Consider the following 72,089-nt stretch of genomic DNA (forward strand, 5'->3'; position numbering starts at 1 on the left):
ACCCAATTTCCATTGCTGTCAAAGACAAAGCAGAGATGTTCATCTCCACACAGCTACTTGTTAAAGAGAGAAGTACGCTGACAGAATGAAGGTTTTCAGCAAAAACAATTCCAAACTTTTCCAAAACATTGTGCTTTCTGGTACTTGTTTGGAGTTAACAGCTGAGTCTAGAAGCCAGGTCTCCAAAATGCTTACATGGTGCATTCTGCAGTTGCACACATGAGCATGCTTAAATGGAAGTGTTTTATCTCCAAATTGCCAGCCCATTGATTTGCTCAAGACCTTTTGAAATGTGGCTTAAACCTTTAAAGACAAAAATAAAAGAAAAAAAAAAGAAAGACTGACTCAGTCCTATGGCTGATGTTTGAATATGCAGCTGATCTGTTTATGTCCTTCCTACAGTTATCTTGGAACATTCTGTCCTTGCTGGTTTTTTTTTTATATTCAGGAAATGCATTATTGTGTTAAGCAAACATACTGTAGTGTTTGGGAGATTAAAACCATGAGGCAAAAAGCCGAGGTACATGCAGAGACTTGGACTTGTAGTGGAGGGAAAATGAAAGCCATCTGCTGTGCATCTAACTACTAATGAAGTCTATTAAAAGAAGATACAGTGAATATTGGGACTCATGTTTGGACCAAAAGAAAGGCCAGAAATTGTGTGTTCAGCATATCCCAGGGGACAGTGCCTGCATGTAAGAAAAAGTCAGCTAACTTCTGTCAAGCCATCTTTAGAGCACATCAACCCTGCAAATCTCTTCTGCTTGATAAAGTCTTCTAGATTTTAGATGGTCAAATGAAATGTGTTGATGGTGTAGAAGCCATCACCATTTTCAGCCCTGCTTGGCAGCTCCTTGCTTTGGCAGGGAGTTTGGTGACTGGTTAGACTGAGCAGGAAATAAACACAGACCATCTGCTCCTAAGAGAGGGGCAGAGCTATTCTGAATGAGCTGGTGATGGTCTATATTTTCCTCTGCTGTCTGAAGAGAATTCAGATTCACAGAGCCAGGAGACAGGGAGCATCTAGCATGGTGAAACAGGTAAAACATGGAGCATCTGGCATCTGTTTTTTTTTTTTTAAGAAAACCTTTTACCCAAGAAAAGGGTTGCATCTCAGAAAGCCATCCAGGGACAACAATATCTGGTGGGCTGTTCCTAGTCATTCCATGTCTTAGTAGATTGTATAAACCTTGTTTTAGACAAACAAAGAGATGGCTCCCATATTTCAGCCTGGTTTTTTACAGACTACAGGAGGACAACATCCTGTGCAACCAGGATTTCTGTCTCTGCTTTGGACAACTTAATGCTGAGTTTGTGGCTTAGTCCTTCAGCTGTTTGCCTTGGGAAGTTTGGGAAAAGCAGCAATAGCTTTCCAAAGATCTAGTTTGCTGTATGGGGGTCTGCAGTGGATTGGCCCTGGATACACTGCAGGTGTGCTGTGTGAACTGAAGGTTCAATTCTGCTCCTACCAAAGCTGCTGGTGAAACCTTTCTCTCCGTTCCTCACCTGAAAAGTGGGAGAAGAGCACTTCACAAACAAGGATGGATGTGATGGGGTAATGCTCTGGTGTCAGGAGCCTTGGTGCCATGAAAATTTTGTCGAAGGCCTAATTAATGTACTTGCTTCTGGGTGGGGAGAGGAAAGACTGAATTTGCTGAGGCAGCTGCTGTTTCAGTGTCTTCTTGCCAAACTAACAGCCTAATGTGCTGTTTCTTCCTGCTAAGAGGAAACACGTGCTAATAAATTATTGAAAATGAGCACCCAGCGATACAGATCACTGGATTAATGAAGTTATGCAAGACCCTCCCAGTGCACTCACAGCATATACAGGATTCTAGAGCACTGATAATCTTTCCAGGCAGGGGGAGCACGGGGCACTGTGTCCTGTCTAATAGCAGAGACCTCGCTGTGGGACCTAATTTGGGAAAATTTGTTCAACTTTTTGGTCTCTCCTCTACACCTCTTACTGAGGGTTGAGACACCTTGCTAGGCTTGTCAAACTTCAGTGATAAACACTGTATATCCTTTATTACTCTGATATCGCAAAGTACTTTGTAAGGACACTAACAGGCCCCAACCCATGAGGAGGCACTGCAGTGGTTCAGGGGGAGATTAGGGACCTTTGGTTGCTCTGAATTTGGATGGCTTCTGGAGATGGCAGGGTGAAGCAGGCTGCAGGAGCGACCAGGGCAGATCCCTTGCCCTGAGGTGTCCGCAGGTGGACATGGTCATCAGCAACATCTCACCAAGGGCTGAAAGCGGTGAGGAGGTTGGTCTTGCGGTCTGCCCAGCAATATACCCTGAGGCAGAGCCGCATCCAGACACCCAACACAAGCATTTCTACTCTCTTCTCTCATCACTAACCCACACTGTCTTTGGTAACATAACCTTAACCCAATATAATAAAAACAAGCTTCCACATGCTGTAATCACTAGATGTATTCCCCCTCAGATGGGACATGCACATGAAAAGAGTGAAGGACAGACCAAGGATGAGAAAGGAGCCATGTAAAATCACTTTAGCATGTGACTGCTAACACCAAAAATCCTCAACATTTATTGCATGATGCTTAGTAGTCTATTTTAGCCTTCAAATGCTTTGCAGAGTCAGCAGGGGGACAAGCAGGCCTCTTGTGAGAAGCCTAGCTTGGAGCTGACTGAAACATGCTGTGAAATGTGCAATGCTCAGTGAAATTTCTTCAGGACTCACCTTAAAAGCAGCAGGCTGAATGGTGAACCCTGACTGAACTTTGACTGAAGTGTTTACTTCAGAGTAATCAAGTGACTAAGATAATAATACTGATAATGTTCATCATCATCTTTGCCATTGCAATAGCATTACAACAATAGCTAGATAGATACTTTCAAAGCTTCTTGGAAGGACTTATAATTTACACCCCATAGCTGAAATACAGATTCTGATGCACTGGTATGATACATCTGTGCTCCTGACTTTTTAACCATAGAGTGCTAGTTTATTGCTGAGCTTAAGGATAAAAGAAGCAAGAAATGAAAGTAAAAAAAAAAAAAAAAGAAAAAAAGAAAGGAAAAAAGAGGTTTCCTCTCTACTAAGTACATTCAGATGTCAGCCTCCAAAAGCCTCATACAATGTTTAATTCCCAGGTTATTTTACCTTTCTGCTTATGAAATAGGTTTAATCACAAAAGGGCTGGGTTTTAGAATGGAGAAATGTTGTTTGCAGATATTGTCAATAAAGTAATAGCTGCTGTGTATCAGCACTAGTATGTCAAAACTTTGAAAAGGACAGGTTTGTGAAATAACCGTGCTTGAGTGTGCCATCAGTCCTTGTTTGGATAAAAGTTTTCAAGGATATCAAGGTTGGAGACGAGAAGTCCAACAGTGATTTGTGCTACTCATGAACATACAACTGCTCCAAAAAAGTACTTTTACTGTCAGCTGTTGTCTAGGGGGAAACATAGCTGACTGCAGGACAGCATTTTGAGTTTGTGACATCTTCCAGACTGAATGCAAATAAAACTGCCAAAAGCTCTCAAGAAAACAATTTATGTTTCGATGTCTAGTGTCCTTGCTGGCAGGGTGCAGAGGGTTCCCACTGCGTATGTTTCCACTCAGGTGTTCAAATATGGCATCTACCTGTACACCTGACAGATACTCACTACACAACAGCACACAAGTGAATATCGCAACTCTTCATTGAAAGTGATAGTGTTAATCTCCCTTACATGGTTTAGTTTAGCTAAAAAAAGCATATTTGAGCCAGATTTCAGCTAAATCCAGCCTGCTTCTACCAGTCTCAGAGACAAACATGATTTGAATGGTTTTTGTATTTTTACCACCCCTTGGTGCTGCTCCTGACTCTGGAGGTCGTCTGGGACCATGGCATTTGGCTTCTTTAGTGGAGAACCTGAACATCTCAGCAGAAATTTTATGATCCCACAAAAGCCTTAGTGTGATAACAGGAAGGGTGTATAGATACTTAAGTCTAAATTTAAATTTGAAAAGCCTGATTATTTTGTGAGCTGCTTTTAAGTATATAGGATGTCTTCTTTCTGCTTTAGCCTCCTGGCTCACTTTTCTGAGCATCATTTCTCCTCAAATACAGGAATTGCTGTAGCTGCTGTAAGTCATCTGACCCAACCACAGAGCAACACCTCTTCCCAAGCATACTCTCAGGTTTTAATTGCAATTTACAGCAGAGATTGTGGGGAAACAATATGTGCAACTGAACAACATCAATGTCAGTATGCAAATCAACACATTCTACCTTGTGCTTTGCTTCTCTGTCTATGTGTCTGGAAGCTACTTTCTTTCCTACAGCCTCCTACACTTCTTGGGAGAGTCTAGCAAGGCAATTTGTTCTTCTTTGCTCCATTTTGTACAGGTGTGGTAGCCTTAACAGAGGTATGTACTTTGTGGCCTGTCTTTATTAAAGAGCTACATTCAGAAATAGGTTGGTTGCTCAAAGCCTAATAACAAGCGAAGTATAGAGATGGGGCTAGAGACTGTTGCAGCTGTCTTTTGCGCACAAGTAACTTTTAAGGGTTGTTGCAGGTAGTTCTGTCTTCTCCTGCGGGAGAGACTGTGAGGTGTTTGAAAGCACTTCTATGAAAGCTGCATGCACGCATACTTTAGCAAGGCACGAAGGGGTCCCTCATGCTTCCCTGTGTGAGCTGGCCAGCAGCAAGAGAGTAGCAAGTACTGTTCCTGAAAAGACTAAATAGGCACAAATGGAGTGGTTGAGGCAGGAATTTCACTTTTTTGATGCCTGTTTGCACAAGTATCAGGTTGTGATTACATTTCTCCCCTGGTAAATGCAAACTCTCCCTGAAGGGTGCCACAGTATGTGGTCAGATAGCCACAGGAAGGGAACAATAAATGGATCTGAAGTGTAGCTGCAAACCTTTAAGCTAAACTGAAGGGATTACATAGATAGGAGAACAGACCTCCTGCTTTCACACCAGTACTGCCAAGATAAGGAGTTATGTGTAAGCCCCTCATGATCTTTCCCTTGACTTCTTTCTGGTCTTCAGAGCCTCTCCTGCACACTGCCAGAGACCTCCTGAGCCTGCTGCTCCCATCTCCTCCTTGAAGCATTCACTGTTTCCTTGCTAGGGACATGCAGCTTCTCAGGTCCCTCTGCCTGAAGCAAACCATTTGGTCATTCTCTTTAGAGTGATCACCAGTGAACTAAGCAATAGGGCTGACATATAAGCTATAGACGTTTGGCCTTGTAGTTGGCACCTGTGGATATGGCTCTGGCAGCTAATAAATCACAATAGGGCTGATGAGCCTCTGACTCTTGCTAGATTCTGCAGGTGCTCAGCACCAGAGCAGGGTTTGTCCCTCAGTTTCACTCCCTGCTGACGCTGCCTTGGCTGACGGTTGAGGGAAATGCCAAGCAGCCAGAAATGGGACATGTATAGCTGACTGGAAACTGTTCTGTACCTTCCCTCAAAGGAGTAAAAGCTATTCTCTGGACACAAAGCTAATGCTGATGGTCAGTGCAAAGGAGAAAGGAGCACTATCAACTTCTTAGCAGCCTTCCTTCCTGACAGCTTTGACGTGCTTCATATGGTGCTTGAGGAGTTTCTATGACAGCAGGTGATGAGGAGGGTTTTGTTGCTGCTGAGCACTCTTTCTTCAGGTCAGTATGTGATCGAGTCACCACGTGTTCCTTTGTCGCTGCTACTGTGGAGTTCTGTCCCCTATTTGATCCTGCAGCCACTCCTTCCTGAGCTGTGTCCACCTCAAGACTAGTAGCTGGTCTTCTGCTGTAACTACTCCAACACAGGTTCATGCCCTCTCTCTGCTGTCTTCCAGCTCTCCTCAGCATAGTTGGTCCCATCCACCTATTTCACACACCAAGCTTCTTCATCACAGACACCTTGTGACCATCTTTGATGAGGGTACTAGTGCCAGGGCTTCTGTGCTCCAGCAAAAGGTGCTCCTCTGCAGTCACCTGTATATTGTCTGTAGGCTGCTTGACTAATCTTCTCCCTTGTCAGGTCTTATTATTTTCTCCCATAAGACATTTCCTCTCTCAAAGGTTGTTTCTACCTCTTCTCAGCTCAGCAAATTGTGCTCAGATGAGCAGCAACTGAGCCTTAAACCCACTAATAGGCCCATCTTATTCCCTGTCATATGTTTTTTTCTATGTCATAGTATTGCTGTGATTCAAGTTTGATAATGCTTGCCTTTTATAACTGAGGCTATAGGACTTGCGTTCGTTATAGCAGTATCCTACTGTAAGCTTTCATGCTAGGTGTGAGTGATCCTCCTATACATCACAAATAATCTGACTTTAGAAAGTGGAGTGCTTCCATGTGGACGGATATGGGGTCGTAAGGACACATGAAGGCATGATTTGCAGGCTGGCAGTGCTAGCCCTCTGTCTGTTTCATGGTTTCCTGCCTGGTGAATTTGTACTTACACTTCACAGCTGGTGTTGTGTACCAGCAGGTCAGGCTCTGGATGGACTGGTCTGTGTGAACACTGCAGACACGTTCCCAGCTTCATGGCACTCACACGGCTGCTTAAAAGTAATGTTTTAGGCAAGGGCATAGTTATTATATACTTAAAGTCAGTTTTCAGCCTACAGCCATGTCTCTAGAGTGCCATTTTCTTGAGGTGATTAATAAATACTATGATCAACTTTGCTTGCTGCTGTAATAAGCTCAAATTTGTGAATAGGTAGGCTTCCCTTCGCTGATAGGTGATAAAAGAAGGTGCAATCACCTGAATCTTACGATGACCTTTGGCCAGTTCTTAAATGTTTTCTGCTATTGCCATCCAATGTAACTATACCTGTATTTTGAATAATGCTTCCATGATGCTTGAGATGCTCTTAATTAGATAGCAGTGGACATACATTTGAAAGATAATAATTAATGAGCTGCAAATAATCATTTACTCTGCACAAATGTGAACACTGACAACATCTACAAATAATATTTCAAATATGAATAGTTGTTTTAGGTGATGATCCACCCTCAGATATGTTCCTTTCTCTGCATCCGCTCACCATTTGTAAATGAATAAAAGAACAACAAACCATGAATTCATAATAACCATGGAGAAAAGGTGGTTTTCTCTCTCCCATTCCTTTTTAAGACAGAATCTGAATTTTTGCTTTGTGAGTTCACGTGTTCTCAGTCTTTATGACAAGCACGAATTACGGCTGCCTCCTTATCACCCCCTCGATTTAAACCAGACAAACGGGACTGTTTGGCGGCAGCTCCGGGGTGTTTGCGGCGGATGCGGCGGGATGGCAGCGCAGCTGTCTGTCTGACAGTCAGTCTGTCAGTCAGTCTGTCCGTCCGGCGTGTCCCCGCGGTGTCCCTGCCCCGGCTCACACCGCCGGGCCGCTGCTCCCGCTTCCCCCGCTGCCCACTAGATGACGCCTGTGATTTTACCAGCAGCTTGTCACCATGGGATAGGGAGATTTCACAGCTTCGTTCGTAATTTTCCAGATTTTCTGTGTGTGCGTGTGTGTAGAGGTGGTGCAAAGCGGCCTCGAGGTAGACTGAAAAGTTTTCTCACTGCTGTATACATGTAAGGACTGTGAGTCTGCAGAGATGTATTTTGTACTTTCACACCCTACACCACCTGGGTCGTGGAGTATCAGATTGTGAAGAGATGTGGTTAAATAACTTCACTGCTTGTTCAGGAGGGAAAAACACTTTGACACAACAAAAACAATTATGTCAACAAGTATAACCTGAGACTGAACTGAAGAAACAAAAGAATATTAAAAAACAGCAACAACATCAGCAAACAGGTAAATTGCTGGCATTCCATATTGTGGTGTAAGCCTTGTAGATATGTGCAGGAATAAACTTAATGGAGGATGGAGTCACCAGTCAGCAAAGTCCTCCAGCCTTTATATATACCTCAGGAGGGCATGCATTACGGCTACGTCAATGGCCTAGTTACAAATACCAAAGGGCAATCCATGTCACCTGCCTGCCTTTGCTGGGTTGGCATATCTGAGTCTATAAAAACAAGATGCGAATTTATTTAAAAAATACAGTGTAGTTAAGACTAATGGTAAATAAAGATCATAAAACTACAATTGACTAGCTAGTTACAGCTAGTTCATTTATTTAAATATCTTGATTGGTTTATAGCAGACAAATACAATTTCTTGCTCTGGGAGCAGGCGCTCCTGTTCCATTTTGTTATTTGTATTCTGAAAGTGACATTGGAAGTGTAGGTGAGGAAAATTAAAGCTGTCATACAGCAGCATGTTTCTTTGCCTGGGCAATACAGCCTTCAGTTTGTCAAGGCTAAAGGTTAAACCCTGTCACTTGAATGTTGAAGTGTGTGCTGGCTGTGGTAGGAGTCTGCAGTGAGAAACAGCACAAATGACATGCGGCTGTTCGCTCTGATGGACCTATGCCAGCTCCTGGAGTACTTCAAGAAGAAGAGGTAGAGAGGAAAGGTGGGTTTGAGTCAGGAGGAATTAAGTAATCATGATGCTAAATATAGTAAACACGCATGTATATCATCATTTCCAAGATGTCTTCTGAAAGATATTTCTTTCTGATATATTAGGAGGAACTGAAGCTTCTTTCAGATTGACCTTCCCTGGCTTTTGTTTTTAAATCCTGGGACTGTTGAGACTGTCAAGTCTTTCCTGGAACCTTTGCTGACAATCATCCTGGGACCTTCCGACATGTCAGTTCGGACCACTGTTGACCATTAATTGAAGGAGTAATTGTGCTGTATTATTATCTAGGATGTCTTTTCCTCTTGATATGTATGAATCATACTGAAAATGCCTCGAGAGTTTTAAATAGCCCCAATTAACCCAGGTTCACCCTCTTTGCTATCAATTATTGATACTAATCAGTGCTTCTACTGGTGTTTATAGCCCCTTCCATACTGTGCAAAACTCTTCCTTAATGTGAAAGCAGTAACAAGCAAGGAAATCGCCCTCCTTGTGCACTAGGAAGAAGCAAGAACGGGCACACGTCCAGCATTTTTTCCCTTTCACAAAAGCATCTGAGCAGCTTAGGTCAATGCATGGCTTTATACCTTCTGAGAACCATAACACTAGCATAATAACATTGCATTCACAGCATAGACAGGTCCCAACATGTGACTCCTCAGATTCGTCTGAAAAAATTCCCTTCCATGCAGCGGTACCTGTCTTTCTCTGCAGAAAAGCCTCAGTGAATCCAAGAATTCATGAAGGGAAGGAGATGTCTAGAGCATGGCCTGAATTGCTTCTCTTTCGCCTTAGTTGGGGAGAAAATGAACAGAAATGAATCTGAGATATTAACATCTGGCCCTGTGCACACTGTCCTGGGACATGATATGAGAAAAGTAACATTCCGGTCTGCAGTTTTTAAAAACATACAGGCTAGTATGTTGCCTGACACAGCACACTTTGTTTGGTTAAACAAGATCTATAAGCAAGCTTGTTAGACATGATTTTCCCCACAATAATAATTATTTTTAATCTTCTCCTGCAATAGCATTTGAGTAACTTCTGCCTCTGGCTAAACAGACAAGTTGAATTTCTTGGTCTCAAGGTAGCATCTAAAATACAGCTGGGCAATAACAAACCTGTTTTAAAAGCTTGAATTCAGTCACACAAAGCAGGAAGCAAGTTGTATAGTCTTCCTTTTTCTTCTAGTTCAGCACCAGAGCACCTCATGGCTGTGTGCAGCCTATGGGTGATGTGCAAAAGTACTCCTCTTGCTGTGCTAGGCATGAGAGTTTTGTGTGCTAGGTTGGGTCTGTGGTAGAACAAGAGCTGAATAAAACCCTGCTTTGGGTTGGTTGTTTGTCTTCTCATCGCCAAGCATGAGCAAGCCCGGGCATGAAAAGTCTGGTAAAGTTGCTGCATATAGACCACACATTGTGTATAAACCCAGACAGTTCTTTGTAGGGCTGTGCTGGGACCCCGGAGTTGTTTTACTGCAGAAAATGGTGTTTTGTTGAATAGAACTTCTCTGAGAAAGTAATCACATTCAAGCTGAAAGGACAATGAGTTCTCATTGTCAAATTTGTGACAAGTTGTTATGGAAAAGATTTCTGCTGTGGAGTGGCATGAAAATGACTTATTCCTTGTCCTTCTCCTTTCTGGGGCAGTCACACCTTTCCTGATGTGCTTGGTGGTTTAGGTTTCATTAAGAAACATTCTATTCCTCTTCAGTAGGTCTGTTCATAGCACATAAAGCTGGTAAAACCCAAATGCATAATACTGACTCGTGCGTTTCAGAGGCCATCCTGGAAACACTGATTTGGAAGCCTTGTACCTCAATGTTCATCACCCAGTCTTTCAGATTATGGCCGCGAAACCTCTCCCACGATGAATTTGTTCCTCACTTTCCAGTTTCATCAAATTCATGTCCGTTTTCTCATTGAACCTAGAAAGAAGAGGAGCCAGAATACATTCATCAACTCTAATTCATACTGAAGAAGTTCTTCTAAGGTTGGAAATCAGTAGAAACATATGTATAAAATGTGTTATTCAGCACAGTTAAGAAACAAAGCAGAAGGTAAATAAGAGGGGATGAAGTGTTACTTGCATATCTGCTGCCTTCAATGCCATTCAATCATAAAGCATTTAAAGAGGCTTTAAAAAATTAGTTTGGTCAGACATGTAAGACGTGTCCCACACAATACTTCGAAACAAGTGTTATTTGTAAAAGAGGTTTAAAAGCTACCCTCAAATGCACAGTACCTTGGATGAGGCAGATCCTTCCCACCTCTGGTGTTGCAAATAAAGTCTCTGTCCCTTTTTTGCACATTATCAAGCCACAAGACCCTACCTGTGCTTCACAAAGAGAAACTTTCCTAGTGTTTACACAGGTGGGCTAGGCAAGGGGGTGTGAAAGTGGTTGGCAGCTGTGCAAAAAGCTGATGTGAAACTTCGAGAACAAGTACATTTTCAGGGCTGAACTATTTAAATTATATATATATATATTTTTTTTTTTTTAAAGTGCAGTGAATTGCTTTCAAAAGATAAATATAACACTAACACAACCAGTCGGAGACTGCAATCTGGTATTCATTCCCTGAACACAACTCAGGGTGGCTCTTTAAACGTTCCCACCGTACCTGCAGCCACCGTACCTCCTCTCTGGCCTGCAAGGATTACCTGGGCAGGGTGAAAGCTTATCTCAGTTCCTCTGCTCTTGCAGGCCTTGGTCTTTCTGCTGGGGCTGCTGCTTATGTGACAGTCTGAACAGCTGGCGTGTAATGGGCATGTTCTGGAGGAGTCAACCTGGGGACTTAGACATGGAGGGGCTGCATTCCATGCAGGCATTCTTGGAATTGTGGTGTTAGGAACTGAGTTTTGGGGGGATGTCTCTGCAAATAGAAGGGAGAACAGCAACATGGGGCAGAGAGGGAAGTATGGCACCTTGTGGACACCTCAAATCTCCCAGGCTGTAGGGCTGGTGTGGGCATGGTGAACAGCAGCAGAGGCACTGTCACTATGTCCCAGGTACAGCAGAGGTGGACTCAAGCTGCGTGCAAAGCTTGGCACAAGGGGTGTGCTCAGTGAGCCCTCCTATCCTCTAAGGTCAGAGGTGAACACAAGAAGGGTTAATAATCACTGTCACCTCTGCTTAGGGCATTCTTGAGCTTTTGAGCCCTACCCCATTCACATATAAAATATAAGATAGAGAAGAAGGCAGGTGGAGGAAAGATTGGCCAAAGAGAAAGGGGTTGTAATGGAAATATGCTGCCCAGAGCAGAGAGGTAAATGTGTGGACCGTCCTGAATTAGTGTGTGGTCAAGGGTAGCATTCTATCCATGTGGTTGTTGAAGTGTACTTTGTTCTTTGACATAGACTCACATACTGTGAGTGTTGTCTGTGCTGGTGAGACCCAAGACTGACACTTTGTGGTTTGCATAGTAAGACCTTCTCAGAGGTAGCACATGGCATTTTTTTTAATGTATTTGGCCTCTAACAAAACACTGATCACTGCTACATGTCAACTTTGTCTAGACTGAGCTCAGATCCACCAAAAATTGCACGGACTCTGGAGGGAGACGTTTTTCCTTTTTGCCTTCATTGTGGGTTCCTGCAATTTTTGGTTCCACTGCCCAGGATCATCCTGGGAATTGAGAAGGGATCCCCACTCCCTGCTCAGCAGTGATTAATGATGCCATTTGTCACCCCCTGCTGCCCCACCATGGGTTGAATGTATTATTTCTCCACAAACTGTATACATCTCCAAGTTCCCTGGTTGAAACAAACATGGTGAGCAAAGAAGTGAGCTGGCCAAAGCCTCAGGAGCAATCCGTCTCAGGGTCATGGTTTAGGACTGAGTATTTTCTGGCTTCTGTTCTCCAGCTACAAAGATGCATTTCTCACATAATTAGTCATATATTATCACCCTTCCTTCAAGGTGGGTGTGTGGAATGGCATCAGCTAAAGTTTGTGTCCCCTCCATTGCCTTTGCTGGTCATTTTCTGTACCCGTATAAGCTCAGTGTCACAACAAGTTGCAAACATTCACCTGCATTTTCCAAGCTGTTGTGGTGCAAGACACATCCACTGGTGAGGGAGGGTGGTTAAGTATTTTTGCTTGTGATCAGCACAAAAAAAATGATTTTCTGGCTAGAGCTCTGTGAGAGAGCAACCTAATTTCTGGTCAGTCCCTCCCGTATCACCCTGCCTCTGGGAAGGGTGGGCAGGGGAGAAGGAGGTGCCCACTGCGACCTGGTGCCCGCACATGGGCCAGCAGCGAAGCTTGCAGCTGGGAACCCAGGCTGGGGTTGCCTTGGCCGTCCCCTCCGCAGCATCTGCAACATGTGCTTGTTAACCATGTTTGGACTGCTTAGTGTCAGGGCCTTTATTGTGCCAATTCTCCTACCTTTATAGGTCCTGCCACTTAAGCTAACAAAAAGTTTGTAAGGGAATAGGATATGAAACACATAAATAAAAGTATCAGGTATCCCTAAAGCATGTGTGGATTAAGCTGGTGAAAAGGTGAAATTTCTCTTCCCTGTGAGTTAATGCCTATTTTTCTTGGAAACTATACTTTGAGGGCTGCCCCCACCTTTTGCTAAAGTGATAAAAGATACATTTTCTTATCTGAATGCAATGACATTTTAAAAGGGTCCCTTTGTTGTATCTAAACCTGCATGTCAACAATTATACCTCTTATACAATTTTCTTCATATTTACTTAATATAACTCTACATTGTGTTGATATAAAACTAGACAGCATACTTTTAACTTCTCAGTACTTTTGTTGGATGAAAACCTTTACAATGCCAGACTAATCTTTCATGACTGACAGCATATTGGCTTGGCATGACAATTTAAATCCACGTTAGAATACGTTAATCCATCACCTGGCATTATGATACTTTTTTTTCACTCCTGGCTTCTAGACGCTGTAACTTTTGTTTCAAGCTGAGTGTTTTTAGAGGTCAGGTGTCTCACTTCCAACTCTTCTTTACAAAAGAGTTTTCAAACTATTTATTCCTAGATATCAGGAAGGTATTCTCAAAAGAAAGAATAAGAAATACCCTTTGAACATAACTTTTATTTTTCTAGCCTTTGTTAGGTAACTTACTCTGTTAATAATTTACTCTGTGAGTTTGAGCTGAAAAGGTTTATTCTACAGCTGCAAGAATGAAAAATTGGGTTGTTACTTTCTTCTAACAACAACAACAACAACAACAACAAAAAGGGCTACATTTTCACGAAAAAGCTCTCTGATATTAGCTGTATTTAGTACAAAAGAGAAGGAGACTTTATGATGTGGAAAGAGGAACCAAGTTAAATTTAAAATTCCTCCAAACCTTTCCTCTCCAGCCCCCAGCAGTAATCATCAACAGAAATTACATTGGGCAGCATTCTGCAAAACTGTACCTAGGAATATTGACCCTGATAGTGACACACTTTCCTCATTTGTTAGAGGACAACAAACATATAATCAGATTTGTTTTATTTATAACTCGTATAGAAAATACCACACTTACTGCTCTTCTGTGACCATTTGAATACAGGATTTGCTGACTTGATCTACCCATTGGATTAAATCTCCTCACAATACTTATTATCACCTTGTCATGAGCTGTGCTCAGAAAAGGGCAACAGGTTTAGATTGTGACTAAAACTGAACAGAAAGAGCTGCCAGAAGTGACAATGAACGTTACATGGCAGAAGCCGAAGGAAAATCCTGGGGTGTGTGTGTTGATGGCAGACTTCCTTGAAGGGCCAACTCACCTGTGTTTCTCTAAGACTACTTCTTCTGGGCCCTCATTGAGATCCTGGAGAAGGAGCAGACATAGAGAGACCCTATTATATGAGCCTGGGACAGAGTAAAGCTAGGAATTTACTTTTCCTTTTCCTTCGCTGTGAAGACTCATGGTGCTGCAGCACAACACTGGTACTAGCTTTGAACAAGCAAGATCATCGCTAAGCAGCCTTTTCCCCAGAAACTGGTGACTCATGGTCACACAGCTAGAAAAGAAGATGGGCTGAAAACACTTAAAAAGGAAAAATATCATGTAGTTATCAGCAAGGGTCAATACCGAAAAAAAAAACTTAAAAGGAGAATACAGTCCTTCCTTTCATCTACAACAGTAAAAAGGAAGAAAGGGGAAAAAACAGAGTTATTCAGAGGAGGTTATTAGGTAAATTTCCATGCTAGGAGCTGTCTAAAGAAAGAGTCAGAGTGTTATCAGGATTTGTTTTGACTAAAGACAGTATGAACTTTACTCATCAATGTAATCACAGAAAACAATTTGCGTGTGTCACTTTTGCTTGCCCATTTTCAGGGATAATGAGTTCCTGCTGGATTAGTCTGCCCTACACATTCTGCTACCACTGTTGACTGAAAACAAACCAAAGAGAAGTTTAAATCGTGCTATCTACAACCAGCCTGGAAAAGCATTACTGGAAGTGACTAATCCTGGCTTTGAGTGTCCAGTTAGCGTCTGCATGTGAACTGAACCACAGCTAGGAAAACCTGCCTGTGTCTATACCACATTTCAGGGTGGTAGTCTTTGACTCTTAAATGGCTGGCTCATACAACTGGGTAATGAACTTGGTACAGTTCAATGGCTTTAATGACTCAACAATAGACATTCTTAGTTTTGGTTTGAAATGTGTTACATATCAAGCTTACAAATAGCACAGGGAACTCAATCAGCCAAGTGAACATGAGCTGTGGTTGTCTGATGGCTGTTAGGAAAACAAATTCTAGTCAGTTGAACAGAAAATGAGGCAAAAGTTTCTGTCTTCCCATTGCTAATGTACCTGAAGAGAAGGAAGTGTTATGTATAATTAGACAGGAGGAAAAGGCCAAAAGAGGAAGAGAAAAGAGGGCATAAATGACTTATTGAGATTTTGAATGTCATAAAAGAAATCCCATGGCAGTAAAATATTCCAAAGCAGCGACATACAAGCATCACAGCTGGAGATTGGAAGGACATCTCAGATCATGGAGATCATCCACCTGAAAAGTTACAGCCATGATTTAGGACATATCAGATGTGCAGCCAGAGGTTAATTAGCTGGTGAATACCTCTCTGCACCCATACTAAGAAACCACTGTAGTCGATGTCTGTTGAACTTAACAGGGCTCACTGTTGCAAGAGTGACCTGAACCTCAGTTTGTCAGTTTTGGAGGGTGTTTAACAGGCCATTCATTATAACAGTGGATTAGCGGGGGATGAAAAATGTATCATTTCAGTTCTTCTCTCCCAGCAGCAAGCAACTGATGCCATGGCATGTTAGACATGTTTATTCAAGCAAACTCTATTCCTTTTACTTTTGCTGAATAAGTGCAAGTTCACCTTTGCAATATATAAATGTTGCCAACATACTGACAGCTCAAAAAGAAATGGGTGTTGTTGACTGCGATTGAATGGCTGTTCAACACAGTGGTGAAAGCACACAGAGCTGTGGCAAAGGTCTTACAGGTAACAGGTTTTCAGTAGCCATTCTTGAGTTCTCCTTTCCAGCTGCTGCTGTTACACAGGCAGTGACACTTACGTTAGCAACCAGCAAAGTGACCACCCACTTAAAACCTTGTTGCCCTGGGACTGTTCGAACAGTGCACCTGGGGGAGCAGTGATAATTCAGTGGGAGTCTTGACTTGCTGTGGAGTCTTTTTCATTACTCATTATGTGCCTTCTGTGCATGCTGCACAAAAGCAGGCCGGTGGCTAATCCATTGTTCAGGATGCAAACTCGAAACAACTCACTCTGTCACTCGAACTCAGTAAAGTGCAGACTGTTTCATGTGTGGTGAAGACAGCTTTTTTGCTGTTTTCCTCTTACCTTTACCTGGTTCGAGCTACGGTTGCAGTTTCAGAGGGTTATAATGCTGGTTTTGAGACAATACAACATAGCTCAGAATTTACCCCAAGAAACACCTCAGAAAGAAAATATGTTTTTGTAAACAGTGTTAATGTAGTATTACAGACTCTAAAAAATCAGCAATACCAAAAGCTCTGGTAATATATAGATGATTGTTTATAACCATGTCTATTTGTTCTTGCATTTACAGTTTGCTCCATCTTTCTCTTCTTCATCAGTGACTTTGCAAAAGACTCCAGCCACCTCGGTTCACAGTGCCCACCATCCATGTGTGGGCCACCAGAAATGTACGATTTATAATTCCTTGCCAGTGCCTGTTGACTGTGTCAAGTCCATGTGGCTCTCCTGGCAATTAGCCCTCATATACACTTGTTCTGTGTAAAGTATAGAATCACAGAATCATAAAACAGTTTGGGTTGGAAGGGACCTTTGAAGGTCATCTAGTCCAAGCCTCCTCCCCTGGTTATTTGTGTTTTGCTAGTGGAAAGTACAATAATTATCTCTATATTTTGGAAAAACTCCTCTGAGATACGTACGTTAACAGTTATTTCAGTTACATTTTGTAGCAAGGAAGGAGTAAAATAATAGGAAATATGGAGGTAGAGAATGTATTCAAGATGGCTCCTGTGATGACATTGACACCTTAATCACTTCTGCCATGATGGTGTTGATTAAGGTGTTGCTGGTGGTGAGACTGAAAGCTATGATCTTTAAGGGCTGCTGTCTAGACTGCATTGCTTTTCCTTTCATTTTAAAATGGGGTAAAAACCCACTGAAAAAAAATAATGTGTTCTGCCTGGGCTTGCTAATGAGAAGGAAAGGCCATGGCATTGAGGGAACTTTTTGTGTATGTAAAAAAAATGAACTCTCAGGTTCCTGTGGGAATGAAAAAACACTCAGAAACTGCAGACCTGTACCTGGTATCAAAAGAAGCATACTTGTGGTAAAATTTACAACCTTTAGTGGCACGAAAGGGAGGACTTGGACAACTGCACCAGAATTTTCAGGACTCACTAGAGCAGTGATCTCCCTCAATATATCCGCTGGAGCTTTCACCAGGCTTTGCCTGGGCTGTGTTTATAGGGCTGGAAGCCTCCCGGCAGAGGGTGTGCAGGATGACCAGTGCCCCACGGACGTGTGAGGAGGTCTGCTGCTGGAAGCCTGCTGTCAGGAGTTGAGGTGGGCAGTCTCAACAGTCGCTGCCCTTCTCTAGTTGTTAGACCTGAACCTCTGTTCATCCCTCAAGGGGGAAAAATAGGAGGGAAGGCAGGAGTGAATGGCAGGAGTGGAAGAAGAGTGCAAGAGACAAGTGACTGTGAGAAAAGAAGAAGGAGCAAAGAGGAGGGAAGGAAAGGAAGCCTGAGGAGCCATGCAGCTCTGACAGCAGGACATGTGATAACCTCTGCCCAGGTTTGGGACTGAGTCCTGCCAGGCATGCCCCTGGCAGGCCATCCTCTCACCATCAATATGTGGAACAGAAACTGGGCAATATCCAGCAGTGGCAGTCAGGACCTCCACTTCTTTTTAGCTGGTTTCCTGATTGTAAAGAGAAGTAAAATGGTCCTTTGAAGGAAATGTATGGCTTTCCCAGCTTGGCATCCCTTCAGCCTCCCATAGCTTCCATATAACGTCTCTGGAAGCAGATCAAGTGGCAACATAGACTATGTGAATGGAAGCCAAACCGCATCCTTAAGCAAAGTACTTGCTCCCTGAAGGGCGAAGTGCCAGAAACTTCATGGAGTCCATAGTTACAATCTCATTGCTACCAGTTGGGTCTGGATAGTGCACAGACATAATAATCGAGGGCAGCAGCATTAAATCCTGTGGTAAATAGCTATTTAAATAGGTTACCTCTTTTAAGAAATATTATTTTAATTTTGCTTCATTTTTAGTTTCTCTGTACCCTGAAATAACCCACATTTCTTTTCCTCTTTCCTTCTGTCCAAGTGCTCCATTCCTCAAGAAAAGAAGGACTTTGTCAAACTTGTCTCTGCAGGCATCTGGCTTCTACTGGGCTTTTTCCAGTTTGGCAAGAGCCTTCACAACCTTTCTGCACACTGGAGACGTGAAGAAAGTGGGTGAGGTGTTTGATATGGGAGACAGCTGCCTTGCAGGACAACTGGGACATGAGGATTCAGCGTGTTTAAGGAAGACCAGAGTGATGGAGCTGACACACTGATATTTGTGACATTGGTGTACTGAATTTCTTTCAAAACTAATGAGCTGGGTAACTGCTTCTGTTGTTACTGTTTAAATATTTAAATTATTCAAGGCTTTTTGATGTTTAGACATGGAATAGGAACAACAGAGGACAAGAAATAGCACTATCAAAAGTATTTCTCAGACTTTGATGCTGTCACAGAAAATCTCATAAATGACCTGTGGTATGTTGAACGTTTTCCAATAGTACTTGTGACTTTCAATGACTGTGAAGTGTATTTCATGGGCTTCAAAATGAAAATTGCTGAAAAGGAAATTATTTGACTTGGAAGAGAAAGAAAGTCTTAGTTCTACAGGAGGTCTCAATAAACTGAAGTGAAGCAATACGAAGAGAAGATGGTACAACTGTTTGTATGGCTGAATGTACATTATTTTTCTCAGAAGTATTGGCTTATTTCAGTCTGGAATAGCTTTACTTTTTAGACGTTGGTGTAATAACTGTACAGTTATACCTTCACTATGAATCTCTTTCCCTAAGTGCCTGAAAAAGAAATAAGTATTGAATATTTTACTATTCAATATTAATGTTTAATGTTTTTCTTTCAGAAGCCACATTCAGATAAATAAGCAACTTGTTACATGGGAGAAAAGAAAACAGTTGAAGTCCATATTGAGAAAGAGTTTTCTGCTGACAATCGATTAAGTAATTCCATCAGAAACAGTCTTGGTCTTGGCTCTAGACATCACACCATAAAAGCCAGTCAGTTTCTTGAGGTTTTTTTTTTTTTTTCCCCTTTAGACTTGCGCTAGAAGCTGAACCTCATCAATATATGATTTTACAACATTAGCCTATGTGTTTGGTGTCCTGAAACATAACAGAAGAGAGTGCTCTTGATGGAAGAACAGGGAATGGGGGGCAAAGGCAATGGATGGCTTCCAGCTGATTTGCTGAAGCAGAAATGCAGACAAGAAAAGACCCATCTTACTGCACATGGCAAAACCACGTGTTTATGCTCCTGCCCAATCAACTGGTGATTATGTCTTCTTTCCTTACCCATTTAGGTCAAAATGTACTTGGCATATCACTGAGAGAGTGTATGCAAGTATATTCTACTTGATAGTATGTGTTTTGCGCTTGTTTAGTTTGCTTTTCAGAATATTTGTATAAGAAAGAAGAATGTTGACTGTTCTGGAAAGACACTTTTGACTGCCCAGCATAGTACGTACTAACGAAAAACTGTCCTAATGTTCACAATAAGCTGCTTTCTGGAGTGTCCCTCTCAATGCCGACTTTTCTTGCTTGTGTAAATACCCTTCACTCATTTAAAGGGACAACAGTTTATCCCATTCAATCTCACTTCAAAACCTGGCCTTTGAAACTGCTCCTCTGCAATTACTGTTAGTGGGCAGCCAGATTACTAAGTGGTGCTCTTTTTTTTTTTTTTCCCTGCAAGGTCTGTATTGCAGTATCACTATTTTGGTTGTGAAAAACTGGCAGTATGTGATCTGAACAGAAGTTTAAGAAGTTACCATCGATCAGGTGAGGCACTGCAATATCCGTGGGCATGTTCCTAGTTTGCCTCAGTTGCAATCTAATTTGACATAACCTACACTCCCTTCATTATTTCTTACTCGTGGTGTGATGTTCCACCACAGGCAATATCCTCCTGAGATCCTTTAACTTCTTCGACACCATCTAACAATATGTCAAGGTAAATCAGAAAACAGGCACTTCCATATCTCATTGATTTCTCCCCTTTCCCATTTGGGCATACACAGTTACAGTTTCAAGCTCTAATTAGCAAGGTGTGCTTGTAAAACAGGCAGGCACAGCCATGTATTACATGTACCAGATAGATAAGTACATGACACGAATTATGTAATGCTACATATTGTTTCTTTTTATTGTAGCTGGGCAAACACTGTGAAAAAATCCCTTCTACAATAGTGTACTTAACTGCTAAGTCATTTGGCTTCAGCCATGTCAAACTTGTTTTTTGCTATGTGAATTTTTCTTTCACTGGGATGTTCTGTTCATCAATTTTTTTAGCACTTGTGTAGCTGTAGTGAAAGCTGTATGTGTAAATATTTGCTGAAACTGAGTTTTCAATATGCAGAAGTACTTACATGAGTTGTAGGTACTGGATCATTCAACTCATAAGTGTCAGACCCTCAGGAGTGTCTGTCTGGCACTCTGTGTGGCTCAAGAGAAGGCAACATTTGCAAAAGCAGCTCAGAGTTAATATTTCAGCTCCTTAGTACTACTGAATGCCGATATAATTCTGAAGACAAAAAGGATCATCAGGACTACTAGACCCTCAAGTCACCTTGTATCAGAAATTCTTTCTGCTCTTTCATGTTGCAGTCAAACCAGAAGGATAGAAAAAGGCACGAGAGAACTCCCTGAACTTACGGCAACTCCTGTCAGTATCCAGCTACGCCACTTGGAAATGTTTATTTTGCTATATGAGCTTTTGTCTCTGGAAGCTTGTCAAGTGACAAAGCAGGATCCTTGTTTTCCAGGATAAATAATTTTGGGGTGATAAAATTAAATACCATCACTCAGTTCCCTTCCAGAAAATTAATATTATGAACAGTTTTTCCAAGACAGGGTTTTGATGGGAAGGTACTACGCCCTTGAGTTTAAAAAAATTACAGATCTAGAAGTCTGGAGTTATCATTAAAAAGTGTGTAAAAATGACAGTCCTTCAAAACTATTCAAGTAAAACATAATGCAAGCATATTTACATTTGTTTGAAAAATGCTGTGCTCTTTTTTTACTTTGAAACCACAGCCTATTCCTCTTTCATGACCATTTTTTGTTATGATAAAGATGCCATATTGCTTCTTGTGCAAAAGTTACTAATACTGTAAATAACATTTAGGGTATTGGCTTGGACTTGCTCTGCCATAACTGATTTACTGCCTTGGGTGAGAAACCACATGGAACAGTGTCTGACCATAATTATAACCAATTGCACCTGTACCCCTCAAAGCAAATGCTACTAAAACCTCAACTCAGCATAATTCTGCTCTCAGTTGTGCTTGAAAAGAATAAATCACTGAACAGCTCCATGGAAAGAATGTGATTTTTTAGAGGAAATAAACATTTTTCATACACTGCTCCACAGCTCAGACAAATATGGGAGCCAAGAAACTAAAGACCCCTTGTGAGGTTGTAGGCTTGAGCTATACTGTTTGATTTGTCTTGCTGTGGTCACATCTCGGTTGCCCAGAGGAGCCTTTGGAAGTGTAACAGGACCCACCATTATTGTGTAAAATCTATCATGTTGAAACAGAAAAGATGTATTAAAATGTAATTTTTCCTCTACTTTTTATTTTTTCAAGAAAAAAGAAAAGAAATGGTTTGAATCACAAGGCAACTCATTTTGTTTTCTAGTCTAAATCTGTATCTTCATACGCCTTTTGGGGCTCTGTGACAGGATAATAGCTGTAGCTAAATTTTTTAGGGTAAGTTTGCTAGATTCAAAATGAAGCTTATTTTTACTTGCAAAGAATTGCAAAGTTTACTTTTTAAGTTCATTTGAGAGCAAATAAGAATAGATTACAGTTAAGCAGTGTTTGCTAAGCTGTATTTTAATTTTTTTTTTCAAGTATTTGCTGGGGAGAATGTCTTTCCAATGAAATGGAAATCTTCCTGAAAATACTTATTAACTTGGAGGAACTAAACATCAGCCCCTTCCAAACCCATTTTTTCCTTGTTTCATCTTTTTGAGAGAGATGAATGTAACAACAAAAAGAGGTAGATGTCTTTTTTTGTTTGTTTGTGTTGTTTTTTTTTTTTTTAAGTGGGTAAAAAGATAATTTTCTGAACAGCTGTGTTTCTTAAAGATCTACCATAATAAATCAGCATTTGTCAGTAACAAAAGCAAAGAATATATCACATATCAAGCATATTCCAGTTTCAAGCTGCCAAAGGATTATTGTAAACAACAGCAAGGAAAAATATATGTCAAAATGTATTAAAATACCTGACAGCCTTTCTTAAGTGAAAAGTAAACCCTACCCTGTTTCTGCGGATTGCGTTTCACTCTCTGCCAAGGCAAACTCATGAAAGTGCAGTTTGTCTGCTCTGTTTACACCTTCAGGTAGTGAGTGCACCCAGGCTCCTCAGACCAGGGGGAGCGCTTGGGATGTTTTGATGGAAATTCACGTAGAAGCAAAGAACTGGGGATGGAATTGGCCGGCCCGGACTTGCCCAAGCTTGGTCCAACCTATGTGCAGCACTGTGCTCAGCTGGGATCAGGAAGGCTGCGCTCCAGCACCCTATGTTTTACTCACTTAACCTCTCCAGACAACTGCACTGTATTTTGCCTGCCCCCACATATCACAACCCATCTCTGCCTTGTGCAGTGCTTTACCTGCATTTTGCTCCCAAGGATTGTCTATATGTCAGTAAAGCTGCCTAGGAATGTCGTTCCAGTTTTTCAGCTAGGTATTGCCATATGGTTCAGTTTTCACCCAGAAAAGATTAAGATACTTTTGAGTTTTTCTGATCTTTCAGAAGTAGTTCTGTATTTCCTCTGGCACATTAAGTGCGCAGGTCTATCACAGGGATTTTATGCTGGCTGCACATAATAGAAGATAGATATAAACCAGGGGCTCAGCTTTTCTGGTGGAAAATATGGTGAAGAACCCTGCCTAAATGATGTAGTTGTTCTTAGGTAGATGCACAAAAGGGGACTAATTCAGTTTTTCACTCTTTTTAGTCTTTTTTACTCTTTTCTAGATGAAATTTAACACCTGTTAACAGAAAAAAAAATTCATTTTTAGTCTGAAATATCTCTTAGTCTATTCTAATCTGCTGACTTTTTGTTCTGGAAAGTTTGGAAAGGAAACAAATGACAAAACATTCTTCCTGCTGCTCAGTTTTGAATGTGAGTGGCCTGCATGGCTGTTAAAAGCCTGGGCAGTGGTTGACAGGAATAATGATGTGTATGTTTTGTTGTTCTGGCTGCATGAGCCATGACGTTGTTCCATGAGACCACTCCAGAGAAGAAGTTTGGTTTTGTTTCCTGTAGTACTTTCAAGACTGTGCCTACAATTGACTGTTTCTAATGAGAGGTCCCAGAAGTTGTTTTGCTGGAGTGTTTACAGAGTGTAGAAAGGAAAGTGGCAAACGTTAATACAGTTTTTGGTCTGAGTGACAACTTGCATGCAGCTAGTAGGCTGGCTTTCCTTTCACAGGTAGTTCCTCAAAGTGTATAAGACTTAATGCTCAAAGACTTGCTCTCCTGTGACAAAACATCATGTTGCGAATGGCTGTAGGAAAACCATTCAGTGGCCTAGCATTGTGCTTTCCTTCCACAAGTAATCCCAGTCATCCTTGTAAGGAAGCCATTGCAGAGCCCACTCAGCAGTGACCTGCTGCATAGCCCAGGAGAGCAACCTCCGAGATCTTTTCCCATAAACTCTAGCTGAACCTAGTAAAATATTGGCCACTCTGCATGCTGCAGTAGATGAATGTGACCTCCATTTATCTTTCATATTAAAAATATTTTTTGTGATTTAAGGCATTCATTGCTTCCTTTTGCTGTCAAGGAAATGAAGGAAATACATTTCAGTAGCACTTTACAGAATGTACTTATCTTCAGTCATTGCTGTAAATATGCGGTGATCATATTGTTGCTGCACAAAATAAATCAGAATGTTTTGCCGGTTAGCTCACTCAAGTCTCAACTGAAGTTATGACTCGTGTCAGTCCTTCTGTTGTTAATAAACTTCTTAGCTACATCACATTTTTAATGCGTTTGACTATTTCACAGTTATAGCTAATAAAAAAGCATTGGAATAAAATCAAGGTCTGCCAGGTATCATTTTCATGTTTTATTTAGAACAGCATGGATCCTATAAATAATAATAGTGGTATTTGTCAAGTGCCTCACCCCTGCAGTGCTTGAAGTCCTGAAGGGAGGAATGAATGTGGTATTAGAGGTGACTGTCATCGGCGTATAATGACAAACAAACAAATGAAACACGATCATATAGAACCTAGGGAGAACGAAAAGAAAAATAATAAAGAAAGATCACAGAACCAGCATGTGGGAAATAGCTTAAAGTCAGTTACAGCTCAAAGGAGGTCTTCAGAGGTGGAAAGGCTTGAAAAGAGACGAAAGGTGAAACAAAGAGTCTGCTGCAGCAGAAACAGGGCAAGCTGCAGGTTTCAGGTGCTGCAAAAGTATGCATACACACATACACTCACTCACATGCTCCAGGGTGTGAGTCCAGACCTTTGGTGCCCCTAATTTGCTGAGATGATGTCAAGAAACAAGCCATTACAATATCAGGGTCTCATTAGACCTACTTAGCAAATGTATTGGCATTAGAGGTATCTGTGGATTACTTTCAAAACTAAGGCTGATGTCAAAGGTGAACGCTAATATCTCTGGCTTGCTGGCCCTGAAGTTGCTTGACTACTGTTGAAGAGTAACCCTTTAATTACCCTATAGTGCAGCACGCCTGACTTGCTGGTGTTGCCTGCAGTCTTGGGTTTTGGGAAGGTTTCTGGCTTCAGGCCTCTGACTGGCAGGCAGGATGCCAATGCACAGCCTTGCTGAGGCTCCTGGCCCAGCAGTCATGCCATGCTCGGCTCACACAAAAATGCATGGGATCTCCTTAAGAGGCTGCTGGCTCAGCTTGTGCTAAACAGATCAAAGTAGGAGGAAGAGACTGGGAGCTCTGGTGCTTCTGTGCAGTCCTGAGAGTTGTCATGTGAGTGAATGGTGCTGTAATGTATGTGAGAAGAGATGAATATTAGAGATGCTGCTGTACTTCAGGCTTATTTAAGCGTGCCCATATGAGCGGGGAGAGCGGGGAGGAGAAACGTGGAGAGGAAGTATCCCGTTACCTCTTCCACTCATCCAACTCCCTCTCCTCTTGCTTGTGAGCACCAGTTCTCCGCTAAGGGCTTTACCATGTCAGCTTTGCCAATGTGACCACATGTAGCAGTCTGCGTCAGGTCTAACTTTGTGCTGGTCTTTATTTTTTGTTTTCTCCTCCTTCTGTTCACTTTTTTTTTCTCTTTCTCCCTCTCTTGATTCTGTTATCATCCCTTTCCCTTCTGAAAACACCACTTCCTCCCCTACTCTTCCAGCTCCAGCACAGCTTTCCTTCAGCACCTTGACTCCTCGGATTCTTTTTTCAGCCCTCACTTTCATTTTTCAGCCACCAGGAAATTTTACACAGCCAAAGCCTTGTTCCTTCCCCAGCCGAAATGGGTCTGGGTGCTGAGATGCAGCATCCCCCTTGCACTGCTGCTCACTCCCACCATCCCCACAGGGTGCAGGTGGCACCTCTGTCTCCCCTTGTACCACAAGCAATAGTAGCCATGTCACGGAGATCCAAAACTGCAGGTCCTGTCCTGTTCTGTTTCCTTGGCTCCTCTGCCATGGGGAGCACCACTGTGCAGAAGCACAGAGTACACAGTGCCAGCGACCGCCGTGGAGAGAGAGAAAAAACACCTGGGAGGAAGCTGCTCCCTTACCACATTTCTGCAGTGAAACCTTGAACCAGAACATACGTGGTGAACTGACTAATTTGAATGTGACTGGTTTAAGTGGGTTTAGATTTCAACTAAAAATATTCACTCAGTCCTTGCCACAATCCTTCATATTGTGTCCATAGAGTTTATGGAAACACAAAGTTAATTGCTTGGGTGTTTCCAGAACTTCTCTGGTATTTAACTTAAGATAACACATGAGGAAGTGTGTTTGCAGTTGAACGTAAGTTCTTTTTTACATCCTCAGTTTATAGTACACAAATGTTATTTTTATAAAAAATTCTTCCTGGTCACTATAGTTAACTGGAGATCTCATTCAGACCGGATACAGAGGCTGTCTCCTCTCCGCAGAAGTCACACCCCTAGCTGGCACACTGCTAGGACAGCACTGCTAGTTGCAGTATAGCTGTACTAAGGGAAAACAGAAGACTGTACTGTGCACAGCTTTTGGTCTGACACCACCAGCAGTAACACATAGCTGCACATGAAAGAAAAACATGGTCGTAAGTGATCAAAACAGAGAGACTCAACTGGTAGTGAATATCAGAAAAAGAATGCTCTTTAATTTAAATATAATGAGTCTATGAAAGTGACATCCCTGATTCATCTCTCTGAACTAATGAAGTCAGTGGTGCTAAGGCCAGGGTACGCTTTTGGCTGTTTTGAGAAGGCACAATATCAATGATGAAAGTGGATAGTCTGAAGTGCAGTGACAGTGCCACTAACTTCTATAGTAAAAAGAGCCCTAAACAACCCCCAAAGTTGGAAATAGCAAAAAAAGAGAAGTTGTATCTCTAGCTGAGCTAGGAAAAAAAAAAAAAGAATAAGAAAAAAAAGAAAAATACATCAATATCAAATTGATCAAATGGGATGAGCCTAGTTCAGTCCAACTATTTGCTGAAATGTGGTCTGAGACACTCCGGCTGCAAGGCTGTCTAGAAGAAGTGAAAAGGACCACCTTACAGGTGGAGTGCCTCTGAAAGGTAAATTAAGAATTTCTACTATGACCTAAAAATTGCTTCTCTATTCTTTTGCACAAGCATCACCTAAGATATCAGGCCATATACATTAACTGTGCCTTTATTTCTGCCTCTTGTCAACAAGGATCAGGCTTTTTCAATCTACAGGTTGCCCAGAGAGATGATGAAATCTCTGTCACTGGAGATACAGAAGTTAAGTGAGCAGGGCTGAGCAACCTGGCTTCACTTCAAAATTGGCCCTGCTTTGTGCAGAGTATTAGACCACAAGCACCCAGTGGTCCCAGACAACCTAAATTGTCCCACATCTCTGTATGTTTGCCCTACCTGCTTTCTCCTGTAGAGTTTCAATAACTAAAAAAACCCCTCTACCTTAAAAATAGTGACCAAGAAATAGCCAGAAGTTAATTTCTCTCGTTGTTCGACAACATATCCCAGATCAACACCTCCAGGCGCTATAGAAAGGTGCACTGAGATGCATGAGGTTCATACCTTCTGGATGGTTGTGATGGGAGGAGGATGTACCACTGTCACATCCTTCCTCTTTCCCAGAGCAGGACATAAGCTTCTGGGTGAGTTTTTTAGTTTTCTACAAAGAAGTGGGATAAAAGGAGGGTAGCACTCCAGTTTACTAGTCTCAGATCAGTTATCCGTTATCTCTTCTTCCTTTCACCTGGATACATGAAGATTTTATACCCTAGCAGAATCTCTCTGTTCATTGCAAAGCCACATTTGCCTCATCGATGGTACGTGTGTACTTACAAGTGGCACCAGGATCAGGTGATAGGAATTATTTTTATCTTTAACAGAAGGTGACATAAAAATCTTTGTGACAGCTCAGCATTTTGCATTTTGTTTAGCAAACATAAATGTGAAGGATACTTGAGTATTATAGTGAACGAGCATTAAGGAAAGTTTCCAATACTACAATGAAATGGTAAGTTTCTGCTTTGCACATAAATCCCTGATGTCAGCATTCAAAACTAAGGAAGCTCTAGTACCCTAAGGAGATGTCAGCCATCTTCATAGCCTTTGGTGCATTTTGCCACTGCACAGTTTCAGGTGACAAAAATAACAGTAATCCCTGGATTTACATTTCAAGAGGAGGAAATGTCTCCTTGGGACAGGCCAGGGAGATTTCAAACTATACAAGGAAATACTAAATGAACACTAAATCACTGTCTGTTTTTCTCAGGGGTTTCAATCACCATTCATTCTTGGGTGCATACTAGTCCATGGTTGTTGACACAAAAAGCATTAGGTTTTTCTTTGGATTAGTTTTTTAATGTGTTTATTTGTTTGTTTGTTTGTTTCTTTTCAACTGTGGAAAATTTCAATGGACAGTTATGTCTGGATTTTATTGAAGACTGAGATTTTGTATTAAAAAAATCAAGCATGAATTAGCAGGTTGGTAAGTTATATAAGAATGCACACAAAGAGATAAAATACAGATTGGTTATTCATTATTGGTCCCTTTCTTTTAAAACAGGTGCAGAGTTATGTAGTATGGAAAGATAAAATTATGAGTTCTTCCCCATTCCCCTCCTATTAGTGCATGGAGCAGAGAAGCAGTAGCACAGTTTGTGGAAGTAGTACCTCTGTCCATGCAGTGCCTCCAAAAATCTTGAAGGAGAGTCTTCAGCCAGAAGAAGAAAAGGAAGTGTTAGTTTTGGTACTGTTATAACCCCCACAGCCTACCTTGCCAGTCACTTGCTTGTCTGTGGGAGAGAAGATATTGAGGGCCAAGGACCCCTCTCACAGAGACCTGTAATGATGCTTAGCTAGTTCATGGATAGTTTTCCTGATCTGAATTGGCTCTTGCTTTGTTAGTGTCTGCTGTGAGTCTTCAAAAAGTAAACATTCTTCTGTTTTCTCCCTGTATGTATGCTAAAGAAATCCATATACCACAAACCATGTGTTTCCCAACTTCCTCAATTGTCATTGAGGAATAAGTACCCATTATATGACTGAACCTTTAACATGTCATGAAACTTGGGAGGTTGCTGTTTGAATATTTCTTTTAACCTGTTCATCTGCAGCTGCTTCCTAGTCTTTGATATGCCTGATTAAAGTTATTTTGCAGTAATGCTGGTAAATAACTATTTAAGCGACCAAACTCCCCACAATGGACATGGTGTAGCTCTAAAAATATCCTATATATACCAGATTGGGTCTGAATGATATTACTTGGGATAGGTGCAGGTCTCATTACAGGCTTTTCACTCCTGGTTTCTCCATTTCCATGTCAAGCTTATGAATACATGTACTTGTTGCCTGTGGGGTGTTAGAAATCCCTTCAGAGCAGAACCAGAAAGTGGTTCAGGTCTATTGTTTCATAGGAAATTACAAAGCTCACATGAAGAGCATGTACTTGTCTTAAAGGGGTCAATGGCAAGTCGTGACTGCTGATGGTACTGGAAGCATAGCTGGTAAAATGCATTTCATATTATGAAGAAGACAAACAGCAAGCACAATGCAAGTGAAGACAGATAGCTTTTCTTTCACCAAAATATCTCTTGCCTCTGGACAAACTACTTCACTAAAGAAAACTCTAAAGCTAACCTATGGTCTCATATTACCTTTAAAAGGAAAAATAAACTCTGGAAAGTAACATAAAACATTCTCTAATAAAAACTATTTCATCACAGTCAAACCACTCAAACTGGTTAACAAATGCTTTTCATTTGACTTAATGGCGACAAACAGTGGAACTTCAGAAAGTCAGATTTGTTTTTGGAAGGGTAGAAGATAGCTAACAAAAACCACAGGTGAGAAAGGAAGTTTGTCGAGCCCAAATGGAAATTGTTTTATGAACTGTTCCAAGCAGGGCCTGAATCATTTGACTCATCAGTTAGCCCTGAGGACTCTGTTTTCCTCAAGCATATTTTCCAATACATGTTTAAAGTTAGAAGCTGGTTTAACTTTTAACCTCAATAGAAGCAATCTGCACTATGACTGTTCCAATAAGTACCAGGAGAGATCTCTGGAGATGTGCTGTCCTTGGGAACAACATTCTCCATTTTCTGTCATGTATAATAAGGAAAGAGAAGAAGCCAAGAAAATGCAAAATTCAGCCTTTATTCTTTCTCCCACATAACCTGTCTCGTTAAACACTTCCTTTGGACAGAGTTTACGTGTTGCTACATGTGTTATTTTCTCCCTCCTCTTTCAGGAAACCATCCATCATAAAAGCCTTTTGCCACATTCGAGATAGCAAAATTTACTACAATACCCATGGCTTTCTAACCTGGTTAGCATTCTGATCGTGCTCCTTAAACATGACATAATCAGACAACTAATGCAAAATGTTCCAAAACTGTGTTTGTCTCTGCACACTTCCCAGCCCCCTTGCCTTGTTTGTGAGTTAATTTATTTTCTCCTCAGCTGTACTTTCACCCTTTAAAAAATCTGATGGAGTATTTGCAGGAGGCATGGCTGATGTAATGGGTGCTAGTCTTGTGATGACAGCAGGTTGTCATCACAAAGTGTTGTGTTTCTGGATCTATGATTTCATGAGAGCCTGTCCTAATGGATTCTGGTTTCTTATCAGCTTTGTTTCTGCTGATTGTGTTTCACAGTGGTGCTCATCTTTCCATTCTACGTGGCCATAGTTAGGTTTTCTGACTTGGAACAGGGAATGCATTTGTAATGTCAGATTAATACATAGGGGTTCGTTGTTGCAGTGCAGTGATCTATGTACTTGCATAGATAGTCCTGCATAAGTTCCTCATGAAAGGATCTCCAGGCTTTAATTCTGGCATGTCTTTAGATCATTCTCATTACCTTCTTCGGCTCTGCAAACTTGTCTTTCTCTCTCTGATATTTCTTCTGCCATGTTTTTGCCCTTAAAATGTCTGCAGTGTGGTAAAACCAGAATGTGAATGGACACCTTTCTCTGCTGAGCTGCACAAACTGTCCTTGGGTAAAAGCTGTCTGCCTTGCCTTGGATACGGAGTTTCTTCCATGCTTTCTGTCTGTGACCAGGATGGGCTGCTATCCCTGGCCAGCAGTCTGAACAACTAGTTTGTGAAAAGAAGGCAGCCTGTGACTGGGGTCTTTCCAGTGTTCAGTCCATATTTCTCATTCCTGCTGTATATTTGCACTGTCTCCTGTAACTTAACTTACCCTTCTCCACACTTTCCCTCACAGTTCAAAAAGGTCCATTTCCAGCCCATACAGAAAACCTATATTTTTCCAGTTTGATGTATCCTTGTGAATGTCTGAATATAATGAATTAAGTGCTTTTATCCAGAATGCTGTGCTTTTTTATACACAGAATACTGCCCTATACACTGTTTCCCTGTAGGTGTGGTGTATCTATGAGTCAAACAAGAAATCCTCTAGGATCTGATCATTCCAATGAAATGGAATTGTGCATTTGCAAATCTTTGTCTCATATGAGTTTGTCCTCTGATTCTTTCCAGCCAATCATTTAGCTCCTCTGTCTTTTATTCATGCATTTCTTTCTGAAGAGTTATGGCTGTTGGTTCCCTTTGTGATTTCTACTCTTCCTTGTACCATTATCCTTAGTTGAGTTCCAGCTTTGCTTATGCTTGGCAGTTTGGTATAAGGGACATAAACTCTCTAGTTTCATCCAGAGTTCCTTGCTGCATGCAGGGAAGACTGCTGAAGCACTATCCTTGGAGCAGCTGTATTCTTTGTTCTTTCTCCAAAAGGAGAGCTGGGTCCTGTGGGATTTTCTTATTGCAGAAGTCAGTCATTTTTATGTAGTTTGGCAATGCACAGGCCTATCATTTTGTCAGAAACTTGATTATAACTGTTGAAAGGTAACCTCTTGAAAACAGGATTTTTCTGTGTTAAATATGTGTCTGGAGCTCTTCTAGGAAATCATTGATTTCTTCTAGCTGACTGCTGATGAACAATATTGCTGTAGTGTATGTGGTGGCCTGTGTTATAATTAAGACACATAGTTCTTTTTGGGTTTCCCTCTTACCCAAGCACACAGTGATTTTGCAGCTGTTTGGTGCAACCTAAAGAACACACAGCTGCTGAATATGTTATCTTTCATGTCCAAGAGCTGGTGTGAATATTGTTTTTAATTTTGGATAATTTTTACTTCAATGCTCTTGGTTTCCAGTTTCATGTGCCAGCAAAACCAGGACTGTTTCAAATTCCAGTGCTGAGAGTAGATAGAGAGGAATCTCGTTGTATGGCAGAGATTTTACTCCTTTGCCCCATGTACACCGATCTTTCTAACCCTGAAAATAGAGTTTCAGGATTCCTGGCCATTACTACCCATGTATGTTGCATTGCAAAGTTTTAAGGTGATGTAGTGATGACCACAAACAATCCCAACAAAAACAAACTGAAAATCAACTGTAAAAGAGGCAGTTATGGAAAAGTAAGTTTTTCAGGCCTTGGTCGGCAGCACAAACATTTTTTTCACAATCTGAGTAAAAAGTGGTTTGGTTACACCACCACAGTTTCCGAGGAATAGATGTCAGTGTCCATGCACAGTCAGCAGTGTTGGGTATGATGTGCTCTTCCCCATGCAGCTGGTTCAGTCAGCTCCAGATGAGAGTCCAAGGTAGGGACGATACTAACAGAAAAGCACCATGTTAGTTGCGTTGGAAGTAGATGTTTTCTAACACTGTTGATCTGTTGTCAGCCACTACACCTGAATTCACAAGCCTGGTGAGAACTCTTATAGTGGAGTAGGATATGCCAGAAAACTTGAAGTTTCACTGTGTTTCTGATAACACTTCCATTGCTATGCTGAGAAAATCCTGTTGGATTTTGTCAAATTTAATTTCTGAATTTTTTAAAAATGACATTTTTTCATCTGAACCTTATCCTGTGATAGACAGTGAACGTTTAAATATTTTTTCTGCAGTTTTTATGGATTTAATCAAGAAAGAGCTTTTGTCCTGAGTGGATTGCAGTCCAAACCGGATAGCTTTTGTGACAAAATCAGATGAGACTAGGGTCTTTTTACAGGAATTGGTCCTACATTTTACAGATTATTGTTGCTTTGAGAAAGTTTGCAATTTGCTTGCAAAGTTTTCTGAAGATTTAGGTGTCAAAACTGCTATGATAACTACTCAGGAGAGCTGCTTATCATCGCAGACCACTTCACTCAGATGTTCCTGCTGCCACCCATGAACTCTTTCCACTGGGTGGGAGCCCAAGAGATGTGAAGGTGCTGCAACTTGTGATGGGGATTATCTTCCTAGTCACTTGCCTGGGGACAGATCTGGATCCTGAATCCACAAGCATGGCAGCTGAATTCATTTAAAGAGCAACTGACCAGATGAAAGTATTCCACACTGACTCATCAGGAAGTTACTTTGGCAACTGAGCTGCTGGCTACTTCTGCCTCTGAAGACCTGAACTTCATCACCCACTATGGTCTCAATTGTCACTTGTCAGATTTTAGCCAGTTCAGGGAAAAACATGAAGCTAAATTAGGGACCTGGTTATGATTCCCTGAGTTATATTTCTCAGTGGACAATCCTGATGCTATAGGCAGTTTCTGGAACTACTTTGACATGTATGAACTAAGGAGAACAGCCTCCTGACCCCACTCTGCCTATTGTCTCATTGGCATTAATGAGGGAACATGGCAGAGGAATATCCTCTTACAGAGGGTGAGAGGCTGACTCATCTTTCAGAAGCTGCTTCTCAGAACCCATTTCACCTAGAAATACACTACGTACATCATATGTTAACAAATAAGTCAAGAACACCTCAATGGTTTCCACCTGTGGCTTGAAGGGATTGACTGATGGGGGAGAATAGAAGAGAGAAGAAAAGGGGATGTGGATTTTGCAAGTGTGCTGTCAGGGATGATGGATGCTGTAAGAACATTTTGCCTTTTATTGCACATACTTATCTGACAGTTCTGCTTTTTGTTGCAGAGTGTGCTGAAAAGTGAAATCTTGCGTGTGACTCTAAATGTTACCTTTTTTTTTTTTTTCCTAATGCTGCCTATATTTTGTCTGCAGGCAAGGGTCTACTGTACAGCAAAAGGTATCTGACTATTGTTTTTCTTCACAAGAATCTGTGTGCAGTTTTATTAGTTATGACAGCAGGGGGACTAATTGCATTGACTAGAGTCAAACATGAATAAATAGGGTCTGAGGATTGATTTTAGGCTGCAAACTTCTCTGTGAAAGAGGTCCTCTTTCCAGCCTTGACAGTGACGTTGCCACAGGTGAAGGAAAGCAAGCACCCTCATAACCAAAGCCTCCACCCCCTTTTTTTTTTTTTTCGCCCCAGGAGAAGTGGTATTTAAAAGTTGGGAGACATTTGTCTTAGACCCTGAATTATTTTTCAATTATTTGTGTGCATACACTAAAAAGCCAATAATCTTTGAAGGGCAAACATCTCCATCAGAGGTAGGAGAAAAGTAGATGAGGCTATTATCTTGTCACAGTGTTAAACGGGACAGCTTCTTGGCATTCTGGAAAACAGGAGCTGACAAAGAGCTATGGTGTGGCATATTGTTCTGTGTGACTGAATCTGATATTCTGAAATGTGAGGTTATGGTTTGCACGCTAATGGGAACCTGGATGAGGAAACCATTCGTTTTTCAATGAGATCATATTTCCTCATTCTTCATGTACCTAACAGAGGAGACACGTGGGCAAAAAAATTGCTACTAGTAGACTTATATTTTTCATTCAAGGCTTCTGTGCTCCTAGGTTTGGACAGAGCTTTTAAAATATAATTACAATGATACACAAAATGTTGTGCAAAGAGAATTTACTCCCGTTCCTAGTCCTCTATGGTGTCTCTCGCAAAACCTATGTTCTCTACATGAAGCTACTCCTTGAAAAGCTGAGAAATAGAATTCTAATTAAAAATACCAAGTAAAATATTACTTGACTATGAATAAAGTGTTGTATTTCATCTGTGGCCAAGATAAGATGCCCTTGGGATCACTTCAGTCCTCAAAATACAGTTTTCTTATCCTATTCAAGACATCTTGCTAGATTCCTTGTTAAATGGAGAGATTGAATTTCATTGAGATTCTCAGTCTACCCTGACCTTTTTAAGTAAACCATAATAAAAAGCACCAGAAGAATTTGATACCATAAGAGTACGCCACGTTGGCACCAGCAGGTGATATTCTTTGATATTTGTGGTGACTATCAATCTGTCATTTCTCTGCATTGTGTACACTAGTATCAGAGACATTAGATAAACCAAAACAATACCAAACTCTCTGAAATATTTGTAAAATTTCATACCTCTCTTTTTTTTTTTTTTTCCAATAAAGTATAATTATTTTCTTTCAAAGATCGAAGACTGATACCCTATGTGGGCCTGGCACAAAAACATACATCTCCTCAAACTGTTAAATATTTATTTGTTGCTAGTCAACTGCAAGACATAATCAGCTAGACATTCTTACAAGTGTTGATGGCTGTGTAAGATGCTTGTGACAATGATATCTCTTCCAGGTTACAACTAGGTTGTCGTATGACATAGTTTCATAGGTTTATTTTGGGTTTTGTCCTGCTTGTGCTGAAGTCTGTTATAGTTTTGGCATGGATTTTAATAAACAAAAAACTGGTCATTTTTTGTATTTCATGACAAGAGTAAAAAAAAAAACCCAAAACATTTCTGAACGCAGAGACCAAAGCATTTAATGGTAAATGATAGCAGATTCATCACCAGGTTAGACACTTGAAATATAGCAGTCCACTTTGAAAAGTTACAAACCCCATTGCCTGCCATCATTCTCTGCAGAGGATCTATTGCATCTGCCTGTCAGTTCATATGTAACTTGAATCTCTTGACACAAGGAAAAGGTAAAATAAAACACTGTGTAAAAATTGCTGTGGACTTGCAATGTACCCAAATATGATACTGCAGTTCAAAGAATGGTGTTTGAACCAGAGTACAGTTACTGACAAACATGTTATTAATGATCAGCCATCAAATGCTTTTGATTAAAGAGAGAAATCCTGCAGCACTAAAGGAGGTTATTTCTCTTTTTTTTTCACCTTTTGCTATAGTGGAGGTACCTAGAGAAAGGTGAACCAATTTTAAAAAGATTAATTACACCTGCACTATATTTTTATCCTCTTTGGACATCAAGAAAAAAGAGAAGCTGACTTGACTTGATAGTATTTTATCTAGAAATCACATAAAAAGAAACTTCTTAGTTACAGGAGCTAAGTGAACAATATATAATGCTACATGAAGCACTACTCTGAGAATCCCAGCTCTGTTCCAGTCATTTTAAGGACAATTTAAGAAAAAAAAAAAGAGCAACAAAACCAAACCCCAAAGTATTTGGCTCTGTTTGTCTTAACTAGAACCATTTCGAATGCACTCTGATAGGTATGTCATGGGACAACATTCCATAGACCCCGGACACATGCCAGCTTTTCAAAGATAATTGGAGTTGATAGATAGATAGATAGATAGATAGATAGATAGATAGATAGATGATAGATAGATAGATAGATAGATAGATAGATAGATAGATAGATGCCTCAAATCTTTTCAAATACTCCAAGACAAATTAGAAGCTGAAGACCTAGCATAATTTGATGACAAACATCTATCCTTCTTAGACTTGTCTTAAATTCCCTGTGAGTCTGCAGTCACATGCGTATATCACTAGGCACATTTATAAGACTGTTCCAATATTTCCAGCCCTGGTCCATGGCTCATGCAAAGTTGGGTGTTCACAGAGGTACGCACCGTTCTGTGTACCCTCGAGCATGGTGTTTGCTTTTGTCCTGTAGCTATTAAGATCAGCTCAGATTTTTTTTTGTTGGTGGTGATCTGACTCTTTTGTATGTCACCCTGGGTCCTCCTGTGTTTTGGGTTCATGATGCTGGATCTAGTCTTCGATAGTTCACATGTTCTGGACTTCCTCCTTCAGTTCTCTAGCTGGATGTCTCTCCCAGCATAGGCCTCGATACATGAGATTCATTCTTCTCAGCCAACATAAAAAGCAGGGCTTGCTGGAGGACATTGGTTATGAGCAAAAGATTAGAAGGAGAGGGTCTGACATATGCAGACCTGCTGAAGGTAGATCTGGCATTGAACCTACTGTGCATGTGTGGTTGTTTTGTATGTGTTGATGTGGCTGAGGTCCTCCAAGGACATAAGCTGTGATGCATGAACAGATAAATAGTAAATGGGCTGCAGCCTCTGGACAGAAACTTCCATTACTGTGGCTTGGAAAGTGGCTGGATTGCCAGTGATAAGACAGACCTGGACCGAAACTCCCCACACTGCTTGGGGTGGTAAGGTAGACATGAAGGTCATGCCCCTGTTCTCCTTGTGCCTGTAATCAGGCAGATAAAGATCAAACTGCACCATAGACAATAAAGACTCCAGTCATGCACAAAGAGCCATAATTACAGGCCTCTGTGCCTTTGCAGAATTCAGTCGCACTTTTACTCTTTCCAAATTATCCTGGCAGAGGATTGACATGTCAGAGAAGGAACAAGTGTCACGTTTTCTTGTAGCTGCTGGTTGTAGCAGCACAATGCTAGAGACGAATATATTAGGTGAAGTTCTCTTTTCCATATAAAGTGGAGTGTTGTTTCTTGAGTTACACTTCTTTGGACAAGTCAAGAATTTCCTGCAAGGACTGGATGTATTCATGCTCAGGCCCAGATCCTGCAATCTGATCTAACTGGGGGATCTATGACTTACAAAAAGATGAAAAGCCCTCATAGGATCTCTGCCTATGTGAAGAGGTCTGCCAGGGTAGAAGTGATTGCAAACCTGGAACCAGCAGCTGAAAACCGAAACTGACTCATATTAAAATACACAGGTAAAAAAAAACCCACCAATCTTCAGACGACCTTGGAAATGCACCATGCTCACAGGAAAATAATTTTTCAATGTTTTTTCCAACAAAGTGTTTTCAGAGTTTTCTACCTTTTCAGGTCAAATTGATGTTTTTTATTACAATTCTTTCAGTTTTAACTTGGGCAGTATTTCCCAAACTGTAGACAAAGCTGCAATTTGAGAAGATATTCTCCCTCTGCAAAACGATTCGCAATTTTTCATTGTGCAAGGAGTTGTAGGCAATCCTGAGGTAGCTTGCAGAGAATATGATAAATTTGCAAGACATACTGTACTTAGAGAAAAAAGATGGAAAAGTTCCTCCACGCTTATTTTCTCCCCCATTTATAATCATTAGGCTTTAAATGCCCCATACATCTCTGTCATTTAGATAAGAGGCATTGATTGCTTAACTGCTGCACAGACATTTCATACACCTGGTTTTAGATGACATTTCAGGGGTAGAAAGAGAAGGAAGTACTGTAAAAAGTGTTCACAGTTTGCGATGTCAAACTTTATTACATAAAGTCATAAACAATCCCAATTAGTAGTAAGTAGGTTCATAGACAGGGTTTTAAGCCAGCTCTGGCTTCATTAAATGTTTCCTGCATTTGATCAAGTATTGGGATATATAAACTGAACCCTGATTTGTAATGAAACACAGCAAAAGTTTCAGAAAAGCTTTGTTTTTCCTTCTGATTGATTTCTTGTCAAGGTCCAGAAAAGCCTGAGGAAGGGGTTAAGTAGAGGTCTTGAGGGACCACTTGACATCTGCTACACTTGTGACTTTTTGATCTTTTTTTTTCCCCCTCACTTTGAGGGATGCCCTACAGTAAAGACCATGTGTGCCTGCGTGTGTTTCCCAGAGATGGCCAGGACTAGGAGGGGCACAGCGGCCAAAGGAGCAAAGAAAACAGCTCCTTGATGACAGATCAAATGAAGGCAAAAAAAAGAGGAGAAAGGGGATTACATGCTCTGTAATCATGATAATGGGAAGGAAAACACCGGGGGTCTCAAGTGTGAAAGCCTTTGTCCAGAGGAATGTAAACGTCAGGGATGTTTTGATATTATAAACCAAAACATCACCCGAGCGGTCGGGAGAGCAGTGTTTGCCTCCTCCTCCATGTGCAAGTGGACGACCCTGGGCCTCGTGGGGCAGTTTCTCCTTCCTGGGGACTGCAGGCAGCCAGGGGGAGGTCGGGGGCCCTGCCATGGCCCTGGAGTCCTGACAGAGGCCTGAACACTCCATGAGAAATGCTGAGAGCTTGGGGCAGGTGGTGGGAAACCATGTATCTCATGAACAGAGACACGGAGCTGGCTCCTGCGCTGTTCACTCCAGAGGGTGACATCTAAATTCCCCTGTACTTCTGCCTCCAACCTGCCTTTTTTTTCCACATCCCCCCATTTTCCCAACAAGCCCGCAGCTTTATTACTTGAAAAAAAGTTGGTTACAGGAAGCCAGTTCAGCTACTTGGTGGGTGGACATCATCAGAGGGGCTGCCACTGGCAGCATGGAGATGTCTGTCTTAGACTGCCTTGGAAGCACCAGCCTTGCAGTATGGGCACTGAGGTCTCTGAGGCCCATGGGGAGGCTTCAGTGCATGGGACAGCCTCCTCCAGAGGTGGCCTCTGGGAACCACAGCAACAGTCTTTCCCTGGTGGGTCTGTAGGTCCTTGGGTGCTGCTGAAGGGTGTTGGTGCTAGGCAGCAATTGTGTGTCCTTGGACTGCCACACCAGGAAGAAAGGAACGCTTCTTTGCTCATGAGGGTCCCACATTTTCTCACATCACATTTCCAATTCGTGTACTTCTCTGGGGGAAGAGTAGTGCTAACTTGCATCCTCAGGCAAGTTTATTGTTTATTGTGACATTTAGTGAATAGACAGCCTGTTTAACCTGTAGTTTACCCATTTCTCTTAAAGGCTTTTTTCTCCTGCTTCTTTCCCTTTCACCTCCTTTAGCTGTCTGATCTCCATTCACAAAATATACCTCAGTAATGAACTTGGTCAAGAACTGGCCTCTAGATTTCCACAAACTTGGGTGTTTGAAATTGCACTCAGGTTTTAACCCAACAACATGACTCTCTCTCCAGGTCTGATGTAAGGATTTACAAAATAAGCGGAAATATGGCCACCATCATGTGAGTAGAAGGGTCAATTTCCCTCTGGTGATCCCACTTCTTCTTTGAAACAACTATTTCCCATGAATGATTGTATCACAGTTTCTTGTAATGTGGACTTTCTCCAGCCCTCATTGCTGCAGCTGTGACAGATAGTCATGCAAAAGCTGCTGGCCAATGTGCCGGCATCTGGAAGCTGTACGGGGACAAGCTCAAACGAGAAGTCATCTTGCTTTCATGTGCCATGATTTCTGCAAAGCAGGGGTCTCCAGTGAGGACTTAAACTAATCTCACACAGTTTATGAGTGAAAATCCATTTACAATGAGAATGACCCCCACCGACCAAAAGTTTAAACAAATGCCCTCCGTATGCATTTCCTACAGCGGGGATCGAGTTCCATACATATGATGTAAGCAGGCCTCAAATAAGCCTCTCACCTACACACGTAACAGAAATCGTTTGCAAAGAAAACTGAAATGACAGCCATATGCACAGGATGTTTTACATGCTACAGCCAGGCTTGCAGACCCCAAGTAGGAGGATCTTCTGATCTGAAGATGCAATTGAAAACAGGTGCCTGACACGCTGCACATAAAAAAGTATACAGGCAATTTGGGAGTTCTCTGGAGATTCTTTCAACTGCTGAAAATATGGAGACAACTTCCCAGCCCCAGATCCTGTGCTTCCCCTCTAATTCCCCTCCTCCCAGAAACAGAGGAAACTGCCAGGCCATGGTGATGTTGCCCTGTTTAGTAAAAGAAAATGTGAAAAAGATTAAGGAGGATCCATCAAAATGTCAGCCAGATCCTGAACTGCTGGAAAAGGATTTTTTTTTTTTAATTCCAGTGTCTCTCGCAAAGACCTAGGTGACCTTGTTTTGCAGGTGAAAGCCTTTGACTGTGACCCAGGCATGCTTCCTGTGTCCAACTGTTTAGTAAATAAACTAAAAGTACTCCCCATGTTTGTGGTAAACACCTGATTAGGTTCAACTAAAAAAAAAAAATTACAGCTGGATAATACAGGCCCAGATTAGGTTTCCTTTTTATTTGTTGCCACCAAATGCTCCTGATCTTTTTGAGCTCTAAGGCTCGTTAAGAGAGTGTTTTAAAATGGTGCAACAGACAATGCAGCTGTATTTCATTTGTAGATAATTGATGCAATACATGTAATAACCCAACTAGTTATGTTGACTCATAAGCTAATTTAGGTGTAGATGTTACAGCACTTGTGCAGCTGGAAATGTTGCCATCACACAAATCAGTTGCAGATTAATAGAGTCAGGTCTCTGTCTGCACTAGGAAGAGATAAAAGGCTACAAATATAAAAACAAGTTCTGAAGAGTTATTGTAAGTTTAAACAGTGTTTGAAAATATTTTCCCAATCACAATGCATACTGTAATATGAGCCTTGAATCGCTTAACTATATAGTGATTTGGCAATTTTATATGGAGTGGATTCATAAAGCTGAGAACATGGGTACAGGGAAAGGAGCATGGCCTAGAGTTTGGAAGGTGAGGCAGAGGTGAGTGTTTCCACTCCTACTATTTGCTCTGATACTGCGTGATATCAGTAAAACTGTCTGGGTCTCTCCTTCCTCGCACGGATTCTGGGGTAATGGTATTTACAAACTACTGTTCCAGGACCTGTTGTTATTTGTTGACATAATCGAATACTCAGAAGGTAGAGCTGGATCTCTTTTCACCTCTTCAGATTACCGACACCCCTTGTCCCTTTTGCCTCATCTGTGAAAGGGAAGTAAAAATGTTATGCATTTTCTGAATAGTTTTTGTAATCTGTGGTGGAAAACAAATATGCAATTTTGAGATACTATTATGGCTATTCTTATCACTAAAATTATAACAACATTTAAAGACTCACTGTGTACAAGTGTATTCTAAACAATTAACTGGTGCATCACATTTTATTAATACATGCCCCTACATGCATTGCAGTGAACTTGGTGGTAGTCATCACCACTTCTGATGGTAATCAGTGGATGGATCAATAACTAGTTCCAGGAGGAGCAGGAAGAACAGGACTGGGCTCCTGCAAATTTATGCCTCAAAGCTGGGTTGTCTGATGCCTTGTGAAGTGTAAACACTGACCAAGTCCTTTCCTCTTTTTGGGATGTTCATGCTATCTTTCACCCATGTGGACTCCCTGAGAACGAATCAGGGTTGAGAGTGCAGCTTGTAGTCTCTGCCTCATTGCTTTCTCCTCTCTATTTGACTGGCTTTTTCCAGAAAATGCATGAAAGTGTTTTGCAGTATGTTCTCTGCACATTGGTTAAAACTGACAAGCAATGACAGACTATGAGGACTCAGAAGTACAAACAGGCAGATGAACAGATACAGGTACCAGTACATTTCTTCAGGAAACAGGCTAAAAACTGTTTCCTTGACTGGTTTCTATGGATTCAACTGTCTTTACTGTATTTGCTGGCTGCCTAAGGCTACTTGTTTCAGTAACCATTTGGAAGGACCAAACTGGAAACAGAAATGGATTAGACAGCATTCCTCAAGATTTTTTTTTTTTTTTTTAAATGAGCCAAATATAGGAAATAATTTGGGATCTCTCTGAATGTCATTTGCCAGGAAACAAAGTTAGAGCTTTGAAAGTAACAGTTAAAGCTGAGTATTTCCAGACTGGCAAGAAAATGTTAGCCTGACTCTTTTCTTGTAAAGTGAAGACATTTCTATGATTGGTATCTGACCCAGCAATTTCACAGCAGTGGATCTAGTACAACCTATCTGTGGTTTTAGGGCATACAATCTGAATCACTCTTAAAGAATGCCATCACCATTTTAGTATGTGGTTGATAGTAATTTCTCAGTGAACAAAGGAAAAAGAAACTTCTGACTGGAAAGGAAGTACAGGAAATCAGAATTGGTATTAGAATCCACAGAATGATATAAGTAAATGTATATACATAAACATATATTTGGATTATATCACTTAGTTTGTTAGTATTGACTTGTGTTCGGGTTACTGGAATGACTGGTGATTAAATATGTGTGTTTAATTGCCGGTTGCTGTGCTGGCAGAATGAGCAGAAAATCTTACTTAGTAATACCAAATGGAGGTAGAATACCTTGGGGTTAAGAACTTCTGAAGTGTAAATGGCCACATATGAGCTACTATTTGAGGAAATCCTGCTTCTTTGACTATCACTAAATGTGAATTTTTGAGAACCAAGATGTGGGAAGAACAACAGACAACAAATCTAACCCATTCTATGCATAGTACTATTGAGAAATTGCTTCTCATATTTCTTTGCAATCTGAAGAAGCCAGGCTTTTCCTTGTGTATTCCGTCTTAGTTTAAGATGGACACAAATACAAATTCTTGTTGTTTTATAATGTCTTTTTTTCTTTAATCTCATTCCTCCTATTTAATATAAGCAACACTTCGACTAAAGTGTGTTGTTTAGTTGTTGCTAAATTTATTGCTGTTTATGTGATCTTGGAAGGAAACCAGTACTGGCTGAAGTCCAGCTGCACTTACTGAGAATGCTTAGCTGACCAATAAGATGAAGCAAAGAGTGGAGGTTTGAAGGAGACTCCAGAGAGGTCAAAAGGGTGGATAAAACTGTGAGTTATAGATATGCAGCAACTGGCCTTAACCTGAAACCATGTTAGGATGAGTGGTGTGTGTAGAATCACATCAGTTCCAGAACATGGAGTTCAACTCCGTGATGCTTCAAAGCAATGGTTTCTATTTCAATGCAAATTTGACAATGATAGATGTTAATCACACTCCTTAATGAAGAACCAGAGGCATAAAAGTGAGTTGTGTAGCATATGAATCCCATAAAATAGAAAAGAACCACATGCAGTAGATATACTTAACTGTTCAGGAAACCAGTCAACACCTCTAAAATGTGGCTACATGGTAGCATACAATACTTCAAAGTTAACAGACTTTGCAGTGAAAACAAGAAAATACCAATTAAAAAAAAATCCAGTATGGAATTTCACAACTGTGAGAAAAATAGAGCAGAATTAGTGTCTGAACTGAGATAGTCTTATTGATAAAACAAAAAGTATCAATAAAAGAAAATACTAGTTCTGAAAATAACATTTTTTCATTAATCAATGTTGAATGAAAAAAATATTTGCTGTAACCCTGATCCTGAAAGGGTTTAATTTACTTTCCCAATTTCAGACATGAGTAGTCTCACTGACTTCAGACAAAAGGCAGTCCTGCTGAGATCAATGGTGGTACTCACATATATATTGCTAAGTACATGCATGCGTCTTTTCAGCGCCCAGGTCTCAAATGCCTACCAGAAGAATAAATATATCTGGAAATAAATATCAAAGTGCAAAGAGATTTTTTTTTTTTCCCAGCCGGAGATGAGTATCCTGGATATGTACAAAATGGCTCATTTGTGATACGTTTTATCACTTCTGAAATGTGTAAGGGGAATTACTTGTGGAAAACGCAGGAAGATTACAGTCCAAGGTGTAGGGAAATTACAGCCTATGAGTCTCCCTCTTCCACCAATCACACATTATCTAGGATCATCAATGATTTCCCAGGTGTCTTTGTGAGTGGGATTGTAGGTGAAGTTGAACATTTATAGGCTCAGAAATTTGTCCAAAGTTCTCATTTTATTTCCATATGAACTCACGTTATGTCTGCTGAAAATTCTACTGACAGTCTCATACATGTAATTTATGACATTTCCTATCAAGATGTTTAACTGAATTAGAAACACTTGTGAAGAAGCCCATCTGTAGCCAGTTAAAAAGCATTTTTGTAGCAGAGGTGAGGGCTGTTGAGGCAACAAAGATGGGCTCATCTTACTTTTATTCTGATGGCTGTTGATCAAGCAATTGCACCATTAACTGTTTACAGCTGTGGCTTTTGTTACGGTGACGAAGAATGTGTTTAGGGCTAGGCAGAAAGCTATGTTGTATGTTAGTTCACAGTGACTGTGCAGTTTACACACCAAACAGCCCCAAACATATTTCTGCAACAACCAGGCTTCTCAATGAAGCAGCACTGATTCGTTCTCTCTTCTTCATAATCTGTTTTACTGAACTGGTTACCTGCATATCTGTCCTGTTTTCCCAGCTTAACACCATTGAGACCATGGGGATGATACGTCTCCTAACTCGTAGGCTTTGTTTTAGGCATGTGAGCTCTTCTATTTCAATAGATAAGACTAAAGATGCCTATAGGTTTGAAAAGAACTATTATTTACCCAGGGCAGAGAACATACTTCTTCCTTCTGTCATATCAAACAAGAGAATTTCAGTTGCTAAAATTCATCTACCTGACTTTTCTTAATTATCAGGCAACTTATTTAGCTGTGCAGACCAGAGATTTAGCTCTCTGGTTTTGCACAGTTTCCTTATAGTTTTGTGCTCTATCTTGTCTTCAAAGGCAGGGTAATTTCACAAGAAAGTGGTGAGATCTGGCTTCCTTGGAAGGCCAAATCATTGCCTGCCTTCAAGTTATCCTTGTCTGGGTGCAGAAGCCAGGGTGTGGACACTCACATGGGAACAGCCTTTTTGTCTTTCTGTGTTACCTGGGTGCACAATGGGACACAGATAAAATGAATTTAATGTTCTGCTATCTAAAACATAGCCACTTATTGTAAGTTGGTAGTCCACTCAGTCTTTATGGTTAGTAGATACGCAGCTCCAGACGTTGCTTGTCTTCAGATGAGATTTACTGCCCTCTTGAGGTGTTAATTTTTCTCCTCCAAGAACAGAGGGAGCTTAAAAGACCTTGTACACTTGTCTAGGAAGTTTGTATCAACAGCCAGCTGATGCACCTTGTCACACTAAGGAATACAGGCTGCACTCCTCAGAAATAAAACATTTTCTGCACAGACATCTTCAAAGCTGTAGAAGAAACTTGCAAAATTATTTCAAATCAGCCTGGGTTCTATTGTGATGTGGCTGTATGCAATTCCCTTACGTCACAATCCGCTACCTCATGGTGGGACTCTCTGTTTCCAATAAATGATCCAGGTTACACAAAACCCCTGCTTGTCCCTATTAGAACACCATTGACCTGCACTGCTTCTGCAGACTTCAGAAGCCTTGTCTTCTGGAAAAGGCAGTCAAACACAATGAGCTGAAATAAACAGACTCCTGGCCAAATTCGCTTGTAACACTACTAATTTCAGTGTTCATGGAGCTGGTAAGACTTCCTTCAGCCTGGCTCTTGTCTCATGCTCTGCTGGGTTATTACCTGAGAACATTACTTCGTATACCTGATAATTGGTGCTGCCTGGACTTATTCCACCTGCATTATAAAGCCAGCAGTCAGGCTGACTGATGCTTTCCTGGAACTCAGCTCTTTGAAGGCCAACAACATTGCAGTCAAAAGCGTTTTGAAAATTGTTTGGTCACTGGGATGGTAGTAACCTATCTGAGGTGAAATAAGTTGTCATATCCTTCTGCAGGAGACTTTATAATCTCTGAGACTTCTGCTCTTGATTTTCTGCCATTTTCAGAGTTTATTTCAGAGTTCATTTCTAGATTAATAACTTCATACTTTGACTTATAAAAGACTTTCTTTTCAGAGGAATAGTTTAGTTTACACTATTTAGATACAGTCTTATGTGTCTGATCTTTCATATCAGGTGAGTTACACTCTATTCATGCAGAAGAGACACTCGCTACTTATATGTTTTTTCTATATTAGATATTAACATAGTAAACTGGAGAGAGGAGACATTTTTAGTCAACCAATATAAGAAAGCAATTGGCTAAAAAAATGCCTGTTATGATCTCTAATTAGTATGCCTTAGATTCTAAAAAAAATGCCTGCAGATAAATGTGGAGGAAAGATACTAGGAGATAAAGATATCACAGGAACCTCACACTAATCAAAATCTTCTGTGACTGCCTTATTAAGATACTTGTTTTAAGACCAAAACATATGGTAGAAGCCTAAAGGAGATAGGCTCTTTAGCTCAACACCAACAGAAGTGTAAAATGCTCCCAGTTCTTTCATGGATTTAAGTAATGCTTGCTTAGGGTGTGTCATTCACTAGCAAACACGGTGATTTGTGAAGCACGACTAATGTGTCCCTGGAAAGTTCCAGCATGAAATAAGACTAGGTGTGAAAGCCTGTCAGGGTCCAAAGAGATATGATTTAAGGATAAGCGCTTTCTGAAAATGTGAGGATGAGTGTTACTAACTTAATCCATATGATAACTTCTCCCCTCCCAAATATATGGTAGAATGTAGGACAGAAACGCATGAAGCAGACATGAGTCATTGTCTACAGGTGATATTTCTTCCATGCATTTATCAGCAAAGGTTTCCATGCTGTGTTTAAACATTTGTACAATAGATTAGTGTGCAAAAATGAAAAGGAGCTACCCTCTGTGTACTTGCAACTGTACACACACTTGGCAAATCTAAAAAGGCACTTGTTTTATTACACTGCATAGTAACAATTGTAGCTCTGCAGTCTCACATAGTAATAAAAATAACTGAAAGCTAGGTGTCTGGGCAGACATGGAGGGACAGGAAGGTAACTTTCTGCCACCAGTGTTATTCCATGAATTAGTAGATACATCACATGATTTCCTGTTGTTTTTCACTTTCTTTTGAAGCCTGAGGATTGTCAGAAGCAAGGTGCAGTCTGCTCTGATTTTGCTTGGATGGTCCTATATTTTCTACTACCAGCATGAAAAAACAACATGTGTAACACTTAAAATTTGATCTAGTATTAAGCTGTACAAGATATACATACATCTATACAAACACAGAAAGGTAAAAAAAAAAGACATTTTCCATTCAGCGTACAGTCTTGGGAGACAGCTAGAACTCAGAAGAACTTTGAAATCATCCAGTTAATGCCTGTAACACGACACAGGATCCCCTTGAAGGTAAACTGCAAGGCCTAGTTTTGGTAGTGAAAGGCACACGGCATATTAGTCCACAGGACGACTGGAAGGATATGTTGTGTTTGTCTGGGACAGAGTATAGGATGTGATAGGGAAGCATCTGGCTTGAAAGGTTGCTGCTATATCTTGGACAGAAGTATATGAAAAAGAGATAGAGAAGAGCAGGAGGGAGCCTTAACTCTGGTGCCTAAGTTCTTGTCTGCTCCCTGCTACACTTTGTCTGACAGGAAAGGAGACGACTGCGGAGCAAGTCTGACATAGTTCTGTAAAGGAAGGAATGGTTGAAGAAGCTGGGCAAGAAGCAGCCATTCACTGCACTGACCTAGTGCCCCTGTGATGTGCCACTGCTGTGTGTGTGAACGAAACGTGCTTCCCTCAGATGTTACTCCAGCTAATGTGGCTTACCCAAGGCAGAGACACAAATTGGTGTCACTCAAGGAACACAGGTACTGGGAAATCTTCATGGAAAGTGTGAAGTGATTTGTTCCTGTGTTCTAACTAATATAAAAAACTTGAAATAAAAAAACGCCCCCAAATAAGTCACCAATGTAATGGACAAATTGTTCTTGCCTACAGCAAACCAAGGTCTCACATAGTCTTTGAAGCTAAAGCAAGTTTGTATTGGAATAAATGAGCTTCCCTAGAGTACAAACTACATGTATTTCAGAGGAAATCTAACATCATTCTATTGCTACTCTTCCTCTTGTGATCTGCAAAAATCAAACTCACTGTAGACACCTTAAAAAGAGCAAAATCAAACCCAAGCACCTACAGCATGTCAAATCCTAGACCGCACTGGTGCCTCCCTGCCTGGAATGGTATGTCTGTCTAAACCAAGAGCATAAAGGCCTGTAGATAGTGGAAGATGGAATAGCACCTTGGCAGCCCTGTTTTCACCTGTCTTCTGTGTGTTGTTTTCTTTGCTATCGTAATTTTATTTCTTTTAACGTAAAGAGTAATCGAAACAAGCAATGCAGCGCTGTCTCAGCAATTTGCAGCCGCACGGATCTCATTGCAAAGGACAGTGGCCATATGGAACCAGTTACATTTAGGAATATGCCATATTGGTAATATTTTCTTGCTGACTGTACCATGAAACAAGAACAGATCTAGCTGCTTCTTCATTCACTGCTGTTTCTTTGGTTTATGTAGCTGGAATAATATCATGTAAAACGATGAACTGAGCTGATACTTCCAGTCAAGCTCTAAGTGTGCCACAGTCTACAATCTTGTGAGTCAGTCTAGCACCTGGATTCTGGTACACTGAGAGGAGAAACGTAATATTTTTATTGCAGAAAACAAAATCTCAGGACTTAAAAGAATATTCATAATACACTGAGAAATGAGAATGAAAGGTACCTGTTGTTGGGTTTCCTTGATGGCTGATTTCTTTTGAAAGTAACACATCTTGAAATTTTCTTCTGAATTGAAGAGCTGTAACAGTAAATGCAGTTTCTTTCAGGCAATCACAGGTTGTTTACCTTCCAGTGTGATATGACTAGCACACTGAAAATAATGGAAAATATTTTACAAAAACAAGCGGCTGTAATGAGCTGCTTCTGAAATGGGACTATAGTGGCCATGATATTTTGGAAATGTGAAATACAGGAGAAATACATCCCAGGGATTCAAAAGTAAAGTTTTTCTCTGAGTGTCATACTTGAACTAATGCCTCTGCAAGTTATTAAGCAGCACTGCACAGGTGAAAGTGGCAGCTATGAGATTTGAGATTCATTCATTGTGATCATGATGACCTGATAGCAATTCCCCACCCAAAAAGTGCCTGCTACTGTTTCAATGAAGTACAAATATACAGGCATATAGCTAATGCAACCTTCTTCTGCTCTTTGAATGCACTTCTATTCCTCATCTTTACTATGTGTTGCGACAGTGAGCTCTACAGTATAATTATGTGCTTGTGGAGAGTTACTGGCTGTGTGCTGTGAACAAGCCAGGGCTTGATGCGGCTGTGCTACACGGAAGGATTTCCCTGAGACACCAGAGACAAAAGGACAGTAAACAGGAGCCGCTCTGCTCTCGACCCGGGCTGCAGGAGGGGCGTTGCCGCTGCGCATGAACAGTCTGTGAACAGTGCCCTGCAGCCAATCACCATAGTGGGGGGGCATGAGTGACTGTGAGTGTAACCAATTGTAGCCTGCGCTTGCCGCATGGCCTTTTGGTATAGAGTATATAAGGCTTGGAAAAACGTGGTCTCGGGGACATTGATATTCAGTGTTGTTTAAGAGTTCATTAAAGAGTACGGATGGTAAATTCACATTGAATTAGACTCCTTACTCTCGCCCGGCCCGCCCGTTCGATCAAAGAGCTTATGCCGGCGTCTGGATTCGTCGAATTTGCTACCGCCACATTTGGTAGCAGAGGATGGTTCGTTAGCAGAGCATAACGCTTCGGATCTACAAATGGTAGCAGAGGGATGGATCGTTAGCAAAGCATATCGCTCCGGATCGAAATTACTGCGGTGAGCAGCGTTCATAAAAACGGAGCCAAGCCGGGGTGTGGGATAGTGTGCTTAGTCCGGTATCAAAAGACGGGCACCAGTCGAGCTGGCCACTCGCATCCTACGTTAAGACCGCGCTGATAAGATAATGGATATTGAAACAGCCGCGGCACTGCTGACGACTATTCTCTCTAAGAGAGGTATTGAATCGTCACAGGAAAAGCTAATCACATTGATTTTTTTAGCTCAGAAGTGGGGACACTTTGGGGAAGTTCCACTTTTGTTTTCCCCAACGGAATGGAGATCAGTGGGGGACACTATGTGGGACAAAACTATCAGAGGGGAAGAAGAGAAAGAAATTAAAGCTGTGAGAGAATTGTGGAAAACCGTATTAGAATCATTAGAAGTTTTGAAATCGGAACAACGTGCCGCCCTAAGAGCCGCGGAGGCGCTTGTCCCAGAACAAACCTGGACTGATAAAACTTGTCGTCCAAAAGAAAAGAGGGGCCTGTGGGCTACTCTGTGGGGTCTGCCTGCCGTTCGGGGTGGTCGCGGGGTCCCGGCTCAGCCAATACTTTCACAATCCGATCTGCAACGCGGATTAGAAACTGCGCGGCTCGTAAACAAAGAACCGGAAGTTTCCCCCTCCGAGTCTCTGGGGCAATGCGCCAAGAAGGCGGAAGTGCAACTAGTCGACTGTCCGGATGTGGGAGGCCCTGAGTGCCGCCCTCCTCCTACCGCTCCGCCTCTGCCCTGCCCCGAGCCGGACGCCCCCCCTGCCTCCGAGAAAAGCGTGGAGGCCGGGCCGGCGCCGTCGCCGGGGCCGGGGCCGCCTCAAACTTTGCCTCCGCAAGCACCCGCGGAAGTTTTTTGTGAGCCTCCTCCTACATCATTGGGCTCACCCCAAGCAGTAGAGCAGTTACTGCAAGTCATTACCAACAAGCTTGAACAACTTAACTTAAGAGTGTCAAATGTAGAGAATAATAAGGAACAAATTGAGTTTCAAAAACCAGCTTGCCCTTCACAAACAATGCAATCAAAGTTGCCTATAGATTCTACTGACCAGCCGCAGCCCCGACATGGCAGATGGTCAGGGGTCATCAAAGATGCCATTCTAGAAGGTGATTGGTCTCCAGCAAAATTAGCCCTACCGGTAATTCAAAATATGAACACTCAGACAGCGGTATGGGAACCACACGATTGGAAAATTTTGCAGCAAGCAAAACAAACAACCACAAGCTATGGTATACGTTCAGCAGCTACCGGACACAAAGAACATCTCCAAACCTGTATCCCAATCAGCGACCAACTGTGAACCAGGCTTCTTTCACCTCAACAAGCCAAGCACCGCAGGAAGCCTCGGAGTTGATGTGGAGACAGCAGTAAATATAACATTGACCAATACTGCAATTCACAGAATACCAACGAATGCTAAAGGACCTTTATTTCGACAAGATAGTCTCATTGGAGGCCTATTGATTGGCCGTTCTTCTGCTAGTATCAAAGGTCTTATAGTAATACCAGGTATAATTGATGCAGATTTCACAGGAACTGTTCAAATCCTGGCCTACACTCTGCATCCGCCAATTTTTATTCCTTCTGGGAGTAGAATAGCTCAGGTAGTAGCACTGGAAAACTGCCTACCAATGCTTCCAGGAGTCCCTCCAGCATCCTCAACAGAAAGGCGTGATAAAGGATTTGGATCGACAGGTCCTGCAGTTTGCTTCACCTCATCAATGACTCAGCGTCCCATGTTACGTGTGCAACTATTTCAGTCTGATTCTACTGTTGTTGTAGAGGTAAATGCAATGCTTGATACTGGAGCTGATGTCTCCATCATTAGTCAATTCAAATGGCCACGAAATTGGAAACTTCAAAAATCAATCTCTTCCACTGTTGCTGGAGTAGGGGGTCAAACTACTCCAAATATAAGTGTTGATCCCATTTCCATTAGCTTCCCTGAAGGTCAATGTGTTACCCTTAGGGTGTATGTAATGGAATTGCCAAGCAGCCTTGAGGCGCTTATTGGCCGTGATGTCTTGGGGCAACTTGGTGCCGTGTTAACTACTTCACCTTTTCCTTAGTGGTCACTGGAAAGCAGTTGCCCAACCCTCCATTGACCTGGTTAACAGATAGCCCAGTTTGGGTTGACCAGTGGCCATTAACAGAAGAGCGACTGCAAAAGGCACGTGAATTAGTAGAAGAGCAATTAGTTGCAGGCCATATCAAGCCTTCTACTAGTCCATGGAATACCCCAATTTTTGTAATACCAAAAAAGAGTGGAAAGTGGCGATTATTACATGACTTGCGAAAGGTAAATGATCAAATGCAAGCCATGGGTGCTTTACAACCTGGATTACCATCACCTGTAATGTTACCAGAAAATTGGCATATTCTAATTATAGATTTAAAGGATTGTTTCTTTACCATTCCTTTACATGAGCAAGATACACAGCGTTTTGCATTTACACTGCCTTCAGTAAACAAAGTGGAACCAGCTAAAAGGTATGAGTGGGTAGTGCTACCGCAAGGTATGAAAAATTCTCCTACACTGTGCCAAATGTATGTTGCATGGGCACTTCAACCTATTCGTGCATCATGGAAACAAACAATTATTTATCATTATATGGATGATATTCTGTTCTGTCAACATGCTGAGTTCACAGAAAGTTCCATAGTCCAAATTACAATCAAACTCAAAGAAAAGGGGTTGGTTATAGCTCCAGAGAAAGTTCAAAAGTCTGCACCTTGGAAATACCTTGGTTGGTCCATTTGTGATGCACAGATTCGTCCACAAAAAATTGAATTACATACTGATTTACAAACATTAAATGATGTCCAAAAATTGTTAGGGGACATACAATGGATTAGAAATTGCGTAGGCATTACTAACAATGATATAGCACCTCTTACTTCACTTCTAAAAGGAGGTGATCCAGCTAAGAAAATAAGCTTAGAGTCCGTGCATCTCAAATGTCTTTCTGATATTATACAAAAAGTACAGACAAATTGGTCTAGCCGAAGACTTTCTGATCGACCAATTTCCCTCCTTATTAGCAATCTAGAACATCCGTGTGCAGTCATCTGCCAGTGGCAAAACAAAAACGGGGAATTCCCCATAGATGTTGCTACAGATTCTTCCTTTTGTGCCACTGTCAGATCAAAACCAGAAAATGATTTGCGATTATTAGAGTGGATTTTTCTCAGTGTCCAACCAAAATTCAGTATTCAAACGAGACCAGAAGCAATTGGAGAATTGATTCGAAAAGGAAGATCTCGAATATTAGAAATTAGCGGTCAGGAACCAGATGACATCAGTATTCCGATAAATGGAGCCGATTTAGAATGGTGGCTGAGACATTCGATGCCTATACAGAATGCATTATTAGGATTTATAGGCAAGGTACATTCACGACAACCAAAAGGTAAACTATGGCAATTCCTTAGAACAAATCAGTGGTTAGAGAGGAGCAAAGTAAAAGCAAAACCTGTTGAAGGCCTTACAGTATATACAGATGCAGGAAAACGAAGACACCAGGCAGCATGTGTCTGGCAAGAGAATAGTCAATGGAAACAGCATTTAATTGAAGGTTCAAAAGAGGATTCATTGCAGACTTTAGAGCTCACGGCAGCAATATGGGCCTTAAATAATTGGCTGAAATCTGCTTTAAATGTTGTCACAGATTCTTTGTATGTAGCAGGTGTAATACCCAGAATGGAAAATGCCCTGTTAAGACAATCGAATAATCCTCGATTAGGAAAATTGTTTGTACAATTGAGAGCTATTTTAAATCAAAGAAAAGAACCCTGTTGTGTGATTCACATCCGCAGTCATCAATGGAATCTTGGTCTAGGTGAAGGAAATCAAATTGCAGATAGTTTAGTAAGTTCAGTACAGCACATGCCTCCAACAGATAAATTCCAACAAGCGAGACAAAGTCATGAGAGCTTTCATCAGAATGCCAGAGGTCTCCAAAGACAATTCGATTTAACTTTAAATGAAGCAAGAAGTATTGTACAGGCATGTCCTCAGTGTGGAAGCCAGATGTTAGGTATAGGAATCGGTGTCAATCCTCGAGGTTTAAAAGCCTTAGAAGTATGGCAAATGGATGTGACACATGTGCCAGAATTTGGAAGACTTAAATATGTGCATGTCACAATTGATACTTTTTCAAAAATGATATGGGCTACTGCTTTACCAGGGGAAAAAGCACTACATGTATGTAAACATCTTACAGCTTGTTTTGCTGTAATGGGTGTCCCAGAAAAGATTAAGACAGACAATGGCCCTGCCTATGTTAGCCAGAAAGTTAGAACTTTTCTAATGAAATGGGGAGTGAAACACGTTACAGGTATACCTCATTCCCCAACAGGCCAAGGAATCATCGAGAGAGCACATCAAATGATTAAAGGGTATTTGAGCAAACAGAAGCAGGAAGAGTTAGATTGTCAACAGCGTTTAGCAAAGGTGTTGTTTACCTTGAATTATTTATGTCTAACTGGAGATCATGAGGAGCCTCCTGTGATCATTCATCATTATCAGATCAGACTAGGAAGGAAAAACACTTTACCGGAATTCATGGTGAGATATCGTGATCCCACCACTGGATTGTGGAAGGGACCAGTACCTGTTATTTTTAATGGTAGAGGGTATATGTGTCTCTCCACAGATCAAGGTCCATTGTGGGTTCCAAGCCGAGCAGTAAAGCCGGAGTTGAAACAAACTCGACCAAGTCAACTCCCTGCAGCAGAACCCTCGGAGGTCACAGAGTGAGGTGTAACCTTTGCATTGATTTAGCCGTGACATGTATGCGTACTATAGTTATATAAGTAGATCTTTAAACACCACTAGCTCTTGAGTAAGTTTATCAACACCCAGCACATCGTTTGTTATAAGTTGAGTATCTTTAAACCAAAGTTCTTGGAATTTGTTTAATCAATCCATTGCGATATTTAAATGGCAATGGAATACCTCAGGTTTATTGCAAAGTGCACTGTTTATGTTGATTGTTATTGTTATTTATATGTTATGTATAAGTTGTTTTTTATCACATATCAAAGAAGGATTAGAACACACAGCTAATCAATCCTGGCTTGTCCAAAAAGAAAAAAAAAAAAAAAGGAGGAATTGTGGAGAGTTACTGGCTGTGTGCTGTGAACAAGCCAGGGCTTGATGCGGCTGTGCTACACGGAAGGATTTCCCTGAGACACCAGAGACAAAAGGACAGTAAACAGGAGCCGCTCTGCTCTCGACCCGGGCTGCAGGAGGGGCGTTGCCGCTGCGCATGAACAGTCTGTGAACAGTGCCCTGCAGCCAATCACCATAGTGGGGGGGCATGAGTGACTGTGAGTGTAACCAATTGTAGCCTGCGCTTGCCGCATGGCCTTTTGGTATAGAGTATATAAGGCTTGGAAAAACGTGGTCTCGGGGACATTGATATTCAGTGTTGTTTAAGAGTTCATTAAAGAGTACGGATGGTAAATTCACATTGAATTAGACTCCTTACTCTCGCCCGGCCCGCCCGTTCGATCAAAGAGCTTATGCCGGCGTCTGGATTCGTCGAATTTGCTACCGCCACATGTGCTGGCTGAAAAAATACTTTGTTTGCTTTAAACCTGGTAGCTTGCTCCTGTGCTATGCAAAAAAACAATGAATAATTGTTCCCCAAGCACTTTTTCAAACCATTCATGGCATTTGTTTTCGGACCTGGGCCGTATCTTTCCCTTACTATTCCCTCCTTTCCACCCAGGAGTCTGAACATATTTAGTTTTCCCTCATACGGAAGCTGTCCCATGTCTTTGATCACACACTCTGGTGTTTTCAGACTCTACATCTTGAGGCATGAACACCCATTTAAATAAAAGGACATCTTCCACGAGGGGCTCCTCTTCTCTCCCGCAGCAGGTGAATAACGTCAAGTCACAACAAACTGCTAATAGGTTCCACCTTGGCTCTGACCAAGCTCTGGTGGGTTTTGATTTCCTCCCATCTACATGCTGGACCAAATGAACAGTGTTTCTTGTGTGTGGTTAGTGTTTAAGGCCTCATTGTGTACATGGCCTTGAAAGATATATTTTTATAGGTAAGCACCTCATAAAATATTTTTCTGAAGACATTTATCAAGAGAGACTTTGAAAAACTGTAAGGAGAGCGGAGGGAGAATGCAGGGGAAGCACAGCATGTGCTTTTCAGCTGCCACAAAGCCCTGCAGCAGCAGCCCTCATGTGAGAGGCGACACTTTGCACATTACAACAGGGAATCAAAAGATTTATACTCAACACTCTATACATATGACTCTCTATGGCGTAATTTTGAAAGGGTGATTATTGGTTTGACATGAGGGAATATTTTACATTAAATGCTGAAAGTTCTCTATGTACATAGCAATAATCACCTGATGCTGCTTTTTCTTACTGCATAGCTTTTAATAATAAATAATCATAATAATGATAGTTAGGTTCTCCAAAATGATCCCATTTGTTTTCCAAGAAGTCCCAGGGGCTGGTATTTATCACTTGACATGAATGCTCCCTGCTCCTCTCCCTCTGCTTACACATGCATATAAAAGAAGTGCAGACATATGGGAAGTGTCTCACTTAATTTGATGGCAGCTCTGTTTATGATTATCTCCCTGAGCTGTGGTAATTATGCTTCAGTTGTTGAGCAATTATTAAACCAAAAACTGTAGGTCTCCTGTTAGGCTTCTCCCTGGGATTTCTCATTTTCTACTCCCAAAGGTCCAATGTGTACAAAAGCAATGCACTTTCTGTGGAAAAGATGACAGGCAATACTTCTTAAGTCAGTTTTAAAATGTATTATTTATACTTGTGTTTACAAGGCAGGTTGGGCTAATTAGGGTCTTTGAGCATATGCAAAGCGAGAGGAAGGAGAGAAAGATGACCAGAAAAAACAAGGAAATAGTACAGTCCAAAGTCTGTTTTTGGGAGGTATTACAACACAGTGCCTGCAAAGCATAGCCTTTGTTTATGTTTCTTTTCTGCAGATAAATTGCATCATTTTGCTAATCTGAGGTACACACAGGAGAAAAGTTTCTTTTCTCGCTCTCCTCTTCCCATACAATTAACCTTATGGATGGACAAACTGATTTGGGATAAAAAAAAGACTGGGTTCAACTAGAGATATTTTGTGCATTAATGGTTTCAGTAGTTATTTTTTCCAAAGCTTTTGCACTTCCTGCCTTTTTCCTTTTCTCTTTTGTCTTACTATTTAAAAGAAAAGAGGTCAGCAGTGCTGAAATACCACCTGAAAGATGAAATTGCAGAAGTACATGTGAGCAAGAATCAAAGTTTACCAGAAACTGACAATGCTAGATGAAAACCCGTCCAGTTTCCTGCAGCTGCTTCTGTAAAAGACCTGGCTGGTAAAGCCCAGACTTACAGAAGAAATGACATGTGTCCCAGATTCAATTAGATTTTCATTGAGCGAAGTTGTGGTCATACAAGGCACTTGCTGCTCTAGCTGCCATGCCTTCCCCTCCACCATGAAGCCTGCAGTAATCTGCTGTTTCATGAGCCCAACAAGCAGAGAGCTTTTGACTTGCTTTCTCCCCATACCATGTTCTTCTTACTCCAGTTCTTATAGGTTTTTGGCGTTGCTTTGACCCAGCTCATTGGACAAGATCAGCCTCACCTGATAGCAGCTGTCAAAGCATTTTTATTCTTCCTGCTTTCATTAGCAAAAATAAACTAGATGTAAATTACCATCTCCTTTTGTTGAAAACCCAGAGACAGCTTTTCTGGAAGCTCACTGGGACAAGCATGAACTGCAAGGTACTTACGATATGTTACTAACGATTTTTTCAGGTCAGCAACCAATATTAGGAAAAGAAATAACGATAGCAGCAAATCTGAAGTGTCATTTACTATATACCAGATAAAAATACAATTAAATACAAGCTCCTCTTTCTCACCTTCATTTCCTTCTATTTACCTTTTTTCTTTGTATGTTTTTCCACATACGTATTTCCTTTCTTCTTTTCTTATCTTTCCTCTTGCACTTCTATTTTTTCATGCCTTTTGCAGTTTTCTCTATACCTGTGCCTTTCTTGTGAAGTTGCTCTGCTCTGCTCTTTTACAATACCTTCAATCTTTTGTCCTCCATTTGAGAGTTCCCACAACTAACGTAGTCTTCTTGTTCACATGCTTCCTGGCAGGCATGTCGCGTGCCTCCAAGGATGAGAAGTATTCTGGTACAGCTATTCTTAATTTTGCTTTGCCAAATCAGCTGGGTGGTGTTGGCACCGATTTAGGACTTGGTTGCTGGATGTTTCTTCTGCCTGCCAGATTTGAGGAGGGAGTTAATGAGCCAAGCAGTAGGGACAAGTCTAGTTCAGGCCATAGTAGTCCCGTGGTCCTCCAGGTTTTGTTAATTATCCTGTGATCCCACAGGTGAAACTGACCCTGAGGCCAGAGGCCAGCAGCATTCTTTGCACAAACCGTTATGCACTTGACTGGCCAGCTAACAAGTGAGTTATGAGCAGTGCTGGCCACAGCAAATGCTTTTCAGGGCAAGCTGCTGAACACAGCAGTCTCAGCAGATTGTTTTGGATACATGGTGACATAGTTGAGTTCAGATGATCCAGGAGTCAGTGCTGTATGAGCCTTTTTACACAAGGCTGTAACCCGACAGCACATGCTTGGAAGCAAATTTGAAGCAAAGCACTGGGCCTTGCGGTGTTCCCCTGTTGACTAATTTATGTAGAAGCTTGCAGGTAACAGAGAAACAGTTTCTTTTTTCCAGCTGGATTGGAGGTAACCATGCTCAGAAATGGCAATGAATCTCTCCAGCTGTGTGCAGCATCTTTCCAGACTTCTGAGTTGGTTCATTATATTGTTCCCTGAAAGTACAATGCAGCTGTAACAGAAACCTTCCACTGACACCAAAGCACCTTGAATCTCAGACAGCTTCACTTTGTCCTCAATATCACACTAATAAGTAAGTTCCTAAACCCATTGCCTCACTCCCATTATGCTGACTCTCCAACACTTATGAAAATTTACTGTGCAATGCAAACAAGCATAAACTTTACAAACAAGTGTTCTTTTTGCCTTAAATTCACAGAAGTTATGAAGCAGAACCTTCCATGAATGCAGGTGCCTCTGAATATAAAGTGTCATTTGCATTTCTCTTAACTAAATTAGTGCTGTTGCTTTTGATGCCATCACCAGTAGCACAGACGTGGTCTTCCAAGACTCTTTTTCAAGAAGAGGATCTTAATAGAAGAGACGTTTCAGCTGCCAATTTATAGGTGATGGTACTTTGTTTCCGCTCCCATGTCATAACTAGGTTAAGGCCAGGTGAGAAATAAGTCACCTTAGGAAGGATGGTACTTTCCCCTCTGCAGTTGGACCACTTTCAGTTACTCTATCATTACAACAGTCTTTGCAATGATCATGAAAACAACTGTTTGCGATGAAAAACTTCCTGGTTTGGCCTGTCTGACAGAAGTGAAGAATGTGCCCTTGGTGAGGACTTACCTAACAGCCCTGAGGTTTGCAGGATGCATCCACTGGACTCAAAACTCACAGGTCTGTTGATGTGATTCTCTAGGAAGGGATGAATGCTGCTGTGACTTGCATTCCCAGCAGCCATATTGATTTTAGTTGCACTAAGACACACCCAAACAAAGAATTGACACTGGGCTAAAATGAAAGCATCATATTTAAGAGGACTTTCACATTGAAATTCATGTGAAGGCATTTTCTGAGTTGACCCAAGAGCATCAACTCAACGTCCCATGCTCCTGCCCCGGCAGAAGACACTGTCTGCAGGCAGAAATCTGCATTCCTGATGCTGGAGTCCCTGTGACTGAAGTTGCCAAGAGCAAGTGGGAAGGACTGAACTCAGGTCCTGGCTAGTAAACAAAAAGGGTAGGGAACTCCCAGTGTTTTGTCCTGTTTTGTGAATTGGCATGTGTACTCTGATTAATAAACCGTTTCAGATAATCTTTTAAGGTGAAAGTTTTTGCTTCTGCTGGAGAAAGACCTCACGAACCTCATGTGAGGCTGGAATCTACCACACAACAACTACTTTGTTTTAACCAGATTATGCTGCAGGAGGAAGATTATACTTGGATGCATTTGATTTTTTTTTTCCCCTATTGCTTAACAGGGTGTAATACTGTAGTCACATTTACATTATGTGTGTTCTGGCTCATTTCTACTTACACAGTACTCTTAGTAAAGTTTTTCCTTTTGCAAATTAGGGGCTCAGGTTACTGTATTTATTGTTCTTATTATTGTTGTTATTTTTTAAAGAAAACCAAACATTTTGGCACTTCATATTGTTTTGTAAACCTTTAGAGCAGCAGCTGTGCTTACTACCAGCGTGACATGATACAAAACCACATTGTTCCTTACAAAAAGAGAGAGAAAGCTTGAAAAAGGGTGAAAAGGAAAGAGAGAGGCCAGGGCCTCTTCTCTCTGGTCAGGCACAGACCATCCTAGGACTCCGTCTGAGCCCTGTGGGGGGCTGGCAGAAAAGAATTTGTAGCCACAGGGACATGTTATCCAGAACCAAGGGTTGAACATAATTGTATCCAGATTTTGCCTGCCTTTTTTGGATGAGTGATGGCCCACTGGCATGTGACCTGGCTTGGCAATTTCCCTACAGGGTCCAGGCTGCCATAAGGAGATACGTAATGTCTAGAGTGATAGGAAACTCTTTAGTGCAGATGGTACAGATCGGCCTCATAAAATGACTCACTGTGAATCCTCATACAAATCTCAGCTATAAAAATGATAATGGAAAAAGCACAAGAAAATGCAAAATGTCTTAAGAACAATTTGTTCCATCTCATGTCTTCCATTTTAGACACACAAAAAAGATGTATTTTACAATCAAAACAATAACTTCTTCCCTTTCATTGTTTTTGACTGACCAGGCAAAATCAATAGGACAAGGCATTGGAATTGTGGAGATGAAGGGAGGTCCTGGAGAAGGTAAAGGGACAGCTCTCTGGCCACTCCCTGGGAAAGGGAACTGACTTCTAGGGAAATGCCATGCGCACACAAGCTCTTCTCTCCATTTTCTAGTGCCCTTGTCCCTCCAATAATAGGAGGAAACAATGAGTAAAATGGTATTTGTGGTTTTCCCAAGAGAACCACCAAGTTTTAGTTCAGAAATAGATTCTGAACCCTTGTGGGTAGAATTTTTCCTACAATCTCTGAAGTGATTAAGAGCATGTATTTCAGCAGATAGCGTGCCATCAAAGTCACATTTTCAATTATTTCCTTTGAATTCTCACACATTTTCACTTGCTTTTCAGTATGAATTTGTTGAGCTTTTTACAGTATTTATCCCCTATTTAATGCAAAATGTCTGCAACATTCCAGATTGCCTGTGACTGTTTTTTCATTTACTGTGTTCAGGAGGGACAGGCAGTAACACAAGACCACAAGTAACACAAGAGTCTGAGAAAAGAACAGTGCTGAATGTGGTTTTACCCTCTTTCCACCACGGGAGATATCAGGACACTAAGTAAGAACATACGAAGCATTTTAAAAGACAAAGTGCAATCTGCTTGCAGGTTACATGTGCAATTGTGATGGTGATTACATGGCACCCTGTATTCTTACTCCATAGTTGCTATGTCAGCATTTTAATGTGGTTTAGCCGCAAATCCTCTAATTGCCCCCTCTTACCTCGCCTAAGTTAGATTAACGGAGCAGTTCCTGTGAAAATGAACGAGATTTTTCAGTAAGAAATCAACCTCAGGGTCCAGCTGCATGAACTCAACAAGCTCTCTCCAATCCCTTGTGAGGGAAGCAGGGTCAGACCAAATGTCTGGTCCTCTGGGCAGCTGCAAAGCATAGAAGTACTTGGGACACTTGGTCCAGGGAATCACAACAGATCTGGTCCAAACCAGAACTACAAAGAGCACGTGTGGAGGGGCTTCAACACAAATTGCCCACGTTAAGAGGTATGCACACCTGTTGCACAGTTTCTGTTGCTCAGTCTTACCTTACCTACCCTCTTTTGGCTCTCTCTATGCAAGACAATATAGCATCAAAGAGGTGCAATTTTTTTTTCAAGGACCATTGACCTTCATCACCCTGGCAAACTCACACGGCAAACACTGTGGATGTTAACAGCAAGTTGAAGTTATCTCATCAAAGCAAAGAATCATTCTGAAGATCCATCAACTAGTCCTTCTCCATCTGTACTATCTGTGACTTTCTAAAAGCACACACATCTTTGTAAACCAACCAGATGTTCTCAGCCACTTCTTTCCGGGTTTCTAATGCCAGAGCCTCTGTGAAGAGCTTCATGTAGGGCTGTCTCCAGCTGGCCATTTGGTAAGGCCCTGCTCTCAGTCCATGCAGATAGACGGAAATAGAGAGAAAGAACCAGAAGCTGGGACTTTTCTTGACTGTTGGTGGCACCGAGCTCTCTGCTTGTCATCGGATGCATAAGTTGAATTTGTGCCAGCTCAAGTGTCTTTTTGGCCTCAGGATCCTATTGCGATTATGTTGAGCATTGATAAGGATCATGGCTGAAAACATTGTGACTAGTTCAGCCAGGAGAAGACACATTCAGAGCTGGAGGAACTGCGATCTGCACATCAACGACGAGCTAACGAGCCACAGATCAGGCCGGCTGACCGACCAGAGATGGAGGATGTGCTGGAGGGCACATAGCCCCATCTCCTGATATGCCCAGCTTGGCAAACAAAGGGGAAAAGTTAAGACCCCTTTATCGTGGCTCAGGGCTTGTCCAAACTTGTTGATATTTTGCAATCACTATTTCCCCCTGAGTTTCTGCATGACACAAAGGGACACCCCTCAACATGGCCCAGGACTTGTCCAGACTTGTCCCTCTTCCGCAATCACCACTTTCCCCCCCACCCCCCTCGCCCCAGACTTTCCTCTACTCTGGGAGGTATAAAAGGCTCACCCTAAAACAGCACGGGGCTGGGGGGCGGGGCAGGAATACCAGTCTCATCTAAGGGCCTGTCCAGTCACCATCAAGGGATTACCGGCCTACCAGTCTCACCAAAGGGAATACCAGCACCCTGAGGACCCTCACTCTGAACCAGACATCGGAGAACGCTGCGCTCCTGACCCCAGCACCCTCGCCGTGGAACACTGAGGCCACACATCATTGTGCAAGTCCTGTCATCCACACTGCCGGGTCATAAGAGACTGGATCCCTCACTCTTTTCTTTCTTCCTTTCTCTCTGCTCTTTCCTTCTCTCCCTTTTTCTATACCCCCACTTCTCTGTCTCTCCTTCCTTCCTTCCTTCCTTCCTTCCTTCCTTCCTTCCTTCCTTCCTTCCTTCCTTCCTTCCTTCCTTCCTTCCTTCCTTCCTTCCTTCCTTCCTTCCTTCCTTCCTTCCTTCCTTCCTTCCTTCCTTCCTTCCTTCCTTCCTTCCTTCCTTCCTTCCTTCCTTCCTCCCTCCCTCCCTCCCTCCCTCCCTCCCTCCCTCCCTCCCTCCCTTCCCTCCTTCCCTCCTTCCCTCCTTCCTTCCTTCCCTCCCTCCTTCCCTCCCTCCTTCCCTCCCTCCTTCCCTCCCTCCTTCCTTCCTTCCCTCCTTCCTTCCTTCCCTCCTTCCTTCCTTCCCTCCTTCCTTCCCTCCCTACTTCCTTCCCTCCTTCCTTCCCTCCTTCCTTCCCTCCTTCCCTCCTTCCTTCCTTCCCTCCCTACTTCCTTCCCTCCTTCCTTCCCTCCTTCCTTCCCTCCTTCCCTCCTTCCTTCCTTCCCTCCCTACTTCCTTCCCTCCTTCCTTCCCTCCTTCCCTCCCTCCCTCCCTCCCTCCCTCCCCTCCTTCCCTTCTCCCTTCCCCTCCCTTCCCCTCCCTGCAAATGAGGCAGGGGGAAGATCCTTTCTGGGAGAGGGAACCCTAATGTTGTAATCTGTAGCGAAACACAATGGTGTTCACAAACGGGCTCATCTGCAATCACAGAAATTCAAACGAAATTATCTCTTCGTGGTCATGTTTGCTTTTTGAACCTGCCGGAGCAATACTTTCCTGATACATCCAGACTTAGACATCATGTTGACTTTCAATGTTGTGATCTGTGCAGGGCAGGGTTGTCTTCCTAATAGAGTAGAACAGCTGCGGAGGAGCACACAGGGACAGCAAAGAGCTTCTGTTTTGAAGATGCAGTTTTTTTGACACCTCTGCACTGATTTGTGAGCATGTCTAGGGGTTACTATATGAAATTCTCCCTTGAAATTCAGATGAGGTTCCTCCCAGATTTCAGACTGAGACTCATTGTAGTTGTAAGATCTACACTATATAAGACATCGTTTATTCGCAAAAGGAAAATGAATTCTGTGCTTGTATTTGATAGGCAATGCATATGTTACTCTGTATTTGCACCACACTGCATAACACTTCATATACAGGCTGTAAAAGATTGACTCAGGGAGGTTATGGGGACAAAAGTCAGAAACACAATCCTGAATCTTTCTCTGCCATGCTATCAAATCAACTATTTTTTGTCTGTATAAACAATTTCGTTTTAAAACCAAGCCCCAGGAATGTGGACCTGTGATGAAAATATATAATTCAATTTGAAGTAGAATATTTGGTGATAAAAGTACTCCCAGGAATAATATTTAGAGAAGGATTACATTCTTCCATACTTAAGTTGCTTGCTTTCTTCTGACAAAGTAAACAAAGACACTTGTACATTTAACTCAGTACATCAGAAATGGTGACTGATGAGGTTTCCTAAGTGTTTCTTTATACAGACTCACACACTTTAACACGGCCATAAGGTTATTTGTAATTTTGTTTCAGTTTTGTTAAACTCCAAGATTACTAACTTTCAGTGTAACAAAGTCACAGGAGGTGTGAGATCTTCATTACATATGTTAATTAGCTGACCTGTAGAATCTTGGTCAAAAGTCATTTATATATGGCTTTTTATGACACTGGAGTACCTTGGCAATAACAAGTCTGTAACTGAGTTATGCAATAGATTCTTCATATTGCATCTTGTAAATGTTTTCATTTTCCTGAATAATCTGCACACTAATGAATGCTCTGTGTTCCATCCTTCTCCGGACACTACTTAAAACTGTAATCTTAAAATAATTTAGTAGAAGAAAAGCCTTTTTTCTTCCCCCACCTCTTCAGCCAATTAACATACCCCCAAAATAAGCTATCTTTATTATTATTATTATTACTATTACTGTATCTATCTATCTATCTATCTATCTATTTATTTATTTATTTCCCCCTACAGAAATAGCTCATAAATTGCATGTTGCTGGGTGGACAAAAATCACCAAATGAATTGCAGTGAAATTCATGCACTGTAATCCTACAAACCATCTAAGGAAATCAGTGTGAAAAACGGTGCAGTGCTGTGTTCTTTTATGTACTTCATTTCAAGTCCAGACTTTGTCTCACTAGACATGGGTACAAGCTGCAAATTTTGGATTCAGGCTTTTCAAAAGAGTGTTCCAAAAGTTCAGAAGTGTGTATAACTAAGTCACCTTTTTAAAAAAATTATTTTATTTTTTTTTCCCCCCAAACTGTTACATGGAAAGGCTCCTGCTGTGAGGTTTGGATCAAATCTGGAGTTTTGGTTCAGTTCTATTTTTGTTTCTAATGAATTCAAGTTCACAGCGTTCACAGCCTGCCACAAACCCCTTCAGTTAAACATGTGCATTGGTAAAACACGCAGAAGCCTCAGCTCAAATTGAGCATTGCCTAATGGAAGCCAGCAGAACGGTCGGTTGGAACAAACCCCCAAGCTGCACTATATGATCACAGTGAACACCTGGACTTGCTGGAAATTGCAAAATAAATGGCATTTTCATAGGAACTGTCTCAGAATTGCTTAAATAGTCATTGCCCTATCTCAGGTAAGAAGAGTTGCTCTGAAATGTTTCTGGTGATCCAGGAAGGGCAGTCTCAGTCACGGCTTGGCTTCTGAAAGAAATGATGTTTCTGGCCACATTGCTTTTATAGCTGAAAACAAAGCTCACTGTTGATTTATCAATAAAATATGGCAAGATTTTCCAGCTGCTTTGTATGCTCCGTCAGCCGGCACTATGTGTGGAGTCAGGACAGGTTGTTTGCCACAGCTGCTTCCTTTCTGAACACTCACACAGGAAACCTCATAGTCCTTGGATCCCAGCAGACCACTCCATGCAAGCGTCCAAGCCCTGTTTTGCAAGCAGCTTCTTTCCATTCATCCTCTGTAACATCTTCAATCCGCTACCCTGCTTCTGCACACAAGAAGGTGAGGGCAGGGAGACATAAGTGAGACAGGAAACTTTTTGGGAGAAGTTTGTGGCCCAGATGGGAGTCCTATCCTTCACGTGCTGCCAGTTTTTTTAAAAGCTAAGGTACCTTTAATGGTGATGTTGCAAACTGGTGTATGCCTCAAACAGACCATGACTAGCTCATTTTGATTCCTTGGGAGAAGCTACACTGTACACCATACCTGCCAGGACTGACTTACTTTTTTTTTTTCATTGTGCTGATAAGTCATTGCAGCCACTGTCCTTAATCCATCACAATGAGAAGGGTCTCATGTGTCAGCTATGGAGGGCTGGCTTAGGGGAGTTTGTGTTGAGAAGAGTCAGAAAGAAAATCTCATTTTTTTCCGTGCCATGCCATAAAATCAACTATTTTTTCTCTGTATAAACAATTTCATCTTAGAACCAAGTCTCAGGAATGTGGACCTGTGATGAAAATATATAATTCAATTTGAAGCTGAACATTTGGTGATAAAAATATTCCCAGGAATAATATTTAAAGAAAGATTACATTCTTCTATACCTTAGTTGCTTTCTTCCTCTGGCATAATAAATTAAGGTTCTGTGCACATTTCACCCCAAACACCTCAGCTGATACTTGATGAAGTTCACTTGAGATTTTTGTACACGCTTCTAAAATGGCTACCACATTATTTGCCTTTACATAAAATAAATGCAAAGCTTTAAGATTTGTAGCCTCCTTTGTCACGCAGGATCCAGAAGATTTGGGGCTTTGACAGGGTGGTAGGTCTAAACTAATTCAGGAGACAGCTGTTGACAACTGTAAAGTCTATTTCGTCTGAATAGCAATGCTTGGAAATATGTTTGATTTCCTTTGTGGAAATAAGAAAAGAATCTCACCCATGCCATAAATACTTTCAAACCACTAAGATTCATGTGAACCACAGTTGGAGATGATTATGTCTGAGCTGTGCATGGTTAAGGAGACTACTGAGGGTATCAGTAGCCTGTGCATTGTGCAGGTCATCTGGTGGGAGGAATAGAAAGGACTCTGCATTTCCCCTCACCCTAAGTAAGTGAATCTCTGGGGTGGTGGTGAGCATATAGAAAAGAGACTTTGATCATGTGCCTTCATGCTCCCCGTGTGAGCCTGCATTCACCAGCACCTCAGTAAGAGGAAGATGCCTCAGATCTGTGGCAGGCCCAGCAAACCAGGGCAACCCAGAGCTTCTCCACTCTCTATGGAAGAGCCGGCTTGGACCTCCAGTGCCTCCAGTATGGAGGAGCCTTGGGCAAGCTTGCATCTCCACTTCTCCTGAACTGCACACGGGACATCTTGGCAGAAGCTGAAAAGCTGGGCAAACATAGTCACCAAAATCCCTTTATGGAGTGACCCTGCACATGATTATAAATCTATCAAGGGCTTAAAGAAAAGCCATTCTGACCTGTGTGTCTCTTCTGCCTCCTCAGTGTGATGACTGAGGAAAACTTTAAGAACTTAATATACTTGATTTCAGTCAAAGTTACATTTTTACAGTGCTACCAAAATGCTAAACTGAGAGTCTTCGGAAATTTGGAGCTTCCTGGCATGGAGTCTATTCTGAAATAAAATATGCTCATCCCAAAGCCTAAGCGAACCTCTGAGATTTTGAAGTTGTAACCATAGCAAAGATAACTTTAAGAGCAGAAAAAACATTTTGTCAGCGTCATTTCAGCTCTAAATGGTGGAATCTCTATTTCTTTGAGATGCGCTGCTCTTTTTGGTCTCAAAGAGGACTTGTTAATATCAAAGAATTCTAGTGGACTACTTCAGTTATAAAAGAAAATCGGCTATGATACATGACTGCTCAAAGGGCTTTTGAAAAATATCATGGCAGTATGACCTTCAAAGAAAGTGTCTGTCTCAATAAACACTCAACACAGCTGCAATATCAACCCCTTTTCCTGGGATCCCAAGGTACCACGGAAGGTTTCAGGAGGGGAAGGTATTTACTTCCCATCCCAGCTTGAATTATTTCTATATTAGGTTTTATTGGATCTATATGTGGCTATTTTATGGCTCTTCAATGTTTACAATGTATTTATTATCATTGCTACATTTTCCCTACAGTTCTACTGAAGAGGGACTATCTAAAGATTGTGAAACTATTTGTTACTGTACCTTTACAGCCGCTTCATATTTTTCATTTGAAGAGTTCAGCAGTGTGACTGACAGTAATTAAGTCTCATTATGTCATTCTGAATTCATAGTCCCATATAAAATGCATTTCAAGTGGGGTAAACTGAGTCCAAGAGCAGTCTGGGTAACCAAGCAAGTTTATGACAGGGCCCAGAAAGGAACCTGCAGATGGGAGATCCCTGTTGCCAATGCCGAGATGTAAATTATGTCACTCAGCAGATAAAAATTCTTGCTCCATTGGTCAAAAAATTGCCACTCAAAATTAGAGGAGTAGTAGTAAAACCCAGCCTGTTTTCTGCTGAGGAGTTCTGGCTGGTGACAAAGGGACATGGGTTTTGATTTGGCCCCAGAAGCAGGTCCAGGCCCAGCCTGAGTAAGAAGGCAGCATTGGGGTCATATGAGGGAGAAGTGTGTGTGTTGTGCCCAGTGGCTTGAGTATTCCCTTGACTGCCTCGTACACGTCCGTCTGGGCTTGGCATCCATACTTCGTCATGTGAAGACAGCCATGCTGTGTCCTGCCCCAGAGAGTCTCCCTGGCTGAAGTCTTTCATGTGTTTGTCACTTGCCACTTTCCTTTCTGTTCACCAACTCTGATCTCCTCTGAGTGTCCAGTTGCCCTATAATTTCAGTTCTTGCCTTCTAATTTCAGTCCATGCCCTCTAATTCCAGTTCAAATGTTTTTGTTGCTGAGTTAGGTATCAACAATTTGTTCCTTCCCTTCTGTCCTACTAATTCTCCATCTTTTAATAGAAATAACTCATACTAAGACCAAAGGATCACAGAAAAATCCAGATGGGAAAGGATCTCAGGAGGTCCTCTAGCTCAACCTCTGCTCACAGTCCTCTCAAGTAAGAATGTTCAATAAATAATGGTCAAGCACAATCCAGTTCGAAGGTGCTAAAGTAACAGAGTACTTAGGAGCACCAAAGAAGCAAAGGTGACTTAACACCACATGCAGCTTGCTTCCACACCAAAACAGTTTGCTCAGATTCACATTTAAATGACTGTAATGACTGTTTGTGGTTTTCTTTTGTTTGTTTTTGTTTCTTTGTGGTGCGGTGTTTTGTTTCTTTGTGGATTTTCTTTCTTGCTCTCGTCTTGGGACCAAATTTGGTCAAAACCTGTCTATGCCATCTTGCGGAACTTTGGCACAAACATGTTCTGAACCATTATGACTCTCCATGAACTCAATCTCAAACTTATAAAAGACTTGCTTTCCCCCATGTCGGCTGTGTGGACACTATGCCTGATTGTCACAGAGCAACTTGCTGGCTTTCAGGGACCCATCCTTAGAAACCGGCAAAATTCACGAAAGCCCTGAATGCCATGCAAAGGCTGAACCTAACATGATGAATGGAAAGGATTTGCTGAGCATAGCTATACTGCTTCCAGGGTGGAAGCTTACTCAGGTAACCTTATTCCTCTTCCCTTCCTGCCCTGGATTTTTCTCGGGTGACATTCTTCTACATTAAAAAGTTTTTTCCCTACAGTGGTTATGCTATATAGACAAATGATTCTCTGTTCTGTCTCTAGGTGATAATGTCACATACCTGGTGCCTGGATGCTGTTTTAATATCTGAGAGAGAATTTGCCCTCTTGTTGATAAACTAAACAGGAATGTTTTGTGATTAAAGGTAATGTATAGAGGACATAATGGTTTTATGCTGATTATGATATTTCTTTGTGAAACTAATAACTGTATTCAAGACTGTCTTCTTTCTACCCCTTCTCTCCCCTTCCCTCCTCTATCAAACCATACACACAAATCCTAAATTAAGCTGTGTTCCAAGCTCAGACAGCTTCCGTTTGCTGGTTTTCAGCCTGTCAGTAGTTGCAGGCTAAGGCATTGTAAACAGAGCTGTTCTTAGAATATAATGGCTTGATAAAAGCATATAGTTTCAAAACCACTCAACAAAATATTCATCAGAAGGGATCTCATGCTATTGCTCCCCACATGTAGTCAATATATCACTTTAACTACAGTGCATTTACTCTCTGTTTATCATCCCTTCTGAAGCCATGTGGAATACTCATCTTCTCTAATCCTTGTCTATAGTATTTCCAAAGTACTTTACAAGCTTGGAGTAATGGACTTTAATGCCTTGCAGCAGCTGAACTGGTAGCATATATGATACCTTAAATGTAACAATCAAAGGAGCATGCAAGATTTTGGTATTTCCGCTGGCTTGCAGATGTGCAGTATCCAGGTCCAAAAACTATAATGTCAAGTTTAGACTATAAGTGTTTAAAACAAAATAATGTCTCACTGCTCTGTGTCAACACTTCTATAATGTGAGAGGGTATTCTCTGATAGAGAGAGCACCAGTATCAAATATCAGTTATCTGAACCCTACAGTAATTTCTTTTTTGTATGTGTGTCCACAAATAACCTTGCCCAAGATTTATGTAACGGGATGTATTGTTTTATTAATCCAGAGCATGTGGTATTCTCCAGGTGCTAAGCTTTGATCTCCTTGCCCTTCTATGTATTAAGTTTTCTGCTTCTCATTGACACTGATGCTCTTGATTTAAGGTAATCCTCTTATTGTTGGGGACAGGAAAAAAAAGCAAGTGAACTCTGCAGTGAACCTGGAATCTTTTTGCTTTGTTTCGTCTCAGTTCTGATTGAATCTCCACTAAATTCAGTTCAACAGAATCCAGCCACTGCTTTTAGAAGTAAAAGTATATCTTTCTGCAACATTTTATGGCATGGAATGTCGTTTATGGCACATTATATTACAGTTTGAAATGCTAGCGTTCACTAACTAGAGGAGCTGTGGGTTTATGTTAAAACAACAGAGCAGTGTAAAAACAAAAAAAAAAAACCACCAAGAAGGCAGTTTTCCATGGCCCTTGGCTGTTAACAGAAGGAAAGAGTGTGAGTGTGAGTAGAATGGAAGGCATGAGGCAGGGGAAAGCAGAATGAGACAGTGAAAAAACTGCTGGAGGAAGGGTCCTTCCAAGTGGGTCAGTTGGCACAGAGGCTGCAGACGAGACAACAGGCTGAAGATGCCAATTCTGATGTACCACCTGATGAGCAGCTTCTTCTTGTCAATTTTTCTGTTGCATCAGGCACTGTGTCCTCAACTCTTGCCTCCAATCCAACATTTTTCTCACCTACCTAGACAATTTATTTCACAGGTGTATACTGACTTGAGGCGGCTTGGTTCTGGGAATGGGAGCATCTGGGCTGGAGTTGGTGGATTGGGCTGGTGCAGGTCAGAGCTGATGTAGAGCTAGCTCCTTACCCCACTCAGCTTGCAGCATGCCTGGTGTGGTGCCAGGGGAGCTCTGTAGCACTCTGCAAACATGGGCTTAGCCTTCAGGGCCAGCAGGGGGTCAGGGAGTACTCTAAAATTAGGGACTGCAAAGTGGGTGAGGACATCCACTAGAACATCTACACCACTGTCACTGGGAATGAGACACTGACTCCACATAGAACGGCAGGATGGCAGAGCTCAAATTATCACCTAGTCTATCTCCATGTCCCTGCCAAGCACTAGCTATGCCAGCATCTTGTTCTGGCAGACAGGTCTCTGG

General features: G+C 41.6%; 1 long non-coding RNA gene across 2 annotated transcripts; it reads right to left on the bottom strand.

The window, feature by feature from the left end:
* Positions 1-6,779: 6,779 nt before the first annotated feature.
* On the bottom strand, positions 6,780-58,599 carry LOC139826515 (uncharacterized). Of its 2 annotated transcripts, XR_011736624.1 has the most exons (4): positions 58,121-58,599; positions 49,071-49,145; positions 9,553-10,358; positions 6,780-9,221 (listed from the first exon to the last, which is right to left on the bottom strand). It is a non-coding gene; the product is annotated as an uncharacterized lncRNA (long non-coding RNA). The 2 variants fall into 2 exon arrangements; XR_011736623.1 differs by having other exon boundaries at positions 6,780-10,358; positions 58,121-58,595.
* Positions 58,600-72,089: the final 13,490 nt, after the last annotated feature.

This window comes from Patagioenas fasciata, chromosome Z (genome assembly GCF_037038585.1).
Source record: "Patagioenas fasciata isolate bPatFas1 chromosome Z, bPatFas1.hap1, whole genome shotgun sequence".
Classification (NCBI taxonomy): Eukaryota; Metazoa; Chordata; class Aves; order Columbiformes; family Columbidae; genus Patagioenas; species Patagioenas fasciata.